The sequence below is a fragment of the Ursus americanus genome, chromosome 3, assembly GCF_024610735.1.
Source record: "Ursus americanus isolate L20-20 chromosome 3, mUrsAme1.1.p, whole genome shotgun sequence".
In the NCBI taxonomy this organism is placed as follows: domain Eukaryota; kingdom Metazoa; phylum Chordata; class Mammalia; order Carnivora; family Ursidae; genus Ursus; species Ursus americanus.
Genome location: NC_142129.1, coordinates 99,491,608 through 99,563,696, shown reverse-complemented (window position 1 = coordinate 99,563,696; position 72,089 = coordinate 99,491,608).

Here is a 72,089-nt window from a genome sequence, read left to right as displayed (position 1 = left end):
ACGCTAGGATCACGCCCTGAGCCGAAGGCAGACGCTTAACCGCTGTGCCACCCAGGCGCCCCCTGGAATATGTATTTTTAAATACAAATTTTGGCTTTGTAAATATAGCATGTATAAGGCTATGTTGATAATAATGTTTCTAATTTGGCTCATGTAATATGATTAAAACTAGAATTTAAGGGTCTCAGCATTATTTCTGTTACAATGAAGTTTAGAAGATTATTCTGTTCATGACTTTGCCTTTAATTTTTTCTCGTTAGCATTGGGTAAAAATTTTATTGACATTTAGGCACATGGAAAATTAACAACTTTAACGCGGTACCAGTTTTTGAATTATCCAAAGTAAGGGACACACCATGTTTTTTTCTGAGGATATTACGCATATGATAATTAAACTTGGAGAAAATCATTTGCAATTTAAGTTCAATCTAGATTCATAAACCTAAGTGGATATGAAGTTATACTGCACACATTTGTATCAGATAAACCAAATTTATGTAGAGAATATGGATAGATATAATAAATGAGATTTCTCATGAGTCTGGAAAGTAAAGCTCTGAATGTTAAATAATGATGTCAACAAATAAAGGACCTGAGCAGATATACACAAAACAAGATTAAAATGACAGAAGGAATCCCAATCAGCAATATTGGAAAAGAATGCGTCAGTCACTTAATGAATTATAGATAAGGAGAGACGAATGTTGACATTCCCCATTCTCCCATTTCAGGGAGATGTCAGTCCAACCAACCTGAATTTACTGGAAAAAAATACCTAGCCCTGTTGCTTATGTGTACATCTAATGTCTTTGCCATGAAATCAGTTCCCTTACAAGTTTTCAGTCAATAGAAATGTGGTCTTTCCATTTTCCAGGCCAATAAAAACTCCAGAGTCCATCTTGACTCCTTGATTTCTCCAATACTCTGCATCCCACTTCTTCATGGTCCTCAACAATGAAAATATATCTGGAGTTTGTGGTGAAGTTGTTATTTTTTCTTTTAAAAAATGTGTCTAGTGGCTATGCTAGAAATTACAACATTCATCCTTAGTTAATACAAATCAGTCTTAACAATTCCCACATAGAGAAAGGCTATCTGTTTTAACACACTCAGTGTTAGTTTTACTGAGATCTTGAGTTTAGTCTCACATGGTAACACTAGCAAGGCTTTGTAGAAAAAGAATCACAGATGTTCATCATATATTTACTTTCTACCTACTCTTTATTTATTTTGTGGATTGAATGTTCCATCTGCAATCATTATTCTCTTTTTTAAAGATCTCTTTCTTGTATTTATTTGATACATAACTGATGATGACACAGACTATTATTGTTTCCTGAAAACATTTTTCTTTTCATTTCATTTTTCATGGATTTTTTTTTGGTGCTAAATATAGAAATGATTTGAAAGTAAATTAATTTCAGCATTTTAAAAACGGCATTCAAAAATTTTTTTTTTCCTGGCCTCCATCCCTTCTGCCGAAAATATTTCTTTTTCTCTGGCCACTTTCATTATTTACTCTTGGTCTCCAATTTTCAGCAGTTCAACTGTGATTTCCCTACATGTGGTTTTCTGTGTTTGTTTTCTTGCTTGGTCCCTTCTATCTATGGGCTGCTGTCTCTCATCAACCTCAGGAATCCTTTGTTCCTCACCTTAGACATCCATTCCACAGTTTAGACCTTTTTACTCTGAGCTCTTCTCTGAAATTTCCGTTCTTCTTTCACAAAGAGAAAGACCTGTACCTGTTTTGAAATATGATTTTGACCTTTCTTCTTGTCCTTTAAAATTGCCTTCTGCCATGTACAATCTTCTGTTAAAATATCGAATGATTTCTTCTTGTCAGAAACTGTAATTTCCAGTGCTGGAATTATTTTTGTGGATTACAATTATTTGAGGAAATTTTCCATCCTTTAGTCATTCTTCTTTCTCTTTCTCTCATTTTCTGAATATATTAATCATGATTATTTTAAAGACTTTAAATTTAGAGTCTAAAGACTAAAATTTAAAGACTTCAAAATTACATGTTTTTTCTAATGTACATGTCATCTGTGGTCTCTTTTTACATCTGCTTTTTCTCTTCATTTTGGGAATATTATCTTGTCTTTTATCATGCCTAGTAGATTTGTGGCATGACAAAAGAGAGGACAATATGAACAAAATGAAAAGAGTCTCCATGTAAGATTATCTCTCTAGGAAGAATGTACTGGGATAGATTGAGGAACTTGATCTCCATAATTTGTCTGAGACTGAACTTAATTACGTCAGTTATGTTAGGGTTAGTCCACCTCTTGTTTGGCCCTATTCCACAGAATTATGCTCTTGAGTTGTGAACTAAAAACATTATGAAGTTGTGGTCTCCCTTTGCTAATATATTTGTGGATCCTAGCAACACAAAATTGTAGAAAATTCAGTTTTGATTTCAGAGGGTTTTTTTTTTTGTATTTTTAAAAATTTTAATGTTGCTCTAATTATTATTATTATTTTGGCTTCTGTATCTTCTAGCTCATTCAGCTTCAGAATATCAAAGGTAACAGTAATGTGTGAAAACCACACATGTCTTTAATACCTATTGTAATTACTGAGAATAATGGTAAAATAGTGCTCCTAGACTTAAAGAATGAGAATCAGGCAAGCAATTGTAATACTTGCATAAAAAGAAAAACAAAGTTCATTGAAATGTCGTTGCAGAGTGTTACATTTCCTGAGAATATGATAAAATGAATATCCAAAGATAACCATATTGTTACTAGGACACCAAACTGTCTGATTAAATTAAAACAATTACTTTAATGTACAAATGATCTAATAGTAAGATAAATGCTCAAAACAGACAATTTTGAAAAACAAAGATCCCAAGATTTTTAACAAGTCAAAAATTGGGAAGATGCCTCCAGTGCTACTATGTAAGTCTGTTGAATTAATTTTTGCTTTTAAGGGAATATAAATGTGAATCAACAATTACAAAGAAACCCCAGAATAAGAAAGCAAACCATTGTAAATATTGAAATGACCAAATAAGCATTATAACAAAGATATTAAATACATTAAAGGAAAAGTAGAAGGTGATGGCAAGTATTCTTTTTTTTTAATTTAAATTCAATTAGCCAACATATACTACATCGTTAGTTTCAGATGTACTGTTCAATGATTCATCAATTGCGTATTGTACCCAGTGCTCATCACATCACAAACCCTCCTTAATGTCCATCACCCAGTTACCTCATCCCCCCACCCACCTCCCTTTCCACAACCCTCAGTTTGTTTCCCAGAGTCAAGTCTCTCATGGTTTGTCTCTTTCTCTGATTTCTTCCCATTCAGTTTTCCCTCCTTTCCCCAATGATCCTCTGCTCTATTTCTTATATTCCACATATGAGTAAAACCATATGATAATTGTCTTCCTCTGATTGACTTATTTCACCCAGTAATACCCTCCAGTTCCATCCCCAACTATGTAAATGGTAGGTATTCATCCTTTCTGATGGCTGAGTAATATTCCATTGTATATATTGACCACATCTTCTTTATCCATTCATCTGTTGAAGGGCATCTCAGCTTCTTTCACAGTTTGGCTATTGTGGACATTGCTGCTATGAACATTGGGGTGCAGGTGCCCCTTCTTTTCACTACATCTGTATCTTCGGGGTAAATACCCAGTAGTGCAACTGCCAGGTCATAGGGTAGCTCTATTTTTAACTTCTTGAAGAACCTCCATACCGTTTTCCAGAGTGGTTGTACCAGCTTGCATTCCCACCAACAGTGTAAGAGGGTTCCCCTTTCTCCACATCCTCACCAACATTTGTTGATGGCCAGTATTCTTAAGAAAAAAGAGATTGTCAAACTGATGTGACATTTTTAAAATGGAACAACATAATGAATTATATAATAATTAAAATTATAAATTAAAGATATTGATTAAATTGTTGATATGGTCAGGGCAACTGGTTGGCTCGGTTGGTTAAGCATCCACCTTTGGCTCAGGTCATGATTTCAGGGTTCTGGGATCCGGCCCTATGTTGGGTTCCATACTCAGTGGGAGTCTGCTTCTCCCTCCACCTTAGCCCATTTCCCTGCTCATGCTCTCTATCTCTCTGTCTCTCCCAAATAGATAAATAAAATATTTTTAAAAATTATTGATATGGCCTAAGGTAAAAACTCTGAGCTACAAGAGAAATGAAGAGAATAAAAAATCCTGTAGGTGAATCTTACATAAGTGTTGATTTTATAAAGCATAACAGTAATTAGCAATAAATGGGATTAAAAAAACAAAATTATCTGACAAAATAACAAAAATAGCATATAATTTCAAAGAAAATTAATCAAATGTAAGGTGCTACTTAACTGTTGACTCATATTTTACCTAATAACTTAAATACAATACACATATATGAAAAATAAAAACAAAAATTAGCTGAATGAATTGCACAAAGGAAACATACCACGTGACAGCCACCCAGGTCATGTAACAGAATATAACCAGTCCCCAGAAGCCTCTTCATTCTGTCATCCAATCACTATCCCTTCCTTTCCCCCCAAAGTAACTGCTATCTTGTCTAACTTTTGGACTTATTAGCCCTTTGATTTCAGCCACTCTGTCTGTATGGTGGTACTAGTTTGCAGTTATACTATGTTCTTTCTTGATGACCATTTGGTGGATCACATTTCACATATTTATTTGAATACCTAGATACCCATTTTGAGAGGTGGGACATGTTCAAGTATCTTGCTCAATTTCATTGGATTATCTTTTTTTTTTTCCTTATTGATTTGTAGGAGCTTTTCTTTATATGAGAGAAGAGCCTTTGTCGCTTATATATGTGTCAAATGTCTTTTCTCACTTCATAACTTGCATATTCATTTTTATTCATATCATAAATCTAATTTTAATTACTAATTTTTTTTGTAGGTAGTAATTTTTATTCCAATTTAAGAAATGTTTACCCATTCCAAATTTATGAAGATCTTCTATATTTTCTTCTAGAAGGTGTATGGTTTTACTTTCAAATACTCATTATATCCAGAATTAATTTTAGATATCAAAAGTAGGATTCCATTTATAGTTTCTCATATGGATTATCACTTGGACCTGCCCTATTTGCAGAATAGGACAGGTTCATTTGGTAATTGTTTGGTATAATTGCTGAAAAGACCATCCTTTTCTCACAATTCCAAAGAACTAACCTGCGTGTTTAACAGTTATCCACACCTAATGGATCTCTGTTATAATTTCTATTCTGTCTCATGTTTGCATGCATCTACTCAAAGGCAATTGCTGTCTAAAAACAAAACCAAACCAGAGAACACTTTTTTTTTCCAAAGCAATTATAATATTCTGGAGAAATCTTCAAAGATTTGAGGGGCACCTGAGTGGCTCAGTCATTAAGCGTCTGCCTTTGGCTCAGGTCATGATCCCAGGGTCTTCGGATCAAGTCCTGCATCAGGCTCCCCGCTCAGAGGGAAGCCTGCTTCTGCCTCTCCCTCCCCCTGCTTGTGTTCCCTCTCTTGCTGTTTCTTTCTCTGTCAAATAAATAAATAAATAAATAAAATCTTTAAAAAAAAAGATATCTCTTTGAGTATATTTTCATTCTTCTGAGTTAAGTAACTTTAGACCTGTGTCAATCAAAAAGAAAAAAACAAACTTTGTAAATTTGACTTGGATATCATGGACCCCATATATCAACTCATGAACAATTCTTATTTTTATAATAGTAAGTATTAAAATAAAAAACATATGTGTACCTCAAATTATTTACATCCTTCTTAATTTTTCGGTGTTTCATCATTTCCAAGTAGACAGCCCATCATAATCACTATCCCTTTCTTATATTGCTAGTTTTGGTTTCATAACATTTTGTTGGTAATATTTATTGATTGATATTAATCTTAATTTCCCTTTTTCATACTGTTCCTGTCTTATTTCATATCTAGATTATACTGGCTTCATAGACTGATTTGTAAAGTAATATTTGTATCTGGAAGATTTTTGTGAAAATTGCATTATTCTTTCCTAAAAATATTTGAAAGAATTTAACAGTGGGCATTAATGTTTTTGAGTTCTTCTTCTATAAATGTTAGTAAATTTTTTTCCAGATATTTCTGATATCCAGGAAAGTGGATAAGTAGGTGGTCTATCATATAATGGAATTCCACTCAGCAATTCAAACTAATAATGCCCTGAGCTAAAGTACTCTTTGTCAAAGTGTGCATACTGAATGATTCTATTCATATAAAGTACAAGAACAGACCAAAAAAGCACATGGAGATAAAAATAAGCATAGCACTTATCTGTGGGGAAGTATATTGAGTGAGAAGGATAAAAACTCTGTAGTGTTGGGAAATTTTATATCTTAAAAATACAGGGTTTGGTTACATGGCATATGTGTGTGTAAAAATTAATTGAGTTATACACTTGAGATGTATGCACTTTACTCTCTGTAAGCTCTACATCAATAAAAACATGGGCCAGAAAACATGAACGGTCATTTATATAAGAGAGATGTGAAAAGACAATCAATAAAGTTACAAAATGGTACCCAATCCCATTCATAATGCAAATGAAACCACACAGAAGGTGCAACTTCACGGCCATCAGATAAAGATTTAAAAAGGTGAGCAATAACATGCTTTGATGAGGATGTGAACGGATTGGTGAAAATATTCCTTGGATGCTCTTCTCCGTGACATCTGAGTAAGGTTTAACACTGTGCAATGAATACGTGAATGAGTACAGTTACATTAGAAAATAAGTTACTAACCAGCAAATTTGAGAATGAAAGTAACTCACCATAAAACACTTCCAATTTTAGATATGAACTCTAGAGAATCTGCTGCACCCAAGTATCAAGAGCTAAGGATGAATTCTAGAGACACACTGATGGTATCAGAGGAATCCATTCTATGTCACTACCTTAATACATTTCTTTAAGCTTAATTTTTTTTAAAGATTTAATTATTTATTTGAGAGAAGGTTGGGGGTGGGAGGAAGGGCAGAGGAAGAGAATGTCCAAGAAGACTCCTGCTGAGTGGGGAGCCCGATCTTTCATGAGCCATGAGATCAGGACCTGAGTTGAATCCAAGAGTTAAATGTTTAACTGACTGAACTGCCCAGGCACCCCCACATTTCGTTAAATTTAAAAAAAGATACATGTGCACACACACACACACACACACACACACACACACACAAGCATATGCTCTAGATCTTATATGATAGATTACATGGAAGTAAGTGAATTTATTTTGATACAGTCATAAAAGGAATATGCTATCAAAGTGAAAATAGATGCATATAAAATTACTGCAATCTCTTTAGAGATAATATAGAATAAAAAATTTCAAGTTCAAAGCAATTAGTTGTATAGTACAATTCTCCTATATGAAGATCAAACCTTGCAAAACTAGAAAATATTTTGATGAATGCAATGAAATATGCTGTGAAATTAAAAGGAAAGCAAGAGCATGGCAAACCTACCATTCAGGGTAAAAATGACAAACACTCAGTTTATAGAAAAGTAATGAGAGGATGGAAGGGTCATTGTTGTTTTATAAGAAATAAGGCAATCAAGAGAGTTTAATCATCAAAATAGGAGTAAAAGGAGAATTTAAAATGTTATACATGACAGGCATCTTTTAAAGGAAATAGTGTTTGTGCAATATTAAGTTAAGGAGTTGCCGAAAAGATGTTCTGAGAAGATTTTGTTGTTATAATTAATATATTCATTTGTTTGGTGGTCTGTGTAGATAAAGGGTATTTCAAGAAAGTGGTAGAAATGGAAAAAAATGGTAGATCAGATTTCTGTCCCTTGAGGAGTTAACATAAAAGGAAAATGTGTACATTGCTCATAATGGCTGCACTTTCAGGTTTGGAGGGTGGAGTAGGAACAGTTCAAGAAGGATCACTTATTTGTTTGTTTGTTTTTTTAGGAAAGAGGGTTTGAATAATTTAGTAGACAAAGGCTCTAAATAGACCTCAGGCTTTACAATAAAAATAGATAAAATCTGTGTTTTGAGATTATTTTATTTTGTTCTAATTAAGCATCAGTCAGTTTTAATGGACAAATCACACAGTTTTGCACTTTATATTCTTTTTTTTTTAAGATTTTTATTTATTTATTTGACAGAGATAGACAGCCAGTGAGAGAGGGAACACAAACAGGGGGAGTGGGAGAGGAAGAAGCAGGCTCATAGCGGAGGAGCCTGATGTGGGGCTTGATCCCATAACACCAGGATCACGCCCTGAGCCGAAGGCAGACGCTTAATGACTGCGCCACCCAGGCGCCCCTGCACTTTATATTCTTTAAAGATTAATGGCAATGTATTCATTTTAGTTTAAAAGAATGATCAATAATCTTACATGCTGTATGTGGAGAGAATGAGCAAAGTTGCTTTTTAACATCTTAAGATAATTATCAATGCTTTCTCACTTCTGGTATCCTCATTTGAAGTACATTATGAGTAATTATTCTCATATTAAGAATGAATTCCTGGGGCACTTGGGTGGCTCTGTGGTTAAACAGCTGACTCTTGATTTCAACTCAGGTCATCATCTCAGTATTGTGAGATCGAGCCCCTCATCGGGCTCCATGCTAGGAAAGGAGCCTGCTTAAGGTTCTCTCTCCCTTTTCCTATGCTCCTCCCTGTTCACACACTCTCTAAACCTCTCTCTCTCTAAAAAAAAAAAAGAAAAAAAGAAAAAAAAAGAGAGAGAAGAAAGAAAAGAAAAAAGAAAGAAGAAAGAAAGAAAGAAAGAAAGAAAGAAAGAAAGAAAGAAAGAAAGAAAGAAAGAAAGAATAAATGCCATTTGAATTTAGCACCTCAGGGTCATGTGGAGCTATAGCTGCAAATATTTCTAACAAAATCATTCCAAGAGCCATGGTTCCTGTATTTATTGATGTTGATATGTACATGTATATTGACCCCAAAATTCTACTTAGTTGGGACTTAAATGAGGCAAACATGTTGGAGAAGGGGAATCAGACTTGTCTTGTTTCTGTTTTGTCAGAACCCGCAGATTAGTTTCACCTAGCTTGAGCGTTGATGTTCTTTGGCTAGGGACAATCTGAGGGAAGTCACAGACAACCAGGTGGAAGTCCTAGGAATCCCTCAAAGGCCATTTAGAAGTAAGTCATTGCTGACAGATGTGCTCTGCTTCCAATTATGTTGTTAATTCCTGCTTACAAAACACTTTTAGGAAGTAGGAGCGTTAAACATGGAAATTGTTCACCTTCCATATTAATTCATGGTCCCTAATGCCCTGACTTACTATAATGTTATGAGAAATCTTTGATAACAAAATATCATACCACTTATTGAAAGTATAGGAAAAATACCCATGCCCCACTCTCAGGGAACTAATGGTGAAAATTATCTTGATCATACTAACTTTCTAAATGTTTACTGTGTGCCAGATCTTCTTATATTTTTTCTATAATCTATCTGAAAACCCAGCATCACAGGGGCTGCCATACGCATATTTAAATTAGGAAATAGAAATCCCCCAAATTGCATGAATTACATGGTCCATAATAAAAGCATAAAATTGACATTAAGCTCTTTTTTAATTCTAAATTTTATTTCAGTTGCAGTGTGTGGCTTCTATGGTAATAAACATTTTAGAAATTTGGCATTCTTTATAAAAGGTAAAATGAGGTTCATTACAACATTTTTACCTTTTAAAAACATGGAAGTAAAGTTTCCACTGGACATGGAATCAAAATTCCCGGCTCTCCTATTCACTCATCATTTAAATTTGAGAAGGCTGATTTTTTTTCAAGCAATGTTGCCTCAACTATATAGACCAAACAAATGCAGCTGTATTTCAGAGATGTTTCAGGACTCATGTTACAAGTTATATAAAAGATTTAGTATAATGAGTGTGATACTATGCACACACCACATTGCTTAAGCTTTAATCCCAGTGGTCAGCTAACATACTATCAATAATTTGGAGATCATATTTAAAAAAAAAAGCCACTCACCAAATGAGGCTAAAACAACAATTTCTACTATTAGTACATAAATCAACCAAAAGGCAAAATGAACTTTCATGAGGAAGGGTAGTAACTTGTTAGTTGAAGTGATAAATGCTAGAAATGAATTCTCATTGATGAAATCAAGGGATGGTGTTAATAACTTGATCCCTATTGGCCTTGTTCCAGCTATTGGTTTAGAAGGGATTTCTGGTTGCGTGATGCTTAGATAATGTCATTGTGTAAATAACTAGAAGAACAAAATGTTGATAGTTACTGAGCTATGGAAAAGGCTGTGTAAATTACTACTTGTTAATGAATGTTTAATAAATATCCTTTATTGTAGTATAATTTTTTTAAGGATTTATATATTTATTTATTTGAGAGACACAGAGAGAGCAGGGTGGGGAGGGGTAGAGGGACATGGAAAAAGTTGAGCATGGAGCCTGATGCAAGGCTATATCTCATGACCTTGGGATCATGACCTGAGCTGAAATCAAGAGTTGGCCACATAACTGACTGAGCAACCCAGGTTCCCCTCCTTAATGTAGTAGAATTTAAATCTGAGCCTGACTTTCGATAATTCTTATACCTCAAGTCTCTTTGAAAGCCACTATTATTGACAAAAATATCCCTAAGATGAACTGTTATGGCTATACCCCACCCCCCCAATTAAAACAGGTACTCATACAAATACATGTACAGACATGGCTATTTACAATAGCCAAAAGGTGGAAACCATCTAAACATCCATCAGTGGATGGATGAATGAACTAGTGGCAGGATAGCCCTACAATTGAATTCATTGCAAAAGGGAATGTAGTACTGACACATACTACACATGGATGAGCCTGGAAAACAGTAAGCAAGTGAAAGCAGCCAGACTCAAAAGACAACATATTTTATGATCCATCAGTATGAAAGGTCCAGCATAGTGTAAATCCATTGAGATAGAAGGCAGATTGGGGGTGTCAGGGGCTGGAAGAAGATGGGGAAATGGACAGGAACTGCTTCAAGGGAACAGGATTTCCTTTTGGGGGTGATGAAAATGTTTTGGAGCTAGATAGAGTGGGTGGTTGTAAAATACCATGAATGTACTACATGCTAATGAATTGTTTACTTGGAAATCGTTATTTTTATATTATGTGATTTTCACCTTAATTAAAAAATATATATATATATTTTGTATGCTCTAATTAGTTTACGGTGGCTCACAATAGCTCAAGTAACATAAAGTGTGTTAAAATGCTTGGTAAATATAAAAATACTGTGAAATATGAAGTATCGTTTTTTAATAGGGAAACCTTAGTATTTCCACCTTTGCCATTCTCTGAGTTATAGTAAATTTTAATACAGTAAAAATAACTTCCCAAGAAATTGTGGGGATATATGTGTCCAGGGTAGCTTGTTTGCTAGTCATTTAATTAGCTGGTGGCCTGGTATCCTTCGGTTCGTATCTGGAGTACTCAACTACTCTCGAATACTACTCGTGATTAGTACTGGCAAAGGTGCACTAACCATGGATGCCTCCTTGAGATGCAGGTGACAACATATTCCTTAGAGAGAGGGGAGGAAATAAAACCAGACCCAGCCTTTGCTGAGCATTTACTATGTACCAAGCATCCATCCAAGTGATACATCTTATTAAGAATAAGAACTGGGGCCCCTGGGTGGTGCAGTCAGTTAAGCGTCTGACTCCTGGTTTCAGCTCAGGTCATGATCTCAGGATCTTAGGGTTGTGAGATCAAGCCCTGACAGACTCCGCATTCAGCAATGAGTCTACTAGTTTGTCTCTGCCTGTCCTTCTGCCCCTCCTTGCTCACTCTTGCTCTCTCAAATAAATAAATAAATCTGAAGAAGAAGAAGAAGAAGAAGAAGCAGAAGAAGAAGAAGAAGAAGAAGAAGAAGAAGAAGAAGAAGAAGAAGAAGAAGAAGAAGAAGAAGAAGGAGAAGAAGAAGAAGGAGAAGAAGAAGAGGAAAAGAACCACCACCTCATGGAATAACCATCTTACTACCCTCATTCTACAGATGAGAGAATTGAAACAGAGAGAGGTTAAGAAACATGTGTGCTTGCACCAACCAAGGATTCAAATCCAGGTAAGCTGTCTCCAGTAAACACAGAGGCTCCCAGGTAGCTTCTCACTCAGGTCAAGTTCTTCAGAAGTGGTGAACTAACATTCCCTCTAAATCAAGGTGTTTTAAACCTAAAACAGCACAGGTCATCAGTACATTTGAATGATGATCAGTTGAGTTAAAAAACACTCATTCTTAGGTCATGCTACATTTTGAATTTCTAGTTTCTAAGAAACGCCAGGGAGATAAGTAAAAATTTGAAAACAGATTTTGAGGACAAATTAAATGTTTTGAAGATAAATTAACAAAAACTGTGCTCACCATCTCATAGGCAGTGTATGGTGATCAAATTCACTGAAGTGAAAATAGCCAGAATCTCTAAGAAATTTGACAGTTACCAAACAGAAGTGCATCGATACCAGGATGTTGGAGGCAAGATGAGAGAAACGGGCACTTTTAGGGAGACTGGTGAGCCTGGATTTGCATCCCAAGACCACTTACCCACTGTGCAACCTTGATCGGTACCAGGCTAGTAAGAGGATCCAGCTAGAGGATTATTGAGAACATTAAGTGAGATGATGCATGTAGGGTGCAGAACGTCAATAACAATGACAAATAATAAATTAATTGGGGCTCCGTAATTAGCTACGATGATGGCGAAGACGGCTGTGAATGCAATTTGACTTGGCTCCGTGTTGTGTGGAGGACTGGGATCCTCAGGACGGCAGAGCACCACCATACCCCTGGACGCCAACATCTACCAAAACAGGAAAGCCAACACGGTGAGCCATTTATCCACAAGGTCAGTGGCCCTTGGAGAAAGAGTAGTTTAGACACAGTTCCCTCATAACCCCTTCGTCCTATTCTAAACAGCTTCTCAGGGGCACCTGGCTGGCTCAATCCTTGGAGCATCTGCCTTCAGCTCAGGTCATGATCCCGGTATCCTGGGACTGACCCCATGTCGGTGCTTCTCCCTCCCCCTCTGCCTGCTGCCCTACCTGCTTGTGCTCATGCTCCCTCTGTGTCAAATAAATAAATAAATAAAATCTTAAAAATAAATAAATAAAAAAATAAATAAACAGCTTCCCAGGCTGAAACAGAAAGCACTCTCTCTTGTGCATTTGAATCACTCCCATGATTAATGAATCATTCTGGTGGAGTCCAATGTCCTCAGTTCAATTACCTCTCTCAAGGACGCATCGGTCAATTGCTTCTCCTTCTCCATAAATATCCAAGTCAAACAAAGACCATTTCTTGGAATTTAACTCGAAATATCTTCAGCAAGATGAAGAGTTTCACATAGAACCTATGACTAATGACAACAATTCATTCTGAGCTCATTACACAAACCCGCATACAGAAAATTTATCCTTTCTGTAAAGAACAATGAAGTGCCTTAGGAGAGAGGCCCCTCAGGAGCTTGCATAAACATGTGGAGATTTACAGGGAAGTGAAGGAAGAATGGAAAGGCTTTTGCCCTTTTGCTGCATTTGTTGATGGTTGTTCATAATATAAATACTCCTGCAGCAAAGGCTAATTGCAAGCCCCAGTCTCTAGTAACCCAGTGATTGACTGATTAGGATTGTTATAGGAAACAATGGTACAGGGAGAGCTGGAATGCCTCTTTGTTCTCAAATGGATTTCTCATCCACTTGCATGGCAAGCCCACAACTGAAGACATGATGTTCAGCTTGCTGAACTGTAATTGGGATCATTTGTAACACAGCACAAACTTGCTTCATAAACAGTTTTCTGTTCTTTCTTGACAGACTGCATAAAGTATTCTTAGTTTGGGATTTGGGAAAACAGTGACATGAGTTACTCAAATCTGTTAACAGCACTGCAGGCCACCTGTGCTTTCCTGCGATCACTCTGGGACGGTTACTTGGCAATTGTTTCTGGGTTAGTAATGGAAAGCATTAAAGCAAGGAGGCAAAATTCTTCAAGGAGATGCAGATAAACATTTTGTTCTTTTATCCTGGAGATTTATTGCTTTTTGTTATATATTTTCCCCTTCTCAATCCATGGAGTATATTATCCTTGGAGAGCTTTTCTTCTTTTTTTTTTCTCCTTCTTATTTTTAACATCGTGCTGCATATTTCCACTTTGCATTTATGCTTACAAATTGTTACCAAAAGAAGCTGTACTTTATTCATTGCTTTACTGTGCTTACAATTTTGTTCAGTGTCTTTTCACTTATCAGGACATTCTGTACAATTCCACAAAACAAATTGCATTGGTTATTATTTAGATTAGATAGATGCCTCTGAATGAAATTTGTAACTAGGAAAGCACTCCACAAGTTATTTTTAATATATTCATTTTCTTAAAAGAAACAGAACAAAAATGCTTGTAGAGAGTATTTGATACTTTTGCATTTAACATTGATAGTTTTATCTACTTGCCGAGGACTGTGAAGAACCAGTGTGTGGTGGTCACAGCACAGAGGGCGGGGTCTGGGAACCTACCCAGCACCTGCCCCAGGTTCAGCTTTCCTGTTTCTACCTTCCAGTAAACCACATTTTTGTTTACAGAGTAACTATGTCATAATCTCTATTACCATACCCTGTTTACATTCAATAATCTCATCTTCTTGGTATTCTGTTTTTTTATTTTTCTTCTTTCATGGAGCTTTACAAATTTATGTAAAAACTTCAGCAGGGGCTCCAGGTCTATTGAAATAAAACACAAACACACACACACACTCACACACTCACACACTCACATACAAATTAGGATCTCTATGAACAAAAATGCCAAGAATATCAGAGCTGATTTTGAAAACAAGCAAACAAAATCTCATTTGTCAGTTCATAGTTAAAATCATGAATTTAATAACACATTCAAAATTAATGACTGCTGAGCCCATTGACAAACCTAATTTAATTCTTGGTGAACAATAATTCTTAGGGAACATTCCAGGGCTCCTTCAGCGTTAATCCCTTTCAAGACTCTCATAGCAATGATGGGAAATTCATACATGGTGAGAGTTTTGGTGCTATTTTTTTGGGGGGGGGTAGCCTGCTTTATTTATTTTTTATTTTTTAAAATTTTTAATTCTAATTCCAGTATAGAGAACATATAGTGTTATATTCGTGTCAGATGTACCATATTGTGACTCACCATTTCTGTACATTACTCAGTGCTCCTCATGATAAATGTACTCTTAGTCCCCATCACGTATTTCCCCCATCCCCCACCTCCCTTCTGGTAACCATCAGTTTGTTCTCTATAGTTAAGTCCGTTTCTTAGTTTGTCTCTCTCTTTTGTTTTTCCTTTGCTAGTTTGTTGTTTAAGTTCACATATGAGTGAGATCATATGGTATTTATCTTTCTCTGACAAACTAATTTTGCTTAGTTTATACTCTCTAGCTCCATCTGTGTCATCACAAATGGCAAGATTTCATTCTTTTTTATGGCTGAATAACAGCTTTTTTGCATATATCACATCTTTATCCATTTGTCAGTTGATGGACACTGGCTGTTTCCATATCTTCGCTATTATAAATAATGCTGCTATAAACATAGGGGTGCTTGTATACATTTGAATTAGTGTTTTTTGCATTTGGGGGGTAAATCCTGGGTCTTACAGTAGTTCTATTTTTAATTTTTTGAGGAATCTTCATACTGTTTTCCATAATAGCTGCACCAGCTTGCATTCCCACCAAAGTGCTCCTTTTTCTCCACATCCTCACCAATACCCGTTTCTTGTGTTTTTGATTTTAGCCATTCTGACAGGTGTGAGGTGATATCTCTTTGTGGCTGTGATTTGCATTTCCCTGGTGATAAGTGATAGTGAGCATCTTTTCTTGTGTCTGTTGGCCATGTGTATGTCTTCTTTGAAGAAATGTCTATTCATGTCTTCTGTCCATTTCTAAATTAGATTGTATATTTTTGGGGTGTTGAGTTGTATAAGTTCTTTATATATTTTGAATACTAACCCTTTATCAGATATGTCATTTGCAAATATCTTCTCCCATTCAATAGGTTGCTTTTTAGTTTTGTTGATTGTTTCCTTTGCTGTAAAGAAGCTTTTTATTTTTATGTTGTCCCAATAGTTTATTTTTTGCTTATGTTTCCCTTGTCTTATGAGGCAAAATGTTGCAAAATGTTGCTACAGCAGATGTCAAGAGACATCATTGCCTGTGCTCTCTTCTAGAATTTTTATGGTTTCAGATCTCACAGTCAGGACTTTTAGTCCATTTTGAATTTATTTTTATGTATGCTTTATGAAAGTGGTCCATTCTTCTGCATGTGGCTGTCCAGTTTTCCCAACATCGTTTGTTGAAGAGACTATTTTTCCTGTTAGATACATTTTCTTCCTTTATCAAAGTTTAATTTTGACCATGTAATTGTGGGTTTATTTGGAGGTTTTCTGTTCTACTCCATTGATCTGTTTGTCTATTTTTGTCCCACTACCATACTGTTTTGATCACTGCAGGTTTTTAATATACTTTGAAGTTTGGAATTGTGATACCTCCAGTTTTGTTTTTCTTTTTGGGGGGATTGCTTTGGCTAGTCTGGGTCTTTTATGGTTCCATACAAATTTTAGGATTGTTTGTTTTAGTTCTGGGCTGCTATTTTTATTGGCTTATGTTTTCCAGGAGATAAATTCACTGTGCCCATTTATAAATCTAGAATAAGGAAGGGAACTCTGGTTCCTCCTTAGCTGTGACAAGAGAGATAAGAACAAGCAGAATTTCTTTGGTCCTTGGCTCCCACCCTCCTCTCTCTTCTCTGGTGCAGGGCCAGTACTGAACGTGCAACCAGACACGTGGCAGGCCTTTATGTCCTCTGCAGGAGCTTCTCACAGTTCCCTGACCTAGGTCATAGACCTTGCAGGTGCAGTGTGGAGGAAGTGGTGAGCATCCTGCACAGGCAGCCCAGACACTGCATGGAAGGACCAGGTCATGAAAGAGGGGCAGAGAAAAATTGCAATTGCACTTAAAGAAGAATAAAACTGGAACCACTATCACTTCTCTCTCCATGGATAGGCAAGTGTAAGGGATGTGGAAGGCACAGGAGTTCCTTTTTCTTAAAATATTTTATTTATTTATTTTAAAGAGAGAGAGTGAGCAGGGGGAGAAGAGAGAGATGGAGAATCTCAAGCAGACTCCATACTGAGGCAGAGTCTGATGCAGGGCTCAATCTCATGACCCGGAAATCATGATCCAAACTGAAATCAAGTCAGGTGTTTAACCAACTGAGCCACCCAGGTGCCCCACACAGGAGTTCCTCTTTAGCATTTCCTAAAGATGGCAGAAATATCACTGGACCAATACAGGGATTTTGTCCTTTCTCCTTTTCAGGTCACCAAAAACATGGCTGTCTCCCTTGGGATGAGCCTGCATCAAGCCTTGGTACACCTGCCCCACTTACACAGGACATTCCTTACAAACCCAAAGCTTAGGAACATGGTGCTGTAAATTCAAGTATCTACATCAAAAGAGATCCTCTAATTTGAGCACTATGAATGAATCCAGCTCTTCAGGGTCCAAGAAGAAAGCCTTTCTTCTTGAAACTGGGCCACAATTATTGCTTTGTTCTTTTGCCATTCAGGAGACCTCCTTGCTGGGAGTGCGGTTCCTTCCAGCAGCAGCTTCAGGCTGGCATATTTCCTTCATGCCTCAGGATAGATGAAGCTCCCCTAGCACTGCCCACAGTAAGCTGCACTGTCCCAAGCACAACAGCATTTAGAAACTGCATGTGCACCCCAGTGCCTTTGATGGATCATCATGGATTCTCTTTGGGCCTATATTTCTGTTGTCAAACACACACTGGAATGAAAACTAAGAGCAATTTGCCAGTAGAGGCTTGGGAGACAATATGCAATGAAAGAGAAGTTACTTTTGCTGTTTGTTCATTCTTATAATTTCAATTTCCCTGGGCTATTTACAGGAAACTACAAGTCCTGTGAACATATGCCCAATTAAGAGAAAACCCCACCAAGGGATGCCTGCTTCCCCACATAATATCATTTCTCCTAGTGCTTTTTGCTTAAAGGACTGACATTAAAACTGACTGCTTGGGTCGAAATGGAAAAAATGGGGGAATGGGGTCAAAAGGTACCAAGTTCCAGTTATAAAATAAAAAAGTCATGGGATACAATGCACAGCATGGTGACTATAGTTAATAATAGTGTATTGCATATTTGAGAGTTGCTAAGAGAGGAGATCTTAAAGGTTCTTATCACAAGAAGAAATTGTAACTATGTGAAAAAGAAAATGGACTCCAGTAAGGAAGAGAAGGGCTCTTTGACAAAATTCATAATGGTGCTACAGTAGCAATCCCACTCCACTCTTGATGGACTTCCTTTAAGGACTGTGCTCCTATCTCAATGTTGAGTTCACCCTGGGTCTGACCCCAATGTTGTTCCCATTGTCACTAGAACAGGACATCTATATTGTTATGTTAAACTGTACAGGATCTCTATGATGGCATACAAAAGGAGAAATCCCAGAGTTTTAATTTAAAAACAAAGAGAGACAGAAAGAGACAGAGAGAGAGAACATTTCTCACCACCTGTTGTCCAGGAGCGCTCTTGAGCAATGACTGATTCCACCTCCTGCTGCACTGCCTCAAAGTGCGGACTCCAAGATAAACATGGCAAGGGGTAATGTCATACGGAGAACTCATATTCATTCTTCTATGCTTCTGTCGGGATGTAACATGTGGTGCTTTTGCTTAAAGTCGATTAAACTGAACCATTCATTCACTTACCCAACTGAAAAGGGATTTAGAAATTTAGAAATGAGGAAGAGCAAGTGTATGTTTAGTGATTAGTAACTGTCTTTTTCTTTCAGGTTTCCCTTTTAATCACTACTTCCCAAACAGCATGCATGAAACCTGTGTTAGTTTTCTATTGGTGTGTTAGAAACTGCCCCAAACCTAGCAGCTTAAAACAACAAACATTTGTTATCTCACACAGTATCTGAAGGCCCAGAATCTGGAAGGAGTTTTTCTGGTGGTTCTGGTTCAAAATCTCTGATGGGATTGCCATCTGAATACTTGACAACATAGATGTTGGCTGGACGTCTCTGGTCCTCACCACATGGACCTCTCACAGGGCTGTGTAACTGTCATGACACAAGCAGTAGCTTCCCCCTAGAGAAAGTGACTGGACTAAGGGAGAGCAAGTAGGAAGACACAATGCCTCCTATGACTATGTCTTAAAAGAGACGTAACATCACCTCCCTCAAATTCTACTCGGTAGAGGCAAATGATGGACTCTAGCCAACACTCAAGAGGAAGTGAATTAAGCTCCATCTTTTGAGGGCAGAGTCTTAAAAAATTTGTAGGCATTTATACAAACCATCAGAAAACTGCTTCCAGAGGAAGACAGTAGAAAGTCCAATACAATCATTACTGTCCACCTCAAAGCTCATGAACTTTAGGTGATATGAAGGCAACTCCATCAAGTTAAATATAGCAGCTCTTGATCCAGAGAATCCAATAACAAAAAGGCAAGTTTTACTCACCATCCCCCACTCCAGCCACATACAATGACCAACAGTAGAAAAATGGGAGACTGTGGGAATTCTGAAATTCTCCTGGAAAACCATGTGAGAGTCATTTACCTGGAGGGTGATGATGTTGCTTAATCCTGCCATGTTTCTCTTCCTTTAGGGATCACTTATCTTCTGTTCTCTGTGGCCTCTTGTTCCACTTTTGGGTAGTCCTTTCTTTTTGGTCATCTTCCTCATTCACATTTGAGAAGGGTATAAATGTATTTACCTTCATTGAAGACTTTGAAACTTTCTCAACACATTTTCTGATTATAGACTGTAGATTCAGGGCTCAGAAAGTGACAGGGTATTTTTTGTTTAATTTTTATTTGTATTTATTTATTTATTTATTTATTTATTTATTTATTTATTTAATGTACATTCAAGTTAGTGTAGTATCAGTTTCATGAGTAGAATTTAGTGATTCATCACTTATGTATAACACTCAGTGGTCATCACAAGTGCCCTCTTTAATGCCCATCACCCAATTACCCTATTGCCCCAACAACCTCCCCTCCAGTAACCCTCAGTTTGTTCTCTATAGTTAAGAGTCAGTCTCTTATGGTTCGCCTCCCTCTCTGCTTTTATATTATTTTATTTTTTCTTCCCTTTCCCTATGTTCATCTGTTTTGTTTCTTAAATTCCACGTATGAGGGAAATCATATGATATTTGTCTTTCTGACTGACTTATTTCACTTAGCATAATACACTGTAGTTCCATCCACATTGTTGCAAATGGCAAGATTTCATTGCCACATCTTCTTTATCCATTCATCAGTTGATGGACTTTTGAAGTCTTTCCATTATTTGGCTATTGTTGATAATGCTGCTATAAATATCAGGGTGCATGTACCCCCTCTGATGTGGAGCATTTTCTCATGTGTCTGTTGGTCATTTGTATGTCTTCTTTGGAGAAATGTCTGTTCATGTCTTCTGCCCATTTCTTAACTGAATTATTTATTTTTTGGGTGTTGATTTTGATGAGTTCTTTATGGATTCTGGATACTAGCCCTTTATCTGATATGTCATTTGTAAATATCTTCCCCCATTCCATTGTTTGCCTTTTAGTTTTGTTGATCATTTCCTTCACTGTGTAGAAGCTTTTTATCTTGATGAGGTCCCAATAATTCATTTGTGCTTTTGCTTCCCTTGCCTCCAGGGATGTGTCAAGGAAGAAGTTGCTATGGCCAAGGTCAAAAAAATTTCTGGCTGTGTTCTTCTCTAGCATTTCGATGGTTTCCTGTCTTACATTTAGGTCTTTTATCCATTTTGAATTTACTTTTGTGTATGGTGTAAGAATATGGTCCAGTTTCATTTTTCTGCACGTCACTGTCCAGTTTTCCCAACACCATTTATTGAAAAGACTGTATTTTGTTCATTGGAAATTCTTTCCTCCTTTGTTGAAGATCGGGTGACCATAATATCATGGGTTCATTGCTGGGTTCTCTATTCTGTTCTATTGATCTATGTGTCTGTTTTTGTTCCAGTGCCATACTGTCTTGATGATTACAGCTTTTTAATACTGCTTGAAGTCTGGGATTGTGATGCCTACTTTGTTTTTCTATTTTAACATTACTTTGGATATTTGGGGTCTTCTCTAGTTCCATGCAAATTTTAGGATTGTTTAATAAGTGTTCTATATTTTCCAGTGTACAGATCTTTTACCTCTTTGGTTAGGTTTATTCCTAGGTATCTTATGGCATTTGGCGCAATTGTAAATGCGACCTATTCCTTGACTTCTCTTTCTGCTGCTTCATTATTGGTGTATAGAAAAACAAGATTTCTGCACATTAATCTCATATCTTGTGACACTGCTGAATTCATCTATTTCTAGCAATTTTTTGGTGGAGTCTTTCAGGTTTTCTACATAGAGTATTAGTGACAGGGTTTTTATATCAAACTCATGATTTCTTTCTTTGGAAGTTCAGTTTGCTAAAACCAAAACCAAAACCAAACAAAACAAAAAGCAAAAAACAAACAAAAAACCCAGTGTGCTTTTTTTTTTTTTTTTTTTTTTTTTTGCATCCTTGTCAATTCTATATGCTGGTAGCTATAACCTTAGTTGATTTTATCTCATAGTTCTTAAAACTGCTTTTTTTAATTTGCTTTCACCTATACTCCATACCCACAACTGCTTTCTCTTAACCAAACAGGACAATTTTAAATTTCACATAACCAGGAATAATGAGTAGAAAGGCAATGCCTGAGTCTGCACTGAAAGTCATTACAGGATACAGACTTTCTGTCTCATTTTCAACTGGAATCTTTAAGGGTCTGTATTTCTCAAAAACATCTAATATTAGTTGAAGTCCTGAAGTTATTGGTCTTTTCCATTTTTAAAGACCCTGAATTTTTACACTTTTTCTAGTGTCTTTTATTACTTCTGCTTGCAAGTTGACCATTTTTGCAGAGATCATATTTGTGTGTGTGATACCTTGCAAAAAGCAGCCCAAACTAACCAATATACAATTTACACTCTTTTTTTTTAAAGATTTTATTTATTTGACAGAGATAGAGACAGTCAGCGAGAGAGGGAACACAAGCAGGGGGAGCGGGAGAGGAAGAAGCAGGCTCATAGCGGAGGAGCCTGATGTGGGGCTCGACCCCATAATGACGGGATCACGCCCTGAGCCGAAGGCAGACGCTTAACCACTGTGCCACCCAGGCGCCCCACAATTTACACTCTTGACAGTACTGTTTCTTTGCTTTTTTTCTCAGAGAAACCAGCTTAGTGTAAATAAATATATATATCATTGGAAAATATATATTTGTTGGAAGAACAAATATATATTTCATACTCCTAGATATTATAAGTAATAGTTTAAATTTATGAAAATATTTACGTGTTATGGTATGGACATTTGGATTTACATAACCTAGCCAAGAATAATATGGAATCAATACCAGAAATCTTATGCTGCTTTTAAAATTCTTAACATATATTTCCAAAGAAGATACACAAATAGCCAGGAAGTACATCATTTATCATTAGGGGAATGCAGATGAAAACCACATTGAGATACCATTTCATACCCACTAGAATGGCTACATGCAAAAGGATGTATCATTACAAGTTTTTGTGAGGATTTGGGAAAATTGGAACCATCATGCTTCTTACTTGATGGGAGAATCTACAATGATTCAGCCTCTTTGGAAAACATTTGTCAGTCCTTCACAAAGTTAAACATGGAATTATCATATGATCCAGCAATACAACTTCTAAGTAAAGACCCAAAAGAACTAAAAATAGGAACTCAAAGAAATGCGTGCACATACATATTCAATATCCATAATAACAAAAATTCCATACCAGCCCAAAGGTAGAAATGATTTAATGACTATCAATTGATGAATGGATAAAAGAATTGTGGTGTCAATCAGCAATAAAAAGTATGGAGATCTGATACCTGTTACAATAGGAGCAAACTTTGGAAATATTATGGTAGATGAAAGGAGTTAGTCACAAAAACTACATTTGATATGATTCCATTCATATGAAATGTCCCAAGCAGACATTCTATATACAGAGGAAGTAGACTAGCGGTGCCAGGGGCTGGAAGGATGGGAAGATGGGGCGTAACTGCCTAACAAATATAGTCATTTCTTTTGAGGAATTGGAAATATTTTCAAAATAAAGTTGATGGTTATGAAAACTGTAAACATAATTAATGCCACTCAGTTATCCACTTTAAAATGGTTAATTTTATAACATGTGGATTTTACCCCATTAAAAATATTTTTATTTCTTACATATGTGGTCCATGCTTAGTAGTCAAGTGAGTGGCTGCAAGAGAAGCAAAATTAACATTGGAGGTAGAGAAGGTACTGTTACATGCTCTATCGGGAAAGCCCACTCACCTACACTGGGATTTCATACATGGCAATTGTAACTTCCTAAAGCAGAGTGACTTTTTTTCTTTCAGTTTGATTTCCGCTTTACTAATCTTGGGTCAGATGCCCATGTTGGATCATTCACTGCTTGGACAGGAATGAGGAAGAGCTTGAACTAGACTCTGGTTGTGGACAGGTGTGGCAGCTATGCCGATGGCTGATTTTGTGAATACTGTGTGAAAGGGGAAGGAATGGTTACTGGAAATAGGAAGGGGAGGGATAAATTGTCTGGAAATATTGCTGCAGGTGCAATATTGGTGTGTATACATCATCCATGGTATAATTTCAAAATCAGTGTGGTTTTAGAAAAGAAGACTAGAAAAATAAAAGCATTAAAGAAGATATGAGTAGAAACCTAATAGTATCACTACTACAATGATTACTAGAAAATGGACTCTTACCTCTTAAAAATTAAACTAGAAAAAATATTTTGATACACTCATCTAGGTTCTATTTCTCTAATTGATAAAATTAAAATTTAGTGTAAAATAAAAAATACTGTTATCTCAAAAATACTTTTGAAGAATATTAAGTGACTAACATCTATGTTCATTTTATAATGATAAGAAAACGTATAACAATATATTATGATCAAAATTTTATTTTATTGAATATATCTTAAAATATCTTAAATCTAAGAGGTTTTTTTTTACATTTTTAAATGTTTTTACATTTTACATTTTTACATTTCAGAAATTTTGATACAACCAAAATATGAGGTATATAATCAAGGTAATGTAGAGTTTTGCTGTGGTGTTCTTGAAAAAACTGTATTAAAACAAATATTAGTAGCACCATTATATACAAAAGCCAAATTATGGAAACAGCCCAAGTGTCCGTCAGTTGATGAATGGATAAAGAAGGTGTGGTGCGTGCGTGTGTGTGTGTGTGTGTGTGTGTAGAATAGAATATTTTTCAGCCATAAAAAATAATGAAATCTTGCCATTTGCGACAACCTGGATGGAGTCAGAGTGTATTATGCTAAGTGAAATCAATCAGAGAAAGACAAATACCATGAGATTTCACTCATATGTGGGATTTAAGAAACAAAACAAATGAGTAAAGGGAAAAAAAGAGGGAGAGAGGGGTAAGCCAAGAAAAGACCCTTAACTACAGAGATGGAACTGATGGAACCAGAGGGAAGCGGGTGGGGGGATGGGGGAAACAGGTGATGGGGATTCAGGAGGGCACTGTGATGAGCACCAGGTGATGTGTAGAAGTGTTGAATCACTATATTGTACACCTGAAACTAATATTACACTGTAGGTTAACTGACTGGAATTTAAATAAAAACTTGAAAAAAAAAAACAATGTTAGGCTTAGTTCCTGGGACTGCGGGAGGACTGCAGCCAGCATGAGTGGGGGAACAAACAGATATTAGATCTTACAGAAGTAGAAAAGGCACTAGATGAAAACTGGCATAAATAAGATCAAATCCCACATTGCTAAAAGTGCCACACATTTCATTTTGATTTTTTTTTCTATAACAGATCCTTCAGGAGATCTGAGCTTTAGGAGGAACCTTAAGGAGTGGAAATAGAAGCTGCAATTTCTCACTGCAGGTTTTCTTTTCGGTGATAATTAAGTTTTTCAGAATGCTCGTCAGTGTCTATGAGCATATCAACACTCCTCACCTCTACTGCTGCTCTGAATCATGAGGTTGAAAACCATGTGAGTTAATTATCCAAGAAATTCAACAAGCTTTCATAAATAAATGTTGGTCCTTATATCATTCATCATATGAAAAACATGCAGAGTAAAGTAGATTTCTGTAGTCGTTGTTAAAATGGGCATGATGTCAAAGCTTTGTTTCTGATGTATTTCTCTACAGAAATTTCATTATATATTGGAAGTTTCCATCTTAGAAGCAGTGAATTTGATGGATTTTGGCAATCTCAGCTGTGTGTTAATTAATAAAATTATTCAGTCAGATGGTTAAAAATTACCTTGGAATTAACTTAACCAGAGACATAAAGGACCTATATTCTAGAAACTATAAATCACTCTTGAAAGACATTGAGGAAGACACAAAAAGATGGAAAGATATTCCATGCTCATGGATCGGAAGAATTAACATAGTTAAAATGTCCATGCTACCCAGAGCAATCTACACTTTCAATGCTATCCTGATCAAAATACCGAGGACGTTTTTCAAAAAACTGGAACAAATAGTCCTTAAATTTGTATGGAAACAGAAAAGGCCCCGAATCTCCAAGGAACTGTTGAAAAGGAAAAACAAAGCTGGGGGCATCACAATGCCGGATTTCGAGCTGTACTACAAAGCTGTGATCACAAAGACAGCATGGTACTGGCACAAAAACAGACACATAGACCAATGGAACAGAATAGAGAACCCAGAAATGGACCCTCGGCTCTTTGGGCAACTAATCTTTGATAAAGCAGGAAAAAACATCCGGTGGGAAAAAGACAGTCTCTTCAATAAATGGTGCTGGGAAAATTGGACAGCTACATGCAAAAGAATGAAACTTGACCACTCTCTCACACCATACACAAAAATAAACTCCAAATGGATGAAAGACCTGTATGTGAGGCAGGAATCCATCAAAATTCTAGAGGAGAACATAGGCAGCAACCTCTACGACATCGGCCACAGCAACCTTTTTCATGATACATCCCCAAAGGCAAGAGAAACAAAAGATAAAATGAATTTATGGGACTTCATCAAGATTAAAAGTTTCTGCACAGCCAAGGAAACAGTCAGAAAAACTAAGAGGCAGCCCACGGAATGGGAGAACATATTTGCAAATGACACTACAGATAAAGGACTGGTATCCAAGATCTACAAAGAACTTCTCAAACTCAATACACGAGAAACAAATAAACAAATCAAAAAATGGGCAGAAGATATGAACAGACACTTTTCCAATGAAGACATACAAATGACTAACAGACACATGAAAAAATGTTCAAAATCATTAGCCATCAAGGAAATTCAAATCAAAACCACACTGAGATACCACCTTATGCCAGTTAGAATGGCAAAAATAAACAAGGCAAGAAACAACAATTGCTGGAGAGGATGTGGAGAAAGGGGATCCCTCCTACATTGTTGGTGAAAATGCAAGTTGGTACAGCCACTCTGGAAAACAGTGTGGAGGTCCCTTAAAAAGTGAAAAATTGAGCTACCCTATGATCCAGCCATTGCACTACTGGGTGTTTACCCCAAAGATACAGACGTAGTAAAGAGAAGGGCCATATGCACCCCAATGTTCATAGCAGCAATGTCCACAATAGCTAAATCGTGGAAGGAGCCGAGATGCTCTTCAACAGATGACTGGATTAAGAAGTTGTGGTCCATATATACAATGGAATATTACTCAGCTATCAGAAAGAACGAGTTCTCAACATTTGCTGCAACATGGACGGCACTGGAGGAGATAATGCTAAGTGAAATAAGTCAAGCAGAGAAAGACAACTATCATATGATTTCTCTCATCTATGGAACATAAGAACTAGGAAGATCAGTAGGGGAAGAAAGGGATAAAGAAAGGGGGGGGGTAACAGAAGGGGGAATGAAACATGAGAGACTATGGACTCTGAGAAACAAACTGAAGGCCTCAGAGGGGAGGGGGTGGGGGAATGAGATAGACCAGTGATGGGTAGTAAGGAGGGCACGTATTGCATGGTGCACTGGCTGTTATACGCAACTAATGAATCATCAAGCGTTACATCGGAAACCGGGGATGTACTGTATGGTGACTAACATAATACAATAAAAAATCATTAAAAAAATTATTTTCTTAGAGTTCAAAAGTGAGCTACTATTAACTTTAATTAAAGGAACTGTCAAATATGAAAAACTCTAGTTGGAAGCAACATAAAATGGAAAGCCTCACAACGTCTTTGTGTAAATGGATTTATGTTTATCCCTAATGGGCAAATGTGAGGGCAGGCTTGCAGTTTATGGGGGAAAAAATAGTGTAAGTTAATATTCATTATGATGCCACTTGGGGAAATTACCCTAAAGCAAGGTAGGGTGTGATGTAGGATTGTGAGATGTGACAAAGGTGAATACATTGGGGCATCTGTTGGAAAATATACTTACTATGAAGCTATATGTTGAACACTGGTCATCTTTCTATTCTCTCCTATAAAGTAATTTACCAACCTGTGCAAGCAAACAGGAGTTCATTCACTGGTAATACTAAAATCACTATAGTGTAATTTATATCGGTGCTCCTTCCTACATCTTGAGAATTTTTCCTTAAAATAGAGGAACTCTAAGAGGTCATCTTTTTTCAAATTTCTGTTCACAGTGAAGAAAACATAAATCATGGGAAAGTTAGCACTTTTTAATACTACCCTTTTCATGAAGATGTATTTCATACCATACAGAAAGTAATTAGTTTACAAACACATCTCTGCAGGAAGTAGAAAGAGAATAAACATGAAAAACTTGTTTTCTAGGGTAGAGAGGCAACGCGTATACTTTGGCCAGATGTCAAATGGCAAAATAGTAAAAGTTGAGGCTGACAGTAAATAGCATAGTCAAACATGAAATTCTGGGGGCGCCTGGGTGGCTCATCAGCTAAGCATCTGACTCTTGATTTCAGCTCAGGTCATGATCTCAGGGTCATGGGATCCAGCCCTGCACTGGGCTCCACATTCAGGACTGAGTCTGCTTGGGATTCTCTTCCCCTCTCTGCCTCTCTGTCCTGCTCCCACTCTCCCTCTCTAAAAATAAATAAATCTTTTTTAAAAATGTAATTCTGTCATATAAGAATATATCAAATTTTATCTGGAATTTATGATGAAGATGATGATGATGATGTTAGCATTACTGAATTATTATAAGGTAGACTTTAGTTCCCTTTTACAATAAGAATCACAATTTCTCAGGACTGGCAGCAGTTCAATTGCTTCTGTGATAATATATAGATATTCACTTACCTCTGAAGTTCTTGGAAGAAAAAGATATTTTTGGCTAGCTCAGCCAGTATGTATTACTGTTGCTGGTGAGGTTTCCACCAAGTTATTAAGCTTCCCATCCACTCTTTCTGAATTCTACAAGTAAAGATTTATCTGTTCTTCAACTCCTTCCAGATTTGAAGGTTTGGTTGATGAAACTGATAGAATTTCATCACATCAGTCACATAAGCTGAACTGTGCCCATAGAAGAATCTTGCTGAATATTTTTCAAAAGAAAATTTAAGATAGCTGGCTACATTTATATATTATACAAATTTCTAACACTATTGTATTAGATATTGTTATTATCTTTTAAGGAATTTGATTTCGCACCTCTGATTTAGAAATATGGTACAAAGCTACATAACAGACTTTCAAGGTAACACAATTATCCCTTCCTTTACACCAGAACTCAGCTTTTTCTGCACACATGCTGATTTAGAGCAGGTGTCATATGAGGCTACTAAATTCTTAAGAAACTTTTATTTGGTTACTTTTTGTTCCCATATTTTTTTTATTGAAATATAATTTACATCTCATAAAATTCACCCTTTTAAAGCAGACAGTACTCTGGTTTGGAGTATATTTACAAAACTGTGGAATCATCACAAATAGCTAAGACCAGAATATATTTGTAACTCCAAAAAGAATCCTTCTACCCATTAGCAGATGCTCTCCATCCCCTCTCTCTATCAGTCTCTGATAACCACTCACCTATTTTCCTGCTCTGTGGTTTTGCTTATTCTGGACATTTCATATAAATGGAAGCATAGAAAATGTGATGCTTCCTTTCACTTAACAAGTGGTGTGGAATGCATCAGTTCTTCATTCCTTTTAATTGTGGAAAAGTATTCCATTGTATGAAAATACTCTTTCATTTATTCATCATTGAGTTGATGGATATTTGTGCTGTTTCCAAATTTCAGCTACTATGAAAAATGCTGCTATAACATTTATGTGTATATATTTGTGTGGGCACATGTGTTCAATTCTCTTGGATAGGAGCAGAATTGCTACCTCATACATTCACTCTATTTTGAAATTTTCTTGAAATTGTCACACTGTTTTCCTAAGTGGTTGCACATTTTACATTCACCAGCAAAGTGTGAGGGTTTTAATTTCTCCACAACTTCAACAATTCTTGTTATTCATTACCATCTTATTGAGTATGAAGTGGTAACTTCTGAATTTGATTTTGATTTATCTCATAACTAATGACTGTGAGCATCTTTTCATATGCTTATTGGACACTTGTATCTTTTTTGGAGATATATACTGAGTTCTTTTACCCATTTTTAACTGGATCATTTGTCATGTATTTATTAAGTTGGAAGACTTTTTTATATACTGTAGATACCAAATATTTATGAGATATATGAATTTCAAACACTATCCCTGTATGTGGATTATCTTTTCAATTTCTGGCTATTTTTTTTTTTAAGCACAAAAGTTTTTCTTTTTTTTAAATGAAGGATTATATTTATTTATTTATTTTAGAGAGAGAGTATGAGTGGGGAGAGGAGCAGAGTGGGAGGGAGGGGGAGGAGGGGAAAGACTCTCAGGCAGACTCTGTGATGAGTGTGGAGCCCAACACAAGGTTCAATCTCACAACCCCAAGATTATGACCTGAACCAAAACCAAGAGTCAGAAGCTTAACCCACTGAGCCACCAAGGTGCCCCAAGTTTTTCATTTTTATGAAACATAATTTTTTTTCTTGCACATCACTTAATTCAAGGTCACAAAGCTTTATGCCTGTGTTCTTCTAAGAGTTTATAGTATTGAATCTTACATTTAGATTCATGATCCCATTTTGAGTTAATTTTTATATATGGTGGCATATAAGAGGCATCTACGTTATTTTGCATGCAGTTGTTCTAGCATCATTTGTTGAAAAAAGTATTTTCTCATTGAATTGTCTTTGTATCCTTGCCTAAAACCAATTAGCCATAACTGTAAGGATTTACTTATAGACTTCTATTACATTTACCTGTTTCTCTCTTTATAGTACCACATGCTCTTGATTATAGAAGCATCATAATAAGTTTAGAAATAGGGTGGGTATGAGTCCTCCAATTTTGTTCTTCTCTTTCAAGATTATTTTGGCTTTTTTCAGTCCTTTGTATTTCTATATGAATTTGAGGATCATCTTCTCCATTTTTTGCAAAAAAGCACTTTTGGTGCTTTGATAGAGATTGCACTGAATCTGTAAATCAGTTTGGGGAATATTACCATCTTAACCTTCCAAACTATGACCCAGAGATATCTTTCAATTTATTTGGGTCTTCCTTTATTTTTTTCAATAATGTTTTGCAATCTTCGGTATACATGTATTGCAATTCTTTCATCGAATGTATTTCTAAGTATTTTATTATTTTCAATGTCAATGGCACTTTAAATTATTTTTCCTTAATTTAATTTTTAGGATTTCTTAATTGTTAGTATAGAGAATTTGATTTTTATATATTAATCTTGAACTCTGTAACCTTGGTGAACTACTTTAATTTTTTAATGCTTTAGTTCAGTTCTTCACATTATTTTTACATGGAAAATCATGTCAGCTAAAAATAGAAATATTTTTACATCTGTCTTTCCAATCTTTTTAACTTTTTTTCATGCCTAATAACCTTTGTTAGAATCTCAAGTGCGATATTGAATAGAAGTGATGGGAATGGACATTATTGTCTGGTTTCTGATCTTTGGGGAAGCAGTCAGTATTTCACTAATAAGTTTTATGTTAGCTGTGGGTTTTCAATGACAGCCCTCATAAAGCTGAGGAAGTTCCTATCTATTCTTAGTTTGTTGAGTGCTTTTTCTTTATTTTTTTAAAGATTGTATTTATTTATTTATTTGAGAGAAAGAGACAGGCAGAGACAAAGAGAGCATGAGTTGGTAGGGGAGGGCAGAGGGAAAGGACAAAGCAGACTCCCTATTGAGCAGGGAGTCCAATGTGGAACTTGATCCCAAGATCCTGGAGTCATGACCTGAGCCAAAAGCAGACCATTAACAAACTAGTCACCCAGGTGCCCTGTTGAATGTTTTTAATAAGAAGGGCACTGGATATTTTCATGTTTTTTCTGCAACTATTGAGACAATCACATTTTTTAATTTTCTTTATTCTATTAATATGAGCTATTAAATTGAACGATTTTCATTTATTGAACTAATCTTGCATTTCTGGTATAAACTTCATGTGATCATGGTTTCCAACCCCTTTCATGTGTTACTAGATTCATTTTGCTAGTATTTTTGTTGAGGATTTTGTGTCTATATTTATTAAGGATGTTGATTTATAGTTCTTTTTCTGTGTGATGTCTTTTTCTTGACTGATATCAGGGTAGACATGGCCTCACTGATTGACTTTGGAAGTTTAGCCTTCACTATTTTTAGGAAAAGTTAGTGATTACTGTCAATTCTTCTTTAAATATTTGATAGAATTAATCAATGAAAACATCTGGGCATGGGCTTTTATTTGCAGTAGGTTTTTTTGATCAATAATTTAGTTTGTTACTTGTTATAAGTTTATTCAGACTTTCTATTTCCTTTTGGGTGAGCTTTGGTAGTTGTGTCTTGCTAAGAATTTGTTCATTTCATAAGATTTTCTTGTTTGTTGTCATAGAAGTGTTCTTTTTTTTTTTTAAGATTTTATTTATTTATTTGACAGAAAGAGACAGCCAGCGAGAGAGGGAACACAAGCAGGGGGAGTGGGAGAGGAAGAAGCAGGCTCCCAGCAGAGGAGCCTGATGTGGGGCTCGATCCCATAACGCTGGGATCACGCCCCAAGCCGAAGGCAGACGCTTAACTGCTGTGCCACCCAGGCGCCCCAGAAGGGTTCTCTTTTAATTATAATTTCTATATTTTATTGATATGCCCTATTTAATAAGAATTACTTATTTTTAGTTCTTTAGACATAACTTCCCTTAGTTCTTTGAATGAACTAAAATAGCAGATTTGAAGTCTCTGTACAATAAGTGCAATATGTTAATTTTTTTTCTGGCAAAGTTTGTATTATTTCCCCCCTTGTGTATGTACAATATTTCCTGGTTTCTTTGCATTTTTCAATTTTTGTTGTTGAATACTGGATATTTTAAATAATATAATGTGTCAGGGCACCTGGGTGGCTCAGTCAGTTAAGCATCTGCCTTCCTCTCTGGTCATGAACCTGGGGTCCTGGGATAAAGCTCCACATCTGGCTCCCTGCTCAGTGGGGAGTCTGCTTCTCCCTCCGCCCCTCCCCCTGCTCATGCTCTCTCTCACTCTCTTGCTCACACTCTCTCTCTTGAATAAATAAATAAAATCTCTAAAAATAATATAATTATAATATAATATAATATAATATAATATAATATAATATAATTAATATAATATATTGTCAACTCTAGATTCCCACCACCACCATTCCAATCCAGGATTTAATGTTGTTTTTGTTTTTGCTGTTTTACTGCTGCTTGTTTAGTGACTTTACTAAATTAATTCTCTAAAGACTTTATTATTTATTGTGTGCAGCTAGTGAACTGCCTTCTGATTAGTTTAGTGGTCAACTAATGATTCAACAGAAATTTCTTAGATGATTTGAAGCAATAAATCTCTCAGCCTTTGCAGGGAAATTCTGGGTGTTTCTGGGCCACTGATGTATAAGGAATTGTTCTGATCTTTGTCCAAGGTTCCTGACTCTGAGGTTCCAAACCCCTGGAATTTCCTGAATGGTAGGGCTGTCTTTGTTATTCAAAACTCCTTGATGCACAGTTGAGTCTATGCTAACAAGACAATTCTGAATGGAGGCTAGTCACCAGAAGGACCAATTATTTGATTAGAAGATTGGGCTTTGAGCAAGTCTGATTTCCAGTGAGTGAAGGGAGGGCTGCAGATTGAGTTCAATCAATCATGCTACATAATGAAATCCCAATAAAATTTCTGGACACAGAAGCTTTGCAGAGCTTCCTGGTTAGTGAACACATCTATATACTGGGAGTGTAACACACCCTAATTCTATAAGGAGAGAGCATAGAAATTGCATCTGGGCACTATTCCAGTTTTCATTCCATGCATTCCTTTATTTGGCTGTTCCTAATTTGTATCCTTTATATTAAAACTGTAATCATAATTATAGCACATTCCTGAGTTCTGTGAATTATTGAAACTGAGGGAAGGGTGTCAAGGGAACACCCTGAATCTGTAGACAAGAGGTCAGAAGTACTGGTGGCCTGAGGACCACACTTGTGCCTGGTGTGTGAAGTGGGGGCAGTCTTCTTGGAAGCCATTCCCTTAAACCTGTAGACTGATGCTAACTCTGGGGGGTTTAGTGTAAGAATTGGATGACATACAACAGCTGGTATCAGGACGGGCACCTGTTCCCTGCTTCAGCCAGCAGTTTCAGCACTGCTTTAGCCCTTACCTATCTCTTCCATGCACAGGTGCTCACAGTCAGTCAGTGATGAGAGATAAAGCCTTTCTTGGGTCTTTTCTGGAAATACATGTAGCCCTGGTGGTCTTCCAGGGTTGCAGGAATATGGCCAAGGTTTTCAAAGACTCCTATGGAAATCTCATTTTCTATTTCTCCTTTTAATTAATTAATTAACTAATTAATCAATTAATTATTTGGCCAGCTTCTTGCTAGCCCTAACCATTATCATTGCCTCAGATACCTGCATTGTAAAGCAATTGCTGTCAAATTTTTTCCCCAATAAACACCCATGTCTTTGTGGTGAGTGCATTTTGCACCGTGTCAAATAAAGACAAGGCCTTTAAGAGGGATTCTTGGGAACTCCAGATAGGTCAGTTAGTAGCAGTTCTCTGGGAATGGAGCTTTTAGGGAGATCCAAACATGTTCTGCTTCACATGTGGCTGCTGGTTTTCATGCTGCAGTGTTTGCAAGGCTGTTGCTCTTTAAGGCTGCTTCCAAAAGTAGATTCACTTTTACACTTCAATCAAATGAGAACATGTTAACAAAAAGAAGTGCACCCAAGGAGAACTTTCACTGATGTTACATCAAAAATGCCTACCTATTTTGAAAGTGAATATTCATATAACAACAAACCCAAATGGCATGCTTTGTTTTTGTTACTGACATTTCATTCGTTTGATATGATTGTAGACCCCATAAGGACTAACCATTGAAGAACCACATGCATGGAGTTGCTAGAAGGAGCTTTATAGTATACAAATTAGCCTTCAAAAGACAAATGCAGAATCTACTAAACTGAACATAATCAAAACCTCTAACATAAAATTCCTCGCCTATGAATACAATGAATGGAACTGTGTAGATAGACCTAACTAAAATGTGTATAGAAAAATGGATATAGCAACACTTGCATAAGGGCTGAAAGCTAGAAATGAGTTAAATGTTCACCAAGAGTAAAATTATTAAATAAGATGTGTTATTTTTATAGAGAAATACTACAGAAGAATGAGAATGAATAAAGAGTAACTATTTATAGCAATATAAATGAACTTCACAAGCACAACACTATGCAAAAGAAGCCAGTTGCAAAATAGTATATTTTTATGATTCCACTTAGATAAAGTTGAAAATAGGCAAAACCTACCATTATAATTAGGAAGAGGAAAATAAATACTGGAAGGGGGTTCAAGGAGGATTTCTGAATTGTTGCTAATTCTCTGCTCCATTCCCCGTGACTAAAACATTTGTTCATGAATAAACAAATGCATTTACAAGAAAGAATCAAAAGTATATGAGTGTAATTTTCCTCAGTCAGTTCTTGGTTTAGGAAGAGCAAAGGAAGTGTCTGATTGCACACAGGGGTAGGGAGCTTGAGAGGTTTTTCAAGACAATGGCTATAAAGAGGAACTATGCAATCTAATCTGATAAAATCATTGGATGGTAAAGCGTGGGTGTCTTCACTTTGGTTGTCATGGCAAAATACCACAGACTGGGTACCTAATCCACCACAGAAATCACTTTCTCACAGTTTTGGAGGCTTTGCAAGACTCCGGCATGGTCGTGCTTTGGTGCAGCCCCACTTCCTGGTTTGTAGCCAGTGTCTTCTTGCTGCGCCCTCACATGGTGGGAAAGTCAAGTGAGCTCTCTGGGGTACCTTTTACAAGGACACTTGTCCCTCCATGAGGGCTCTAATGTTATGACCCAAGCATCTCCTAAAGGCCCCGCCTCCTAACTCCATCATACTGGGGTTTAGAATGTCAATATCTATATTTGGGAGGGACACAGACACTCAGAACAAGCAATAAGTAAGCTGGCAGATAAATAGAAAGAGAGGGACAGTGGATGCCTTGGGAGTCCTCATCTGTGTGCCTAAACAAGTGTGCTGCACTGAGTCCTGATTTGTTAATAATGACTCCAGTGTTGGTGCGGTGTCAGAAGCAATGGACATATTCAGACTGCAGCTAGGTATTGGAGTAAAATGAAAAAAAAAAGGATGTTATTGAAAATGGGGAGGTCAAGGAAGTGAGAGGCACAGAGACGTGTGTTGAAGTAATCTGAAAGATGGCAGTAATTAAAGTGGGGGGGATTTAAAAACCCAAGGGCAGAGCAGTAACAAGGACTGCTTGTTGCACCCTGCAGACCTCCCAGGGAAGAAGGGCAGGTGCACACATATTCACAAAAACTCACATGCCCCCCAGAGACATGCTATATTCTGAAACTGTGCATACTTATGTTTCCCAGTGTAAACTCTGAGTATGTCCTGCAATGGTGGTTCTGCTCAACCAGTTGTGTGGTTTTGGGTTCTGGTTGAAACAAAACTCCTGAAACAGAATAGGCTTTGTGCAGCCTGAAGGTTAGTTAGCTTTATGAAAGGACATGCCCCTGGAAGTAGCATAGCATACTCAGCAATTGCATGGCAGAAACCTTGGGACCCATTTCTGGTTTCTCTATCATTTGTGTTGGGACAAAATGTGGTCCAGAGAGATGATGCAGGTGTGGGTGCTGACCACGAGGCTGGGGAAGTCATCAGCTCTGGGGAGCCTTTGGCTGTCAGGCCTCTTAGTCACCCTTGGGGTGCTGATTTTCCATTCCCCAGTGTAGTTGCATCATGCTGTTCAGTGACTCTCTCCTGGATAAACGGCTGCCAACAGTGAGCTGCAGGCACTTGGGCTGCTGCTAGGTCTTTGGCTGGGTTTCCACTTACTCTGTATCTGGAATAAAATAATCCTTACAGTACTTTGAGTTGCTGTTGCCAGGATGATTCCATCAAGGGACCAAACCTCCGGGGTCCCCAAGGCTGCAGAGAAGACCACAGAACAGGCTGTTAATTCCTTTGGTCAAGACCCCAATATAAATACCAAGCCCACGTACAACTCCAAATGTGCATAGTGACAGAAGCTCAGTCAGTGCACGTCCTACAGAGTTTGCAAAGCAATAGCAAAAACAATAACATGGTAACTAACTTTACCAATAGAACCGAAGATGGCAATGGGGACTCAATCCAAGGTTTGAGATTCCTTTTCGAGGCAACACCTTGTAGTTGGAAGAACAAGGTCTTTGGGGTCAGAGAGAACTGCCACCAGACAATTGTCTTACTTAGGGTCATTGAACTTCCAATATATTTACAGCTATATAATGCATTTAACCATATGTATTTAATGAAACAAATGAAGACTGGGCTGTAAGTTGTCCAGCATTCATCTGATGTTCAGTAACTGCCTAATCTTTTCTGCTGCCCTGTATCGTTCATTTTTCAAAAGAAAGATGACATAGAGTTAATAAGCTTTTCTTTTCTAAGTTTCTCTTCTGAATTCTACTGCCAGCAATATAAAAATCAAAAATCACACCCCTCAACAAATCACAGTTTTTGGCTCATTCTTTCTCTGTCTCTGTCTCTATCTATTTATCTACAGATAAATATGTATTATTAATACATAGATATATATGGTTACAGATTATATATACACGTATATATATACATATATACGTGTATATATATGTATATAAATATAATTTCGATGACAACTTGCCTAAGAGTGGTATTGTGCTCTAATAATGATTTACTATTAGGTCTTTGCTGGATAAATCATGAAATACTTTATCTCATATTTCTCATCTATAAAATGAAGACACTGGCCTTGATGAATACTTTATCTCCTTTAACTCTCAAATTTTAATGATTTTTCACTTTGATATCTACTTGCTTGGTATTAAGATGTTATCACATAACTATCTCGAACTAAAAAAAAGAAGTTAATCTTCAGTAATTCAAACTTAATGCAAAATGGTTCAGGATATTATTTTACAAGGATATTACTTTAAGCTTCTGAAAAAGAAGAACCACCATTTACCAGCACAGCACTAGCGAAAGAAAATCAGAGCCTTTGCTCAATCTCACACTCGTAGATCAGAATTTTGCACAATTCTCCACCAGGCAGGTGAGCTGCATGATATGAGAAGAGGTACAGAAGTGAGTTGAAGAAGGAAATGTTCAACGGGCAGAACAGGTTTTCAGCACTTGTATGAACACTTCTGTATTTTTATTTTTACTTAAATTTATATTTTCGCTTACATTTAATATTTGGGATATATATATATATATACACACACACACACACACACACACACACACATATATATTATATACACACACACACGTATATGTATATACATAATTGAGGTGAACAGTGTAGAGAAATGGTCGATATCTGGCCTTTAGTCATTCGAAATCTGGATATTCCAATAAGCCTGTAAGGCTTCCTTCTAATCTCTGTTTGGCAGCATGGTGTGGAATGCTCCAATACTTTTGAATATGATTATTTTTCAAGCTCCTGCATATGGTGATGAGTGTCTGCAGATTCGAGATAAAGCAAATCTCTTAAAATATACAGCTGAACATTCGAGTCCTCTAGGCACAGAGGGGAAAAATAGGAAGTTCCAGACAGACCCTGGCATCTCACCTACCAGGACTCTTCAGCTGGGAAGTGCCAAGAAGCATTAGCGATGCCTGAATGCAATTTTTCCTTTACACCCATAAACATTTAGGTCCAAAGAACCTTAAGGACACATTTATTAGACAGGGAGAGGGGACTTTAAGGGTAAAGTGCTTTGGGGGAAATAAAGCCTTCCCCACGGTGGGGTGAAAGCCGAGCAAGAAGAGGTGCAGGGCAGTGAATGAACTGCCCCGGTATTGAACCTGGCAGAAATTTTTACCTGTGTGGCCATGATGGTACCCTAGAGGCAGAACATAGACACCAAGTGAAATTCATTCCAGTCTCTATGTAGACTCTCCCCTCTCCCCTCTCCCTGCACCAAACTCACAGAAACCCCAACCTGTTTCTATTCTCATGTCTAAAAAGTGTTTCAGCGGTTGTCTTTCCCTTTCTGTAGCCCTCACTGACATATCACTACACAGTAGCCAGAGAGCCCACGAAATGCTGAGCCCAGTGTGCAACTTAGTAGTTGGAAAGCTTAGTGGTAATTGTTGATTAATGAATTGATTCCCACAAACTCTGAGTTCACTCAAAAGCTCTATAAGCAAAAATAATAATAATAATAACAATAATAATAATAATAATATAAAATGTTGTAAGGCAATCAGAAAAGAAATATTTTTTTTCTTCTGATTAGACAAAAGATGCTTATATAACTGGGCACTCGGGCAAGGTATTTTTAATGATTCTTTTCTCTGAAATGTCACATACTTTTCTAAGTAAGTTGTACAAGAAAAACAAATACAATGACTAAAGTTTTATATATTTAAAGGTCAAAACAAAGGTTAAATTAAAGATTACCCTTACTGGTTATATGTTCTTATTTCTGGTATTCACAGCTAATTTCTATTCAACGGTAAGTCTAGTACTTAATAATTTGTTGATTCTCTAAAATGATCAAACCACTAATTGAGTAAGGTGCACAGGAAGAAAATGAAGAACTCTGAATATTCAAAAAAATGATAATGATTCTTTAGGTCTGCACCAGTTTTAGCAATTCATACACACAAAAAAAGTTTAAAAAAACAAAACAGGCAAGAGAAACAAAAGGTAAAATGAACTTGTGGGACTTCATCAAGATAAAAACTTCTGCACAGCCAAGGAAACAGTAAAAAAAACCTAAGAGGCAGCCCACGGAATGGGAGAATATATTTGCAAATGATACTACGGATAAAAGACTGGTATCCAAGATCTACAAAGAACTTCTCAAACTCAATACGTGAGAATCAAATAAACAAATCATAAAATGGGCAGAAGATATGAACAGACACTTTTCTAATGATGACATACAAATGGCTAACAGACACATGAAAAAATGTTCAAAATCATTAGCCATCAAGGAAATTCAAATCAAAACCACACTAAGATACCACCTTACACCAGTTAGAATGGCAAAAATTGACAAGGCAAGAAATAACAATTGCTGGAGAGGATGTGGAGAAAGGGGATCCCTCCTACATTGTTGGTGAAAATGCAAGTTGGTACAGCCACTCTGGAAAACAGTGTGGAGGTCCCTTAAAAAGTGAAAAATTGAGCTACCCTATGATCCAGCCATTGCACTACTGGGTATTTACCCCAAAGATACAGACGTAGTGAAGAGAAGGGCCATATGCACCCCAATGTTCATAGCAGCATTGTCCACAATAGCTAAATCATGGAAGGAACTGAGATGCCCTTCAACAGATGACTGGATTAAGAAGTTGTGGTCCATATATACAATGGAATATTACTCAGCTATCAGAAAGAATGATTTCTCAACATTTGCTGCAACATGGACGGCACTGGAGGAGATAATGCTAAGTGAAATAAGTCAAGCAGAGAAAGACAACTATCATATGATTTCTCTCATCTATGGAACATAAGAACTAGGAAGATCAGTAGGGGAAGAAAGGGATAAAGAAAGGGGGTGTAATCAGAAGGGGGAATGAAGCATGAGAGACTATGGACTCTGAGAAACAAAGTGAGGGCTTCAGAGGGGAGGGGGTGGGGGACTGGGATAGGCTTGTGATGGGTATTAAGTATTGCACCGTGCACTAAGTGTTATACGCAACTAATGAATCATCGAACTTTACATCAGAAACCAGGGATGTACTGTATGATGACTAACATAATATAATAAAAAATCATTAATTAAAAAAAATAAAAAATAAAAATAAAAATATATATTATAAAAAAAAGAAAAAATATGGAAAGAGCACAAATAAATGGAGGTAAACAATATGCTACTAAACAGTGAATGGCTCAACCATGAAATCAAGGAAGGCATAAAAAATTACATGGAAACAAATGAAAATGAAAACACAACAGTCTGAAATCTTTGGGATGCAGCAAAAGAGATTCTAAGAGGGAAGTTTATAGCAATACAGGTCTACCTGAAAAGCAATAAAAATCTTTAATAAACAACCTAACTTTACACCTAAAGGAGCTAGAAAAAGAACAAACAAAACCCCAAATCAATAGAAGGAAGGAAATAATAAAGATTAGATCAGAAATAAATGAAACAGAAGCTAGAAAACATTAGGACAGATCAATGAAACCAGGAGCTTTGAAAAGATCAATAAATTTGATAAACCTTTAGTCAGACTCAACCAACCAAACAAACAACAACAAAACAAACAAGAGAGAAAAGACACAAATAAACAAAAGCAAAAATGAAAGAGAAGAATTAAGAACCAACATCATAGAAAGACAAAGGATTAGAAGAGAATATTATGAAAAATTCTATGCCAACAAATTGTACAACCTAGAGAAAATGAGCAAATTTTGAGAGGCATATAATCTTCCAAAGCTGAAGCAGGAAGAAATAGAAAATTTGAACAGACCAATTATCAGCAGTGAAATTGAATCAGTAATCAAAAATTCTTAACAAACAAAAGTCCAGGACCAGATGGCTTCACTGGTGAATTCTACAACATTTAAAGAAAAATCAGCACCTATTTTTCTCAAACTATTCCAAAAATAGAAGAGAAAGGAAAGCTTCCAAAATCATTCTATGAGGCCAGTATCACCCTGACACAAAAACCAGATATAGACAGTACAGAAAAGAAATAACTATGAGGCAATACCCATGAGGAACACAGATGCAAAATCCTCAACCAAAGATTAGCAAATCAAATCCAACAACACATTTAAAAAATCACTCATCACAATCAAGTGGGATGTAGTCCCAGGATACCTTGTGGTTCAATACTTGCAAATCAATCAACATGGTATAGCAATTCAACAAGAGAAAGAATAAAAATCATATAATCTTTTCAACAGGGGCAGAAAAAGCATTTGACACAGTACAACATCCATTTGTGATTAAAAAAAAAAAAAAGCCCTCAACAAGGTATGCTTACAGGGAACGTACCTCAGCATAATAAAGATCTTACATGAAAAAACCACAGCCAAAGTCATACTCACTGGGGAAAAACAGAACTTTTCCCCTAAGGTCAGGAACAAGACAAGGAAGTCCACTGTCACCACTTTTACTCAACCTAGTACTGGAAGTCCTAGCCATAGCAATTAGACAACAAAAAGGAATGAAAGGCATTCAAATTGGTAAGGAAGAAGAAAAACTTTCACTATTTGTAGTTGACATGATACTATGGAAACCCTAAAGACTCCACCAAAAAATTACTAGAACTGATAAATGAATTCAGTAAGTTTATAGGATACAAAATTGATGTACAGAAATCTGCTGCATATCTATACACTAATGATGAAGCAGCAGGAAGAGAACTTAAGAAAACAATCCATTTACAATTGCACCAAAATAATAAAATACTTAGGAATAAACTTAACCAAGAGGTGAAGGACCTATACTCTGAAAACTGTAAACCACTGGTGAAGGGAGCTGAAGGCAACACAAACAAATGGAAAGATATCTCATGTCCATGAACTGCAAGAACAAATGTTAAAATGTCCATACTACCCAAAGCAATCTGTAAATTTAACGCAATCCCTATCAAAATACTAACAGCATTTTTCACGGAGTTAGAATGAGCAATTCTAAAATGTGTATGGAACCATAAATGACCTCAAATAGCCAAAGTAATCTTACAAAAGCAAAGCAAAGCTGGAGGCATCACAATTCCAGATTTTGTTATATTACAAAGCCGTGGTTATCAAAACATTATAGTACTAGCACAGAAATACACACATAGATAAATAAAACAGAATAGAAAACTAAGAAATAAATTCATGATTATAGAGGCAATTAATCTTTAAAAACAGAAGCAAGAGTATGCAACAGGAAAAGGGCATTCTCTTCAACAAATGGTGTGGGGAAAACTGAACAGCTACAAGCAAAGGAATGAAATTGGACCACTTTCTTACCCCAAACACAAAAACAAATTCCAAAATGGATTAACGACCTAAATGTGAGATCTGACACCATAAAAATCCTAGCAGAGTACACAAGCAGTAATTTCTCTGATATTGGTCATACTAACATTTGCCTACATATGTCTCCTAAAGCAAGGGAAATAAAAGCAAAATTAAAGTACTAGCACTACATCAAAATAAAAGTGTTGGACAAAAAAGGGGTCACATGGCTGCTTCAGTTGATAGAGCATGTAACTCTTGATCTCAGAGTTGTGAGTTCAAGTCCCATCTTGGGTATAGTGATTACTTAAAAACAAAATGAAAGAAAGAAAGAAAGAAAGAAAGAAAGAAAGAAAGAAAGAAAGAAAGAAAGAAAGAAAGAAAGAAAGAAAGGGAAGGTGGGAGGGTCGGGGGGAGGAAGGAAGGAAGAGTGTTGTCATAGCAAAGGAAACTATCAACAAAACAAAAAGACAACCTAATGAATAGGAGAAAATACTTGGAAATGACATATCTGATAAAAGGTTAAAAAACTTATACAGCTCAACACCAAAAACTCACAAATCCAATTAGAAAGGGGCAGAAGATGAACAGATATTTCTCCAAAGAAGATATACAGATTACCAACAGACACACACAAACATGCTTAACATCACTCATTATCAGAGAAATGAAATCAAAACCACAATGAGATATTGCCTCACACCTGCCCAAATGGCTAAAATCAAAAACAGAAGAAACAACAAGGGTTGGAAAGGATTGGAGAAGAAGAAACCCACTTACACTGTTGGTGGGCATGCGTACCAGTGCACTCACTATGGAAAAGAAGTTTAGAGGTTCCTCAAAAAGTTAAAAATAAGATTACCATATGATCCAGTAATTGGACTAATAGGTATTTACCCAAAGAATGCAAAAACACTAATTCAAAAGGATATATGCACCCCTATGTTTATTGCAGCGTTTTATAATAGCCAAATTACGGAAGCAGTCCAAGTGTCTATTGATAGATGAATGGATAAAGAAGTCGTGGCATGTGTATACAATGGGTATTATTCAGCATGGAAAAGAATGTAATCTTGCCTTTTGCAACAACATGGATGCATCTAGAGGGTATAATGTTAAGTAAAGTAAGTCAGTCAGAGAAAGACAAATACTGTATAATTTCGCTTATATGTGGAATTTAAGAAACAAAACCAATGAACAAGGAAATAAAAGAGACAAACCAAAAGCAGACTCTTAACTATAGAGAACAAACTGACAGTTATCAGAGGGGAGTTGGATGGAAGGATGGGTGACGGGGATTAAGACTACATTATGATGAGCACTGAGTAATGTATGGAATTGTTGAATCACTATACTGTACACCTGAAACTAATATAACATTGTATGTTAAGCATACTGGAATTAAAATTTAAAAAATATATTGTTTGATAAGAGAACAATTCAGAAAAGCAAAAGAATTTTTGATGCACAACATTCCTCTGCCCTCAGATTGGGTTACAATTAGAGGATGTGTCTCAGCATGACAGTTAGTGTCAGTGTCCATTGTGCCACAGTATGTTCAGAGTCCTGCTATCGCTACAGTTGTGTGAAATTAGGAGAGAAGGAGTCCTGGAGTAAAACTTATATCCTGCTTTTGTGAGCTGTAGTCCTAGCAGATCGTCTCACTCAACTTGGCCCTGGTTTAAGGATTCTTTATCCTACAGTATCACCCCCTCTAGCCCTGGCTCTTCCTCCAGGCTCTTTGGAGACATTCCTTTGCCTTGTTGATCCACCCTTTTCCAAACCCCAAACCCAAATGAGCTCTCTTTTCTATTTTCCTGAGTCTCTAGAAAAGCATGGCCTTTTTTGTTGAAGACCCAAATAGTCAAATCTATGGACTTAGGTTAAATTTGCTATCTACAGTCACTCTAAAATGATAGTTTAGGGGCGCCTGGGTGGCACAGTCGTTAAGCGTCTGCCTTCAGCTCAGGGCGTGTTCCCGGCGTTATGGATGGAGCCCCACATCAGGCTCCTCCGCTATGAGCCTGCTTCTTCCTCTCCCACTTCCCCTGCTTGTGTTCCCTCTCTCGCTGGCTGTCTCTCTCTCTTTCAAATAAATAAATAAATAAATAAATAAATAAATAAATAAATAAATAAAAATAAAATGATAATTTATCCATATAGGTGGGGGATTCATATGGAATAGCCATACAGGAGACCGAGGAATTTTTCTCAGTCATTAGCATTTGTCCTTTTATTTCCCCCTCATTGTTCTGTTTTCATGGTATTTCTCCCTTATTGCAACAGCAAATAATGTGTATTTTTAAAATATATTCTGACATATTAGTCACCCTTATTTTGAACAATTTTTGTTCTTACTATATTTCAGTTATTGACGTTGACACAAAAAACAAAATCTTGGCAATTGCCAAGATAATTGATTAAGGTATTGCAGGTCCTGGTTAAGTGAGCTTGGCACTAATTCGACCATTCATTCTGAAATGCGCTTTCTCAAGAGTGTGGATTTTGATCCTGCTCTTGCAATGAGGTCCTGAAGATAGAATAACATAATTTACATAATGTATAAACTGTTTGTAATGGGGGGAGTCAATATTGAGCATGTTATCCTTAGAAAGTTTGCAGATGTGGGGCATCTGGGTGGGTCAGTTGGTTAAGCATCCTACTCTTTTTTTTTTTTTAATTTATTTATTCGACAGAGATAGAGACAGCCAGCGAGAGAGGGAACACAGCAGGGGGAGTGGGAGGAAGAAGCAGGCTCATAGCGGAGGAGCCTGATGTGGGGCTCGATCCCAGAACACCGGGATCACGCCCTGAGCCGAAGGCAGACGCTTAACCGCTGGGCCACCCAGGCGCCCCAAGCATCCTACTCTTGATTTTGGCTCAGGTCTTGATCTCAGAGTTGTGAGACTGAGCCCCAAGTGGAGCTCTGTGCTGAGCATGGAGCCTGCTGGAGATTCTCTCTCTCCCTGTTCCTCTTCCCACCCTGCTCGCACTCTCTCTCTCAAAAACAAACAAACAAACAAAAGTCTGCAGATATAGTGGCCAAAGGCCTAAATCGTCCCCCTAAAAACATGTGAAATAAATATATTTATATCGTATCCATGGAAACTATATGCATATGGATTTATGCATCACTGATGCATTTATTGAAAAAAATGTCAGTGCCAACTCTCTGGCATGCAGTGTACTGTGCCTGGGGCATTGAGCTGGAGGAAAGAAAACCCTCCCCTCATGAAGTTTACAATGGAACAGACAACAGACACTGAACAGACGAGTGTGATGAGCACTTCACGGGAGAGGTTCACAGAACCATTGACAACAAGGTGCAAATATCTCCTGCTCCATGTTTGGTGTCAGGGCACCTAGGATTTTCATGTGGTTTAGCTTAAGCTCAATGGAGTCGAGGGACTTATATACTCAAGTCTCTTGCCCTCCCTCTTACCCATTATCTTTGAATTCTACTCTAGGTAATTCACTATTTTGATTGATGTCTTGATGCTTCTGTTTCTTACTGATTATTTCAGTCTTAGCAAACTTCCCAGCAACTGATTTCAGGTTTTCTTCTTTTTCTCAATCCCTAGAAACTCTGAAAATTGTTCTATTACTTCACAAATTGCTGTCAACATATCCGGGCTATCATTCTACGCCTTTTCACGAATATTTTGTTGTTTTTGTACAAATTAAAAAAAAAAATCAACCCCTCCTTCTGCCCTCTTACAAAATGAATCTAAAATTTAAATCCCCGAATATAACAACAGACTTTCTGGATGAACAAAGCATAGTCTAGTCCCTTATAAATCCTTCTGACTTCAGATGATTTTTGTTCATCTTGATTTGATGAAATGAAATTTTTCTACATAGGAAGGATGAGTCTTTGGTTCCTAGCTCGCTGATAAACTTGTGATACACACATGATAACATACTTTTTGAGTGATTTCTTTCAGATAGATGTATATGTCATGTTTGACCACCTATATCTGCACAGTCCAATATGGTAGCCACTACCATTTGTGTCTATTAAATAATGGAAGTGCAGATAGTCCCATGGTGCATTGTGAGTGCAAATTATACAGTGAGTTTCAAAGAATTAAGCACAAAAATGTAAAATATCTCATTATATTTTCATATTGATATATGTTGAAATAGTGTTTTTGATTTATTAGGTTAAATGAATTATTTTATTAAAAAAATCCCATCGGCTTCTTTGTATCTCTTTTATGTAGTTACTAGAAAATTTTACATTACTTATGTGGCACATATTATATTTCTATTGGACAGCATTGATCTAGATATCAAAAATTATTTGAAGGCAAGGGGCTTCACCTTATAGCATAATATAAATGTGGTAAGATGCAGATTTTCTGTGTTCTTCCATAGGACCTCAGCCTTTTGCCTTAAAGGAGTAGGGTTTGCAAGATTGGCAGCTCCTGTTTGGAAAGGAGGGAGGCAACTTGGTTCTTTGAAAGACTTACTCTCTTTCCATAATGTCATCCATTGTGAGAGGTTTTCAAACCTACCTATCATTATTTACTTCTCCTGTGGGACCTATATTTTATTGGCACCTCAAGAGGACACCCAAATCATCTTTGAGAGCTATTACTGGGCATCTAAAATAATTGCTGGTATTTTTAATCACTTCAAGTTTCTGTTGGTTGTCCCAAACTTTGCAGGTCTCTATTCCCCTTCAGGGCTACAGCTATTTAAGCTCATAGGGCTCTTTCTTTTCTTGGGTAACCATGTCAACTCTGCTCTACAGTAGGATTACTTAACTCTAAGCACGTAGTCTGTTTTTGGGCAAGGAACGTTGCTCTCAAATATTATCGACTGGTTTGTTTATTTTCCAAGCATTAGTTTCCTCTGTCTTCTTTCTCCAATTCAGATACTGGATCAATGAGGCCCTACATGGTTTAGTAGTATTCTTAAATTTCTTCTCTGATAACATGCTTCACTCTGTGTGTGTGTGTGTGTGTGTGTGTGTGTGTGTGTGTGTGTGTAGCACAACTATGTGCTACATTCAATGAATGAACGTACTTCATTCCAGACTCAAGGGAACTGGGATGCAATTTGTTTTTGATAGCTGCTCTGACTCCAGGTAGGTGCTAAAGACTTCTTATTTGTGTATAAGTAATCTACATAAATAATATTTTCTCTTCTTGGAAAGCTTTATCCTAGAAATATACATGGATGAGTGAATAAATGAATGAATGAATAGTGATAGAAGGGCCATTATAATAGGACACGCTACTGGGGTAGACTGAGCTAATGTGATATGATAATAGATCATATGAGGTTGCACTGTAGCCAATGAGTGAGTGAGATCTTAGATTACAAGAGGAAGACATCTAGGTTGCGTGCAGGAAACCAGGTCTGTCCTGTCTGGAAAATGTGTGGATATAACATAATATATTCAAAGAACAGTTAAAGGAACTAAAACAGTTTCCTGAAAGTGAAGGTAGCAACAGAGTTTCCTATCCAGGGCTGAGTGGCTGCCAGGTGACTTCTAATACTGCTGTCTGCCCTGTTCTCACTCCTCAACAGTCTATTTCCTACTTATAGACAGAGCAAGCTTTTGAGAAACATAAATACATTTATATATAATTTCTCTGTCTAAACCTTCAATACCTTCTAATCACTCTAATCAATCACTTCTAATCACTCTTAGAATGAAATCTAGACCCCTTGACATGACCTGATCATGACCTCCAGCTTTAATGTACACCTTATACTACTTTTCCTCTTGCTAATTACACTGTTCCCTTATTTTTGTTTCTCATGGGGATCAAAGCCTTTCCTCACGTCCAAATTCCATTTGCTGCCCTCTGTGTCTGTCTAGGATGTTCTTTGCTCAACTTCCTTGCTTTCATTCTTTAGGTCTGGGTTCCAGTGTTAACCCATTACAAAAGCTGTTCACAGCCACTGTACCCAAGGTGGTATCAGAATAACTCTTCATCCCCTTTTTCATTTACATCTTAACCTTTATTATAATCCCTCATTATTTCATTTTTAATTTATTATTAATATTTTCTACTGAAACGTAATCCCAGAAAATTGCTTACCTACTTCATAGCTTTATCTCTAACACATAGCAAAATACCTGGTTTGTGGTATGTTCCCAACAATTTTTTTCCTAAAAAACATTTAGAAAAGGTGGGAGATTTGAAATTGATATAAACTCAGACCACACAGTGAAGCCGGAGGAGAAAGATGATTGTTTGATGTAAGGTCAAACTTTTTAAAAGTCAGAATTTCTTCATTCTGAAAGAGCTCCTCAATTACATGTGTTTTTACTGTTCTGCCTTGGGATACATGAATAAAACTCAAAAATTAATTTCCTATAAAATATGTTATTAGATTAATTTCTTGATTGCAAGTCTCATAGAATGTAAGATTCTCTATGCATATGAAAGAAATACTGCAATGGACAAAAGTCAGTTTATTTGGATAAAACTTCCCAAAAGTTAAACAAAAATCTTTGGAGGCATAAAAGAGCTAACAAGATAATAAATAATTATCTGAACGGGTCCAGGAGCAGTTGTCAATTCCTGAAGGGAGGCTAAGGGGCCAAGTCCTATCTGTAGCTTATCGAGGGGTCAAGGAGGTAGTGACTGGTGTCTAGGAGTTACCATCAAGAGGGAGGCTTTAGAGCCTAAGGTGGCTACACCTTAGGAATTAGGGTGATCCATAAATAGACAAGCTAGTGTAGGGACCATAGGTCAGCACCCTATTATTCCATTTTCTAAAATAAGATTAAGTTGATCTTGGAGTGTTAGTGATCTTAAATGCATGGAGAAAAAGTTATTCATCCTCTGCTAACTGCATTTTAAAGTCTGTTTTATAAATACAATCCTATCTAATAATAAAAAATCATCAAGTATGGGAAAACAGAAAAACACTATGGAGACACACTGAGTGAAAAAACCCAGAGAAACCATAGATATTGGAATTATCAGATAAATCTTCAATATTAGTGTGCTTCCTATGTGCATAGAATTGAAGGGGAAATTGAGAATTTTGGTAGATAACTAGAAGATCTGAAAAAGAAATGAAATTATAAACTTAATGGATAGGTTTACAGAGAATTGAAGTTGAAGGAAGGATCAGTAGACAGGAAGACACACAGAAAAAAATATCCAGAATAAATCAGAGATAGAAAAGAATGTAAAATCAAGAAGACTGGGTAAGAAATATAGAAGAAGTGAATTTAAAAAATATGTAATTTGGGGCACCTGGGTGACTCAGTCAGTTAAATGTCCAACTCTTCGTTTTGGCTCAGGTCGTGATCTCAGGGTCCTGAGAGGAGCCCTGCCTCGGGCTCCCTGCTCGGCGTGGAGTCTGCTTGAGAGTCTCCCTTCCCCTCCCCCTCCCCCTCCCCCTCTCCCCCCACTCATGCTTAGGCACATGCTCTCTTTCTCCCTCAGATAAATAAATAAATAAAATCTTTAAAAAAATGTTTAATTGAGATGAGACACTGATGTATAAATTCGAGAAGTATAAATTTTTAAATATCCATACTTAATCAAAGTAAAACTTCTGACAACCAAAGACAACTAAGGGAATCCTAAAAGCAAGCGGATATGAAAAAAAAAAAAAAGATGAATTCTCTTCATAGGGGCAACTAGAATGACTACTTTCCTCTTGTCAGAAATGTTACAAGTATGAAGATAAAGGAGTTTAAGTGAAAGTAAGTATCAATTCAGTAATTTTTACAAATCACAAAAATTCCTCCACGAAATAGGTATCTTTTCAGAAAATGGGGTTCAAAACTTTCAATGCTACATCAATATTAACAAAGAATAAAAGGTCATCACTATACATCTCTCAGCTTTTCTAATAATAAATAGGGCATACATGCAAATAGATATGAAAATTTAGAGGAGATGGAAAAATCCTAAAGTAATAAAACTTGGTGAAATAAATATTTGCAAACCTAATGAAGGTAATCGAATATTCTTAACTAAAGGAAAGTTTATAATTCATACAAACTTCATAGAGAGTTGCATAGGTAAATTCTGCCAAACACTGATGATTTAACATATATCTTACAGAAGCTAGCGAGAAAATGAAAAGATGAAATTGTTATGAAGTCAGCATAAATGTGATGGCAAACCATGACAATGATATTATTAGAAGGTATATGATCTCATTTGTGAACACAGGGCAACATTTCCCTCCACCCAAATGTGTCTATGCCTTAATTTCCAAAACTAGCTTTCCAGGTGTCACTCAAGTTATGGGTTTTCAGACAGATTTTCCTGGGTCAGCTAGGTGGGTCCAATCGAATCACAAGTCCTCAAGAGCAGAGAACATTCTCTAGCTGGGGTCAGAGATTTGAAGCACGGGAGAGGCTTGACCTGCTCTTGCAGGAACAGACCCTGTGGAAAGCCTGGGAAGAAATGCAGGCAGGTTCTAGGAGGAAAGACCAGCCCCCATCTGACTGCCAGCAAGGATACAAGCTCCTCTATCCTGTGGCCTAAGACTTGAATAAGTGTGGAAGAGAATTCATCCTCAGAGACTCCAGAAAGGAATGTCTGTGCCAACACCTGATTTCAGTGGCTTGCGATGCTAAGCAGAGAGCACAACTGAGTCAGCTACACCTGGATTTCTGACTGATTGACCTGTCAGCCAATAAATGGGAGTTGTTCTAAGCAACTAAATTTGTAGTCATTTCTTATGGCAGCCATAGATAACTAACACGGAGACGCGTGCATGTGTGTGAGTGCTAAATCTGCAACAAGAATGGCCTTATTGATTGGCGGCCTCAGCAGTTATTTCCAGTAAATGTGGCTGATATAGCTGGGTATCCACACAGTAAAAGAGAAATGAAAACATGTCCCCAATCTTATGCGACACATACAAGTTCAGGGAGCTTGCTGATCTCCATGTAAAAGCAAAAGCAAAATAAGAAAGCCCTTTGAAGATAATAAGAAAATATACATGCTTCACTTTGCAGAAGTTGAAAGACTTTTTTTGAAAGGCCCCCGAAATCTCTAAGCACAAGGGAAAGATTGATAAATTGAACGGTGTTAAAGTTAAGAACTTCTGGTCATGAAAATGAAGGAAAAAAGACAGACACAGATTGGCAGAAGATAATGGTAATTCATCGAAGAGACAAAGGGCTAGTAAAGAAGTCCTACAAATCAACAAGGAAAGACAAAATACCCAACAGAAAGAAAAGGCACAAGACTTACACAGAAAATTCACACAAAAGTGCACTCCAAGGATCAATAACTACTTCACGAGGTGCTGGGTCTCAGCTTTAATCAGGGGAATGCTAAATCAAACCATGGTAAGGGGCCAACATAGACCCTCTAGAATGGCTGAAAATATGGAGAGTGGCATTCCATGTTTAGGACAGAAATTTGATTGTCCTGGCTGCCAGAGAGAGTGTGTGGGGGAAAGATCACTGTAGTGGCAGGTGCGAGTTCCCGTGTGGCTGGGAGTAGCTACAGAGGGCTTTTGTGCTAGTGTGGATGTTCTGTCAATGGTTTTTTGACCTAGTTCTCATGGTTACAGAAGTGTTGTGTTTTGTGTGTGTGTGTGTGTTTTGTTTTGTTTTTTTTTGTTTTTTTTTTTTTTTAGATTTTATTTATCTATGTGAGAGAAAGAGAACACGAACAGGGGGAGCAGCAGAGGCAGAGGGAGAAGCAACCTCCCCTCTGAGCAGGGAGCCCGATGCAGGACTCGATCCCAGGACCCTGGGATCATGACTTGAGTTGAAGGCAGACGCTTAACTGACTGAGCCACCCAGACGCCCAGAGAAAGAGAATCTTAAGCAGACTCCACGCTCAGCATAAAGCCTGAAGCAGGGCTCCGTCTCACCAGCCTGAGATCATGACCTGAGCAGAAATCAAGAATCCGACGCTTCACTGACTGAACCACCAGGCGCCCCAGAAGTGTTTGTTTCTGATACACCTTTAAGTGCTACATTTTTGTTCTGCATAGCTTTCTGCAGGCATGTATTATTTCATAATTAAACAGAAAAAAACGAGAGTTTGTCTCACGTGGCTTGCAAATAAGCGGCTCACGTAGGGAAGCATAATTTCAGAGATGTGTGCCAATTTTCTCTGAAAATAAAACTAAATGGATCAATATCAGTGGGAGGCTAAAATCCATGTTTTATCTGGTTTTGTTTGAGGACCTTTAATCACAGCTGAAGTTTGGAGCCACGTCGGTGCAAGTGTTGAATCCACAAGCTCATTTGGAAAGATCCTGGAAAGGTCAAACTGGGTCATTTCCTCCTGCTCTTGGGCTCTTCTCTGAGAAAGTCAGGGTATTTGCTCCACAAGAAAATTTTCTCCTGAATTTTAAAAAGAATAAACACAGGTAAACGGGGAAGGCTTTATTTATGGGAACTGAGAATACCTTTAGAGAGAGGGATTGTCCTTCTGCACTAAAGTATGGAGAAGAATATGGTAAACTGTGTGTTACGAAAGACATTTTCGCTAAAACCACCCTGAGAAATATTTGAAATAGTTGGTATTTAAGTCTCCAGGTCATGCAATTTTGAGTTATCATTGGGTTGTACACAACCACTTCCTAATTAGTCTTAGTTCCAGCCAGTCTGACTTTTCCTGTGTGTGTGTGTGTGTGTGTGTGTGTGTGTGTGTGTGTGTGTGTATGAAACCTGAAGATAGAGGAGCTAATTAGACCTGTGTATACAACTCAACAAATATTTATAGAGTGGGCACCCATGTAACACTCACGCATGCTAAAAATAGAAGAACAGAAGCAACTCAGAAGACCCTGCATTTCCTTTCTCTGCCTCTGTTTCTCCTGTGTATGACGGCAACAATTATCATGACTTTTAGAGCAAACATTCCCTCCATTTTCTTTACAGTTTTACTGCCTACATCTGTATGTATCCCTAAAGAATTTATCTTGGATTTTATTATTTTTGAACTTGGTATAAATATGACCGTACTCCTTTAAGTCTTTGAGTCTTCTTGTTCTCTTCTGGAATGTTTGCATGATTCATACATGTTTTTACTTATAGCTGCAGCTCATTCATTTTCATCGCTATATAATACCTATTACATAAATACATACAATTTTAATTGTCCATATCACTGTTGATGGCCATGTAGGTTTTATTTTTTCATTTTGAGAAACCATAGACAGTGCTGCTGTGAATCTCCTTATACGTGTATCTTGCTGCACATGCAGTATACTTCTGCAGCACACACGCCTATGACTGGAATCTCTAGGGCAGAGTGTGCATACTTTTATTTTAATAAATAATGACACACCACTTTCAAAAGTAATGGTACCAACTTATTTTCCAAGCAGCAGTACATGGGAGTACGCTGCTCTCCAAATCTCCATCATCACTTGGTTATTATTCAATGTTTAAACTTCTGTCTCTCGGAAATGTGTGTTGTGGTATCTGTGGTTTTAGCTTGCAAATCTCTGACTACCATGATATTTACAGGCTTAACAGCCATTTGGATTTCTTTTGTGTGAAGTGACAGTCCAAGTCATTAGCCTCTTCTATAGAGTAGGCTAACTTTTTCTTAGTGATTTTTTGAACTTCTTTTTTACATACCAACGTGAGTTATCATTGCACCATTCTGGTCACTAATTCCAATGTGTGGAATTTCCCCCACACCGTCAAGTAATTCTCCAGCATCAGCCGAGGGTCCTACAATTCAGCTCAATTCTGACACTATCCACCCAGGAGTAGCATCAGATCCCATAGGTAAGCGCTCAGTCCTACAAGACTGTCCACACTTCAGATGCTGATTGAAAGTCCAGGTTTGTCTCTGTGCCTCTGACTGACCACCTACAAATCAGAGGTTCTCACAACCCCTCCTTGGGTTCAATTAATTTGCTAGAGCAGCTCATGGATGGAATTCAGGAAACCAGTTCACTCATGAGATTACTGGTTTATTCATAGTGGATATTAAAGGATACCAATCAACACCCAGATAAAGAGATACATAGGTGAGGTCCATGATAAACTATGTATTTTGTTTTTCCTATATATAGAATTTTATGCTTGAAATTTCGGGGCATCTATACATAGAAATAAGCACATCTTACAGTAAATATGAGATTTTGATACTAGTTTCTTTCCTTGCTCTTCTACATGCAAAATTTTAACAAACTTTGAAGACCATGTTCTAATATTATCAACTCCAAAGATATTTCTTAAGAGTTAATTTGTCTTCTAGAATATCAGAGGAATTTGTTCCTATATATATTACACTTAGTAACTAGGATGATCATTATTCATTTGGTTGTAATCTTAGGGGGACAGAGTTTTATATAGATGGATTAAATTTATTCTTATTTTGCTTTACCATATAGAGTTCCTTGCCCTGTGATAGGAACATGGTAGGTCCTCAAACAAGTTTTTTTTAAATTAATAAATACGTTAATTTCACAAACACAATTTGAGTACCTACTATGTCCAAGCAGTGTTCTAGGAGCTTGGGAAACATTCATGAGCAAAACAAAGATTGCTCTTCCCTTGAGGCTGCTGTCTTATTGGGGGGATGTAGAAAATACACAATAAACATAAAAATGCACGTTATATAGAATAATAAAAAAATTATGAGTGCTTTGGCAAAAAGAAATCTCAAAGCAAGGTATGAGAGTTTGGACAAGGTGGTTGTGGCGTTGCAAAGGGGCTGTTTGAGCACAGATGCTGTCTTTTAGGTGTCCAGATGAGAATGGCTCAGAAATGGAGACCATCATGCTCAGAGTCCAACACGGGAGGACAATGGAATGTTCCAGAAAGGCCAAAAGCTAATGTGGTCAGTGTGGCTTGTGTGATAAAGGGTGGGGAAAGGACAAGTAGGTGGTTTGGTTGGGAGATGACGAGGGCCAGATCCTGCTGGGCTTGTAGGTCATAGTGAGTTCTTCTGCCCTAATTGAAGGAAGTAGCCACAGCAGGGATTCAACAGGAGGGACACCATCTGATTACTCTGTCAAAGGATGATTTTAGTGACTATGTAAGAACAGGAGATAGGTGACCAGTTGAGAAGCATGTGCAGTTATCCAAGCAGGACAGCATTTTGCAAAAAATAACAAAAATATTGAAAATAAATTTTTAAAAAAAGGAAAAGAAAACTACTTCTGTGAGTAGAAAAGTTCAGAAAAAAAGTGTTTTGTTTTATTTTAAATCTAAGCTTTGCCTATTCTCTTGATTCATTTCATCCCAAGGCAGGAGCACAGATCAAGAGAGAAGAGAAGAAAAGCAGGGGCAGAGAGTAACAAGGAAAATTAGATACCATGCTTGACTACACTTACCCTGTGGAAACCCAGTAGAAAATCACTCAAGACAGACTCTGAAAGAGTGAGACATTACAAGCGTAGATATTTGAAGATGAAAATGCTTACCGTCACCTATCCTCGTGGTGGAGTTTCCGATCCCTTGTTTTCACTGTGTTCTCCAAACAGGAGTGGACCAGCTCTTTCCAGGCGGTGCTGCTGACAGTAGCCTCGGACCAGTCAAGGAGATTGAGATGAACTGGGATGTTTTTGACCATCACTTCCTAGAAATTCAGAGCACGTGCCCTTGGCTTTGGACACTGACAACAGTAGCTCCCTGCAGGGGTAGCTACTGAGGCTCTGTGTCTGTGAGGTTAGTCAGCAGGTGTTTCTTCTCAGAGGAAGCCACCCAGCTCTTATTTAGATGAGGCCGATGTGTCCACCTCTGGCGCGTGCACTGCTCTACGGAACAGGTCAGCAATAGGGTGTATTATAACGATTTCACGTCATGATGCCACCAGGAGCAAATAGAGCAATGTCCTTCTCAGCATTTCTAACCGCCTGCTACAGAGAATGTGCATTTTTTCTCCTGACTGTAGAATTTCAGAACCTAGATCTGCCTTTTTTGTGCAACATTTGTTTGCTGGGGCCTGTACACGGAAGGTCTCGGAATCAGAGGGAGTCGTTGTTTGGACACTGGCCTACGTAGTTCTTTTTTATTTTTTTTTTTAGACAACTTTATTGATAATTGATAAAGAACTGAACATGTTTAATGTGTACAATTTGATGAATTCAGACGTATGCAAATACTCACATATTATCAGCATAATCAAGGTAATAGACATTCCAACACTTTCCGAAGTTTCTTTGTGTCTCCCTGCCTACCCCCTCTCCTACCCCTCCGTTTCCCATCCCTCCCCTCCCCATTCTCCTCCCCAATCTCTTCTCCTTTCCTTTCTTTTTTGTATTGTGGTAACAAACAGCATGAGGTTTCAACAAATTTTGAAGGGAGCCATTCGTGTTGTTATCTACAGACACTGTGTCCTACGGCCCATCTCCAGAGTGTATTCACCTAGCAGAACTGAAACTTTACACTCACTCTGGTTCTTCATTATCTCTGCCTTCTCTGCCAGCTCAGCCTCCAGCCTTTGCTCCAGCGTCTAATGTGACAGGGACTTGTTGTGTTTTCAGATCAGTCTCCTACTTGGACAAAATCCTTTACTGGTCCTAATTCTGAGCTCCAGGGTCATATGGAATAATACCAATCCTCCTTCCCCAAAAGAGCACTTCATCTGTGTGAAGACACTAGCTCCGCTATCCCGCAAGTACAGGCCTATAATTCATACAGAGGTCATGCCCAAGAAGACCCCCACACCCGGGTTTTTATCTGTGCACCTCCTCCCACCCACTAATGGCCCTCGTAAGTCCTGGGAGTGAATTGAGCCAGCTAGTCCTGAAGTCTTCAGGCCTCTGAAGGTTGAAGTTCAACCCAGCCTGATTGCCAGGCGTTCCCCCTTCTAGAGCTGAGGCCACTTAAATCTCCAGTTGGCTCAGCTAACACCCAAGTCTACAGGGTTGTCCTGAGTCAAGTCAAGGTCATTGCTGAATCTCTACGGTGTGTGACTCAGGATTCAGGCCTCTCTGGTTGATTAGATCCCTCTGTGGAGTTCACAAGAAGAGACCCTATTCAGACCATAACAAGGAAATAAAATCCTCTAGTTTCCAGGCACTTTCAGGATTCTACTCAGTCATATCCCTATTAGTAAAGAATAATAATAATATTAATAATAATAATAATTACTAATAATAGATATTAATAATAATAATAGATATTAATATTCTACAATAATAAAGGCAAAACAAAGTAGTGGAAAATCTAAGTTTTATCCTCGTTATGCACATTTTCAAAGATTTGTTGGGGGACCCGACAGGTGGAGGCTAGCAGTGAAAGAATTCACCAGAGGCAGAACCAGGAGGTAGGAGTTTGTAGAATACACTGCAAGGGAGTGGTGGGCAGGACAGCAGAAGAGAGATGGTCAGCAAGGAGGCAGTGGGGGGGGGCTGTCATTAAGGAGGAAGACAGGAGGTGTGGGAGCTAGGAACGTACCGAATGCTCCTTTTTTGATATCTGTGCCCAGTTGAAAGTAGCCCATGGGTCAGCTAGGGCTTAGGGCTCTTTCGAGGTGGGTCACCTAATGGGCCTGTTTGCATGCAGCTGGGTGGTCATTGTGGGCCCTTCTACCTTCCATTGCTCAAGCTGGCTGCTTAAAAGCAGCCCCTCTAAAATTGTGTTCTTATTGTTCTAACCGCAGTGCCCACCATTCCTCATTGTCTTAACACTTCACTACTTGTGAAGTAGTTTACATTTATCACTATCTACTAGCTGTTGCATTTCTCCTTAATAGAGGGGCAGAAACTGTAGTAGTGTTTTTTTTTCAATATCTTTTGCAAGATCATTGCATTTATTCTGATGAAAAAATAACAATATAGAGCCATTGTTTATACATGTGGGAAAATCAGGAAAGGCTATCACATTGGGGAGAGGAGACATTGCTGACTTTATAGGGTTTTCCATCTCCTGATCCTGCCTCCCTGTCTCTTCTGTACCACCCCCCCACAAGGAGTGTCCCTTCACACTCTCTCCCTCACCCCACTCCCCCCACTCTGTTCATCCCACTGATTTCCCACAACTACCAGGTTCTAAGTTCAAGGACATTTTTTTTTTAATTGAGGTATAATTGAGCTACAACATCATAGTGGTTTCAGGTGTATGACATGATGATTCCATATTTGTATATATTGGGGCAAGATCACCGCAATAAGTACAGAAGTACAGTTAACATCCCTCACCATACAGAGTTTACAAAATGTTTTTTAACTGCAATGTTGCTAAAACCAAACTTTCTGTTCTCATGATGCTCGACCTTTCCATTTATTCATACCTTTTGACCTTTCAAAAACTGGGCTGATTTTGGTTCTGCCTTTTTTTCTGTTTATTTCCCCCCCCCCACTTTTACCCTCAAATCCTCAAATGCAAACAAAAGGCATCAATTGTACTACGCATCTTTAGAAAAGGCCCTGGGGCTCTCTGTACCCCAGCTGCAGTACCACCCCCAGCCTGACCTTGGAAAGATGAGCAGCTCACATTTGAATACAGAAAGAAACACCATCTTTGATGTGGTGCAAAAAGCCACCACCTCATGCCTTCCCCGAAGCCCCCAGCCCCCAGCCCCCAGCCCCCAGTCCAGGCCCTCCTGTCCAACCACTCAGCTGTTTCCTCTCTTCTCTGTGTCCCCATCTCACTAGAGGGGTTTGCCTATCTTGCTGCTTCCTCTGCCCACAGTGCTTTGCGCTCCACCGAGCACCTCAGCTCTGTGTGTGCTTCAGATCTCAGCTTCCTGAATTAGGGAAGTCTGTGCTACGTTGTTTCACGGGCAGATCCCCTGACAATACGACATTTAAAAGTTCAGTGGGCCTGGAACCCATCGCACTTATTTTACATTTCATTTTTAACTTGAGTGTGGCTTTCTAAGCCTTTTGTTTGGAAATAATTTCAAACTTACAGGAATGTCGCAAGATAATAATAACACAAAAATCGCCCATATGCATTTTATCAAATGCACTTGGTGCTGACATTTTACCTCCTGCATATGCATGTTTTTTAAATGAAGCATTTGAGAATCAGTTACAAAGTTCAGAGTGCATTTCTTAAGAACAGGATATTCTCTTGTACAACCACAGAACAGTTATCAACGTCAGTAAGTTTAACATTTTTACCATACTCTTACTGAAACAGTGCCCCATAGGGTTAAAGACGTCGAAACGGGAAATTTAAACCTTGTTTTTTCAGAACTGTTTCTCCCTAATGAGATATGAGTTCTTTTCAGACCCCACTAACAGATCCACTACTGTCTCTGGAGATGCTTGGGCTGAAGGTCACTGATGTGAATAAGCAAGGCCCTGCATACCTTACCCCAGATAAGAGTCCAAGACCCCATCCAATTTATATGGGCTCTGAGCATGCCCTTGGCCCATCTTCTTGTCCCAAAGATACCCTCCTGATGGCAGGGGCTGAATTTGGCCCCATTCTAATGTTAAGTCTCTACTCCAAGGTGAACATGGATGTATGTCACGTGTTTGATCAATGTGTATCCTCTCATCAACATGTGTTTATCCCAACCCCTATGATTACACAAATCTTGTTCTCTCCCACCTTGGGCAGGTGGATCTGAGGCTTGCCCTCCTGTCTCCTCATTTGGCTGCTTCTCCAAACCCTTTCTTTGCTGCACACACCAGGTAATAATGATTGGCTTTGCTGCACTTAGGGCAGATGGACTTGGGTTCAGTTACATTATCTATTCTAATCTATTTCCTCAGTTGCTAAAAAATGAATAAATGATAAAATTTATTTTTTCCTCTGCTATAGGACCGTCTAGGATCGGGTATTACATTTAGTTGTCGTGTCTCTTTAATGTATTTTAATTTGGGGCATTTCCCTGCTTTCCTGCCTTCTCTCTCTCACTTTTTTCTTAATTTTCCCCTCCCTCCCTCCCACCTTCCTCCCTCGCCCCTCCTTCCTTCCTCTTTCTTTCTTTCTTTCTTTCTTTCTTTCTTTCTTTCTTTCTTTCTTCGTTATATTTTCTTTTATTTCTTCCCTTTTTTCTTTCCTCCTTTTCTACTTTTCGTTAACAATATTGGCATTTTCTTATTTTTAATAATGAACATTCCTTATTGTGAGTTGTCTAATAGTGCCTTATGATTTAATTTAGATAGTAAACATCTGGCCAGAATAATTGTGATTAAAAAATAAGAATAAAGAATCAATAGCTGTTTACCTCCATAAAGGGTGCATCTGCTTTTACTCACCATTATATCACCATCACTGGGCCAGTGACTACTGCAGAATAGGTGCTCAGTGAGTGAAAAAATCAACGAGGTAAGGTATCTGCAGCATCTACAATTCACTACCCAGACATAACTACTCTTGACCCATGTTTTCCTCCAGTGTTTTTTTCCTATGGGTGTATTGAGCCAAGAGAATCCTAGAAGAGCTCAGGGTCATGACCATTTTCCAGGTGGTGGAGATCCGAACACTTGGGCTCAGGAGAGCCTGGAGCAAGCAGTCAGGCATAGCTGTTCTGTTATAAAAATTACTTTTTGTAAGTTTCATGTTTAATATTTGTAATATCTCCAGCATAGACAAAAGTCACTCTTTGATGTTCCACATGGGAAAGGAAATGTGCGATTGAAAAGATCACTGTTTATCGTCTTACCTTTCAAACAGGCAGGTGGGAGACCTCAGAGGTGAGGAGCACGGGTCAGGTCATACCTGAGGAGACGAGGAAGGTATGATGAGGCCCCGGAGCTGGAAACCTTGGAAACACGTCAAGCACTGAGGAAGCACTACAGATAACTTTAGATTTCCTGGGTAGAAAATTCTTTCCCACTGATGACCTTGAAGTTTTACACTTTCAGACATTGCCTTTTAGAAATAAACCTTTAATGTGTGGTGCGGTCATGAAGAAAGAAGCCTACTCTCAGTTGTGTCAAGAACCTACCTCCTAAATATTTGTAAATCGACACAGAAGTATGTGTGTCCTTTGCAGTCTCTGGATTAACATGCTTTATTAACACGTGCTAGCATGTGCAACTATGCATGTATGGACTAGTACTGGCCGCAGAGTGTTTTATCTTGTTGACATAACTGGTGCTGAGCAATTCCTTATTGGATGATATCTAAGTCATTTAGAGTTTTTCTCATCATGGAATAACACTGCAATGAATAATATCGTAAAATCTTTCTGCATGTCTCTGATAATCGAAGAAGTTGAACAAATTGTCAAAGATATACTTATCTTTACAGATTTTGAGGGTACTCTGGAAGCAACCGTGCAAATGTCCACACTAAGCTGTATACCTAGCTGTCAAGTATGAAGGTCTATTTCTCCTAAACTCTTTCCATCACTGGTTAATAGTTTTGTTTTGTTTTGTTTTTGTTTTCATTTTTTTTCTAATTTAACAATATATTACCATTTTTGTTGGTCTAAATTTCACATATTTGATCACTGTTTCATTAAATATGTCTCTGTCTTTAAAGCCATGGATTTCCTTTTCAGATGTGCTCTTCCTTATTAAATAATTTTTTTGTGTTGGGGCACCTGGCTGGCTCAGTCAGTTAAGCACTCGATGCTTGGTTTCAGCCCAGGTCATGTTCTCAGGGTCCTGAGATGGAACCTAGCTCTGCACTCAGTGGGAGTGTGCTTGAGACCCTCTCCCTCCCTCTTCCTCTGCCCCTCCCCCTGCCTTCCCCCCCTCAAATAAATAAATTAATTAAATCTTTAAAAAAATAATAAATTTTTTGTACTATTGTACAAATCATAATTAATTCATTAAAGATGTTAACCTGCATACATTTCAAATTTTCATCTTTTTTCCATTTCGTTCTTGTCTATTCAATGAATTTTTTATTCTGCTTGCTTTTGATTTGTCTTGGGTATTTTTACTGTTTTCTTTATGGAATTAATTACATCTACCTAACTGGGGTCTGCAGGGTATTAAGACTAATTAAACGAGCCCAGCTATATATGGGGCAAGAAACTAGGGAAGGAGAAGAAGTTGTGCCTAGGGTCCTTCACTGGCAAGAGGGTGGGCAAACACCTAAAATGGGAAGACACGTGGGCATCTCAAGCATCACTAGGTACCTTAGTTTTCTAGAGACACCTGCTGAGGAATTACTTCAAAAATGAAGTAAATTCATTTCACTCAGTGCTCCAGCAATGCAATCCCGACTGGTTATTAACTTTAAATACCGGAGGAAAGGAAATATTTCACAAATACACTGGTGTCAGCCCAGACAGAAGTGTACAGTTCAAGCTGTGGGCTTCATCTCTGCCCGCCACTGTCTCTGCTCCATGTCAACCTGCAGACGAAGTGTAATTCATCCAGTTCTAAAGTGTAGTGCCTGTAACAATCTGACTTTCTTCAAAATGTTTTCAGGGACGTAAAATCTATATTAGGTTTTATCCTTTGCTCTTATTTTTAGAAACTCTTACCAAAGTGAGGCCGGACAGAAATCCATCATTTCCTCTTATGTTCCTCTAATTCTTTCTTTGTTTTTAATTAAGCCTTCTAAGCAATGCTGATTCACTGTAAATGTTCAAAAAATCTTCACTCTGAGATCCCTGTTTTAGTGTGCTTTTAAGTATATCTTTATTTTCCTGAAACAGGGGGCCAAGGGATATAAATAAGGGAATTTATTATCAATGAGACTAAGCAGACTAACTGCTATCAAATAAAATGATAAATTAAAAAATCTAAATGCTCATCATCTGTATCAAAATAAAATTATTTAAACCTGAAGATAAGCTAAAATGATTTATTGTAACTTTTTAATGTCATAAGGTTCCTTTAAAACCAAAAATAAGGGGTTCCTGGGTTGCTCAGGGGGGTAAGCTTCTGCCTTCGGCTCTGGTCATGATCCTGGGGTCTTGGAATCGAGTTCCCTGTAGGGCTCCTTGCTCAGCGGGCAGCCTGCTTCTCTCTCTGTCTGCAGCTCCCCCTGCTTGTGCTCTCTCTCTCTCTGACAAATAAATTTATAATATCTTTAAAAAAATAAAAAATAATAAACACAAAAATAAATAAAAAAACTCGAAAGCATGGTGTAATATGGTGGGTATACAAAAGTAACAGGTTCAGAAGAGAATGAAGTAAATGCTGGGATTATTGCTCACATCGATTTTACAGATGAGGGACTTCAAGCTCAGAGGTTTACTTGATTCAGGGTCACATCATTTATTAGTGTGATAGTTGAGGCACAAACTCGTCTTTTTAAGCTATGAAATAACTCTATATAGCATAGTTGCTTCTCTCAAGTGTCAAATTTATTTTCAATATTATTTTTGAAATTACTTAACACTATGATAATTACGTATTTCTAAGTAACAACAACAACCACAGAATCAAACATGCAAATGCTCTGATGGATGATATTCCAGTAATGAAACGAATCAGTTCAACGCTCCGGGAAGGGAGTTTGCTGGATTTAGGGCAGAGCCCCTTGAATTCCTTTACTTTGGGATCAGAACTCCCTGGAAGGCCTGGTTCTTGAAATGAAATAATTCTGTTGCACACACATTGGAACTAATCGTCTGCCTCACTCTCAGTTCAATTAGACTCTCCGAGTGGCTCCAGGTTAATTAAGTAAAGCTAAACTGGCATGTGCTGGGAGTGCCGATTTTGAGAATAATTGTAAATAGATCTTTTTTTTCTGTTTGTGAAAATGCCACACATGCGCACTTCTGATAGGAAAACATGAGAGTGCACATGGCAGAGTAGTATTCTGGCCCATCTTAACAGCCAAATTGGATCAACCGCACAGTTTCTTTGATTGATTGGGCAGGGATTGTTTAAGACAGCCAAAAGAAACCAATTTGGCCAAAAAATATCAATTTAATGGCCATTGAGCAAGACAGTGAGAAGGATGGAATTACTAGAAGATGTGAGAAGCATTGCATTTCAAGGCGTTCCTTTGAATCTTTTGTGAACAGGTGGGATATTGGTTTCTCTACACAAATAATTATATCTCTGTTGATCTGCTACTGAAATAATGGCTGGAAAGTAAAAATTCTATTAGTTACATGAAGCTAAATGCCATTTTGCACTGATGTTTGCCCCTTCCTTCCTTCTTGAGGGAGGGTGAGGCCTTTCTTGTGTTTCTGTTTGGGGGTGAGGGTAGGAGGGGCTCGGCTTCAGGCCCACTAAAGTCCTCCCACTCCAGTTCAGTTTGCAGGGGTGCTGGGAAGAGGAGGAATGCATTGTCCCAGTCCATGGATCCTTCTGGGCATGATGGTTGGTGTAAATATGAAACAATGAGTCCACTCCTCCTGCCCAACCCTGGTCTTTTTACAGTAACTCTCCTTTGGGGTGTCATTGTGCATTCTACTCTTGGGACTCTAGTAAATCTACTTTTGCTTTTAAGACTACAAGGTCTCCAAGTTACTAGCTTCCAGCAAATGAATTTCTGAACAGATACAAGAGAGAAGACAGACGGTGCTAATCTAGATGAATAAGAAGCAAAATGTTGGGCAATATAGGGATTGCGAAAAATTGGGTTTTTAAAAATAAATTGACTGTAAAAATTTTAAGAATAAGGACATGATATGAACCTAATAACCAATAAAAGTGTTTCTTAAATATCGCCTGTGAATACCAAATAAGAAGACAATAAGATTTTTGATACATGTGATGACTAGACTACGCTTTTTAATTTCTGAAGTTCCTTTATGATTATCAGCTATAAATAATACTCTTCAAATGTATATTTGTAATTTTAGAAGGTACATATTCAGTCATTTTGCCTTATCAGCCAAAAAATCTTGGGATTACTTTTTTCTCTGGTTCCTTTATCATTAAAGACATTGATGAATTTGGTCAATTATCGTAAAACAATGTGGGAGCCATTATTTTCATAACCCTAACTTTATGGTTCCAGGAATAATGCCAACCAAACTAAGAACTTGATATTTCCTTCTGGTTACATCTCACCGGTATAAAGCAGAACTCTGGATTTTCAATAGATTTTCTGTTTTGTGAATTCCCTCTTTACACTTTGCCCACTTTTTCCACTAGGTTTTTCTTTCTTCTTGTCAATGTAACACTTTTACCAGCAAATAGTTTCTCAAATCTATTACTTGTTCTTTAATTGATTTGTGATTGCTTTGTCTTTGCATTTTTTTACAGGCAAATGCATCCTAACTTTTAGAGGAGGATGAATGTAATATAGAGAATGTTCTATTTTAGCTGGACCTTGGAAGTAGAATAAGTTTAATGGAGAAAATCGGAAAGGAGAATTGAGAGAGGAAATGTACAGTATGTTTTTTTTTTCACTTAGATATGTTTATTTGTATTTTACAAATATATACATATAAAACATACTGTACATTTGAACATTTGGACATTGTACAATACATTTACATACATGTATATATCAGCATACTGTATGTGTACATATTGTACACATATATTATACATTTAAATATTTATGGTATACTGAAAGATATATAGATACATAGATCTGATAGGAAAGTGTTATAACACAAGTGTTAAAGGCAAACATAGAAAAAGTTGCCCTTGGCAAGAGTCCAGAAAGGCTGCACGAGGGGTGGTATTTGACTATTAGGACCTGGATTCTTGCATGATGGAAGTAGCTGGGAGCTGCAGCCATCTCTCAGCAGCCTCCATAAAGGCCTGGGTGGGAAACACAGTGTGGTGCATGAGGGCAGGCTTCACAGTGCAAGGCAACAAGAAAGATCAGAGCTCGTCCTGGAAGGTTTTTGGGCTCAGTGAAAAACTGTGTAGACTGCAGGGAACCCCTATGGGGAACACCAGTCAGAATGGGGCTCATAACCCTATGACTTGAATGGATTCCCTCCATATCTGTTCTAATTTTATGGAGCCACCTGTTTTTAGACTTCTCCTTCCTTCCTCCTTGGTGGGGATTCTGGCCCCGGAGACCATCTGGCCCCGTAGCTATATTTCAGAGCTGAAGAGTTGATAAGGAGCGTGGCTGCATTGACCCTAGAAGACCCAGGGTGTGGTTCAAGAGTGTTGTATTTTACAGTAAAAAAGAGAAAGGAAAACAAACAGGATTCAAAGTACAATTATTTCCCTTTCCTAGGATTTGCCACAAATTTTGGCTTTGTGAAAAAAAAATAATAAAAACAATACAAAGATACAGAAGAGCCTTAGGTAAGTAGTTATTTGTGTGGATGAGGTAAGAGGGCTAAGGATTTACGTGTCATTTTCCGAGGTATTGCTTTCTGAAAGAAACAGAAAATCTCAAACATATTTCTTCTCTTCATGGAGTCGGTCTTAGGAAAGGCAAACTCAGTGAGGATAAAAGGGGAATCATGCCATTTCCTAGTCAGGATCCAGAAGGAAAAGTCAGAAAGCAGTCTCTCCACTAGCCCAATTCACTCTAATTTCTCTGAGGAGCAAATACTTTAACCAAATGTATTTTATGTTTCACCCTTTTTAGAACTGTCAAGTCTGTTAATAGTTTTTCTCTCTTGGTACAATTGGAAGAAAGATTAATCATTTCACTCTATATATACCACAGCATCAATCTGGCATTCAATCAAAACCTAAAATTAGCTACCAAATTAAAATTTCTCTTGGTTTTCTACCTTTCTCATGGAAATTAGGTACAATTACTCATGTGTTTTTGTAGTCACAATCTCTTTCTTTATCTATTTAAAGATATCTAATAAAATCAGGATGAAATATAGAAAACAGGGAAAGAATGGAAAACAATTGGTCTAAAAATAATTGCTTATCAATGGGCTTTGACACAATGTTTGTGACGAATTCTCTTTGTAAACTTCTCAATGTCAAATTCTCTCCCAGCGAAGTGTATTTTCAGATGCCTTAGAATAGCTTTGCTCTGATGTTCCTCTGCATAATCCGTAGTTGCTTGATAATGAAGTTATCATAAAATGCAATTTCAGGAGTCTTTTGACTTATTCAATCAATGTTACCTTTGGGGAAATAGAAACCTATAAAATATCAACAACCTTCTTTAATGTTCTTTGGAACATTTAGATAAACAGTGTCATTAAAGTCCAGATAAAATTAGATTTAAACCCCATCAACACCAGGCCCCACTTCCCCCTCCCAAATTCTGGAGCCTGGTTAATGCTCCAGAAGATAAGGCTATCTCAGGAACCATTCAATATGGCAAACCCGCCAGAGGGCAGAGAAGCCAAGATGGGAGGCCACTGACCCAGTAGAGAGAACAAAACCTCAAAAGCTCTATAGTACTTGTCAAGAGTATAATGGTCCTTACTTGAAGATGTCAAAGTGTAGAGTGTTGCTGATACTGTAAAAAAAATTTTCCTCATTTTAAAGTAGCCAGTGATCAGATATTTATATGTGTTATTTTCTGAGAATTTCTCTTGTCCTCTATACCATGGATGAGATCACATGCTTCTGAAAGCTCAAAATGCCATTTTCCTCAATGAGCAAATTTAGCTGTTATTTGACATTTCTGAGCTTCAATGTCCCTATGACAAGACACTTATTTCATATATTTTTGTAAGGGATAATTGCCACAGGGTAGTAAAGTACTTAGCAAAGTTATCTACATTCAATGAACTCATAAAACATCAGTAAATTTTTATTAGCAGTCTGTCTCTGTCCCAGTTGGCAATGTTTTCAATTTACATTGGAAGAACCATTTTTTGTTCACGTAACGAGTGGCCCAGAGAGAGGAAAACTAGGGTTGCTGCAAACAGAGAGATGTGTCCAGAATCCGGCAATTTCTATCCTTCAATCTCCATTCCAGGCACTGGGCTTGCCCCGGCCTCACTACCTTTACTATCAAAAAAGTGTCCATAGTCCCAGGAATCAATTTCTAAAGTGAATGCTTCCAAAATAGCAAGGGAGGATTGAGGGTCAGACAAGATTTCTCATCACCTACATCTGTGAAGAATCCTCCCTGTACCGCTAACTGGCTGGAGATGGACCTATGGGCATCCCTGGGTGTGAAAGATTTTAGAAAACCATTTAACAGGACTTTTAAGACTCTTTAGCCTCCCCGTCAATGGGTTGAGAAAGAAAAAGTAAATTGAGATTATATAATCACCCAACAATATTTGCATTAAATTAGTAAATCTTATTTTTTATTCTGAAATCATCCATTCTGTGACCATTATGTCCCCTTTCTATTGCACTGAACTGTTTCCGCTAGTTAATTGTCAGCATCTTCTAGAATATATTTTATTTGGATTGTTGCAAATCCAGATGAATTAGATGACATAGCTACTGGATGTTACAAGAATGCACAGTCAGCCCCCTTTTTGCCCAAGGCCAGACACCAGTTGAAGTTTACCAATTGATTGCAAAGGGTGTGTCAGAAAGAGGCAAAGTTGTCGCAATGTACATCTCTCTACTAAAGAATGTACTGTTGCAATAAGTTCAAAGGACCTAGAAACAATCACATTTATCAAAGGCCCTTATTCAGGTTAAGCAGGGAACTATCAAAAATTCAGTCTAACAAAAAAAAATATTCACTAAGTTATGTACGGGAAATATATTTTTAACAATGCTTGAGAGTGCTGTTTATTTAGTAAACAAATCTCTTACCTGCCTATTTTGTTGAATACACTTAACACAAAGTACAGGCTCTACAAAACTGATTAAATGTAACAATGATAAATTCTGACATGGAAGGTTTTTTTATTTCCTCAATAGTTTTGGAGTAAAATGATCAATAATCACTCTGTAAAAGACCAATTCTGTAAATGCCCCTATTTTGTTGGTGGTATGTGTATATTTAAATGTAAAAAAAAAAAATTGTATTTCTCTACCCAAGTGTTCTAAATGCTCTTCAATCAAATATTTTCAGGTCTGTCTTTTTGGTAGACTTCACCTTTTTAGAACACGTATTTCATGAGTGGAACTGAAATGGAGAAAAATGAAAGATGCAAGTGACAGAATTCTAGAAACAACACAAAAATGAAAAACGTACCATGTTGGCTCCTAGCCTGGTACTAGGTACTGCTTTTAATCCAAAGACAGAAAGAGTGATAATAAATTAAAGGGTCAGGACTCAAGCCGTGTAGCTGCAGAGGCTTCTTTTGGCAGCAAGGAATGCTGGGCAGGAGGGGGGGTCTCCCATTTCTCTGAAAATACTGCATTTCATAAACAGTTCAATGAGGATCAAGGGGCCTGCTGTATCATTTCAAATTTTGAGTGTGTGGATTTGGAATGTTTTTGATAAAAAATAAGATTTTCTCTGTCATTGCAAAATGCCTCCACCGAGTGGATTTAATGATGTAGGTACCAGAAAATACACCATAGTGAAAAAAAAAAAAAAAAAGACAAGAATGGTTATTAATATAGAGAGACAATCTCAGTACTGCCAGAAATGAATGTAGGCACTGTGATGTGCTGTGCCCTGATTCCGCAGGTGTAAACCATACTGAGTCGACTTTGGATCACTGTTTATTTGCATGCTAAATTTGTCAGTCTTAGAAACAATACATTAATAATCTCAATGTAATACTTTCTATAATTCTATGTATCTTTTTTCTTTTTTCTAAGATTTTATTATTTATTTGTCCGAGAGAGAATAGCAGGAAGTAGAGGGAGAAGCAGGCTCCCACTGAGCAGAGAGCCCGATGTGGGGCTCAATCCCAGAACCCTGGGATCATGACCTGAGCTGAAGGCAGACACTTCACCGACTGAGCCACCCAGGCTCCCTCCCCCCATAATTTTTTTCTAATACATGTTTTATATATGTTTGGCTTCCAAAGGCTCTTATCTATTTAACTGCATTGCATACCTGTAATGAAATGCAGCAACAATTTAAGAGTGGAGTTAAACCGCTCCCCAGAGTAAGCACATAATCCTGTACCTTAGGTCTCATGTATGTAAAATGCACATTATACGAACTTCTTCACAAATGAAGAAGGAAGCAAATGATTAGCATAATCCTGGTACTGTTTAAACGTAAAATAGAAGTTAATAATATTAGCCTTGATGTTATTATTATTATTAATATTATCATGACATGATAAAAGCAGACATTAGCTGGGAGTAAGTCTTGATATTCTTGTTTCAGAGAAAATTTTCCCATGAAACAAGTAAAAAGCATTTTGACAACTACAAATAAAGCCAAGTATTAGTCTGAGACCTAGTTTGCCTCCTGCTGACTGCCTTAGTGAGGAGCCCGGTTGTGCAGGCGATGCTCGAGATGATTTTGTAAGAAGAGCCAGGTAGTTGCACATGTTCTGCTCACAGGCCATGTGACGGCTTTATTCCGTGACTATGAGCCACGTTTGGCAGCCTTCCTTCTGTTACACAGATGCACGTTCTCATTACCAGAAAGATAACATTCACTGCCATTCTCCACCTTCTTCTTCTGTTCTGGGGGAGGATCAACTATTGATCAAGGAGCCATCAAACAAGAGATTTTAAATCCACCCTTTCAGATAAGGTATGTTGAAATGGCTAAGACCCCGTTGTTATTCAGAGCCTTGAAAAGTACGACAGGAGAGTTACTTTGACAAACATAAACAACTCAACGGTCTATGTTTCAAATAAATAAAACATTAGCAAGTTTAGATCAGCATTGAAGAAGAGCTCCACGTTATTGTACCTCTTACATGACTCTGCAGCAGGGGGGACCCCATGACAGCACGTAATGGAACAAAATAAAAAAAAAAAAAGGAAAGAAAGAAAGAAAACAACAGAGAGAGGAGAGTGGGAGAGAGAAGAAAGAATACAGAAATAAAACCAAAAGGGAAAAAAAAAACCCTGTGGGCTGATATGATGAAACATTCATTACTTTGTGGGAAAGCAGCCAAAATGATTTATACTTCAATACTCCACACTGAAATCAAAGAGAATGGGGTAGAAATGACGATACAACTCTAGATGGAGAGAGCTTTGAAGCATGGCACTGCAAAAGAATATTTTGATTGAGACATTTAATGGCAATTCAAACAGACTAATTATGAATTAAGGTACTAAAAATGCATGTGATTTCACTTCTGAGGCAACAGCTGAATTTTTATTTCTAGATGCAATATTTGGCTACTCATCATAGTATGATTGGGACAATATAACTTTATTGTGTAAGTGATTTTGTGCCAACAATGTGAAAAACGAATTTTAGAGCCTGCTTAGATGCAAAATGGAGTGCATTGAAGATACCAGTTAGACTCTCATGGCTCTTTAGCATTTACAAACAAATCACATGAAAACTAATGTTTTTCATGTTTTTCCAAAAATATTGTTATTAGCATTATTCTCTTCAAAAGTAGACATTTTAGTCTTGACTACATACACATAATGCATTATGTCAAATTCAGTTTTCCTTACTAAGAAGGTTCAAGAAGCAGTTATGATTATAAACCACACCTAGAGTAATAACAGAAATTGAAGTACGTGGAGTTTGTATTTTTAAATCCCTTGTATCATTTATTTATGTGTAATTTAACTTCAAAGTAAAAATGTGTAGATTTGCATATTCTGTGTGTATAGTTATGTAGTTCGAATCAGTGAGGTCGAAAGTGCACGTGTGTGTTTCAGGTTTCTGCTGTCATATGCATTATTCTCTATAACAGATAAAAGGAATGTTGACCAGTGATTTATTCTAAAAACACTCTTAGGGCCTCATTTAGAAATAATTCTTGAACTTATTCTAGTTTTTCTTTTCCTTTTTATTTGTTATTGTGTCCTTATCACTCATAGTATATTTCCACTGCTCCCTGAGTTACAGAAATGATGGTGCCCAAATCAAGGTGATACC